This window comes from Lolium rigidum, chromosome 3 (genome assembly GCF_022539505.1).
Source record: "Lolium rigidum isolate FL_2022 chromosome 3, APGP_CSIRO_Lrig_0.1, whole genome shotgun sequence".
NCBI lineage: Eukaryota > Viridiplantae > Streptophyta > Magnoliopsida > Poales > Poaceae > Lolium > Lolium rigidum.
The window spans coordinates 273,861,491-273,933,579 of NC_061510.1; the positions used below are offsets into that span (position 1 = coordinate 273,861,491).

The window sequence follows — 72,089 nt, forward strand, 5'->3', positions numbered from 1 at the left end:
GGTGGAGCCAGCGGTACGACCCGCGTATGCGGGCGGCATCGAAGGCCCACCGCTGGTGCTCGAGCTCCCCGGCGATGAGCTTGCGCGCGGGGACGGATCCAACGCCGCCCACCTTCCCTCTGCCGCGGCCTCCTCGACCTCCGCCGGACACCATGGCACGCGGATTTCTCGTCGGCGGGAACAGAACGGGCGGAGAGACGGATGGGGTTCGGCCCCCATCCGCGGCCGCCGAACGCCATATACAGCGGCTGGTTAAGGGTTTGGGCTGCGGCCTGGAAATTTTATCCGGGCCAGACCACCGATGCGGTGTCTGGCCTGGCCCAAAAAAATGGGTGAAATCCCCATATTGGCCCAACTTGTCATATGCGGGCCAATATGGGGGATCTCATAGAGATGCTCTAAGGTGTCTGTGGCCCTTTATATTTGTAGATACTGTAGTATATAGACTTGATGTTTTGGGAAATTCCTCTACTTGCATGGCCTCCACTGGTGGCAGCTCAATAAGCCATAAGTAGTTCAGGTTTTGCTGTTTGGGTTGTGCTGGAATGCAACCCATAAATTGTTCAGGTTCGACAGTAGATTGGGTTTTGCTTGCATGTATTTGTGAACTCTAGCCTTTTTTCTATTTACATAAATGATAGAAGGCTTGTCGTTTTTCAAAAGAAAACGTATCAATGCCCATAGTTACTCCCTCACTCGCAAGTCACAACAAAGCATATCATATTATCATGATCAATGCCCAAAGAAGGCTTGTCTTTTTTTCAAAAGAAAACGTATATCAACGCCCAGCTTTTAATTAACAAAGCATGTGAGATTGTTACAGAATGTTGTAGAAACAGCTTACAGGCAACACATACAGCAAGCATATAAAAAAAATGAAGAACAACTTGAGCATCGAGGCTATTGTCCAGCCAAGTAGTCTCGGTGCAAAAGAGGAAGTTGGTGAAGAAGACCGTCGTCGATGAACTCACACCGTCGTCAACCTCTAGAGGGCAAGCAGAGTCACAAAGCCATCCGTTTCCACCTCCAAAGAAAGCACATTGCTTTCTCTAATCTTTTTATGCCACAGGCCTATGATCTTTTCTTTTTGCCACTCTCGAAGGAAGCTTTGGTGCAATTCCATCTCCTTCAGGCTATGCTGCTAGATCTGGAGCCAGCTATAGATACAGATACCTGGACAATAATGGGTAACGTGATGACTACTAAACTTTCATCTGTTTATAGTTCCTTCATGGACTTTGGGGGCATAATTTCAGTTTTCAATGGCTATGGCAGGGGTGTTCTCAGTAAAAACACAAAGTTTTCTTCTGGCTGCTCGTTCACAATAGATTGAATACCAGAGCAATGCTACAAAGAAAGAATTTCTTATGGATAATACACATGCATCATGTGTGAGTGTGACCATGCTGAGCTGAAATCTAGAAACCACCTTTTCTTCTTTTGCCCATTTTCTCAACTATGCTGGCAATATCTCTGCCCTTCTTGGACACCTCCTCTTCAGCAGGACATTCAGAATATTATTGCTAGGGTGAAGAATGAATTAAAGGTGCCTTTTATTGATGGAATTGATCATGTTGACTACTTGGGCTATTTGGATGATCAGGAATGACTTCATTTTCAAGGGTACTACCCCTAATCTATATAGATGCAGGAAGATTTTTAAGGATGAATTGACTCTCTTGGTTCATAAGGCTTCTAGGAAGTCTTATTCAGGGCTCAAAGCTTGGGTGGAGAGATTTAGATAATTCGGTACCCCGTTTCCTCTTTCTCCTTTCTTTAGGCTTATGGCCTTTTAGATAGTTTTTGTTGTTGTTGCTTTCCTCTAGCAACAGCCTTTTGTACAACCTTACTTTATAAAAATTATAAATATACGTAGTGGAACCCACTGATTTGCCTAAAAAAAACATTGCTTTCTCTCCCCGGATCAAAGGGCGCCGCACTTGTCACGACACATAAGACATAAGTTATCAGGAGCATACAAAGAAGATGCGGTGAAGATTGGCGTCGGAGCTACCCAGCTAACCCAGGAGACGCGGGCTCGTGCTCCGGGAAGTTGTTGCAACTTGAGAGGGGAGCACTCCCCCTCTCACCCAGGCCGAGGGCGTCGACCCACCGCCAAGCAAATTCCAGGGACGAAGAGTAGCATACGTACATGCCCAGCTGTAGCACCACCACACCTAAGGAGCAACCACTACCAACTGCTTACCATCCACCACCGAATTTGTCTACTAACCTCACTATCTCAAGACGACGCCTCCAACAAGGAAACAACGTCGGAGCGCCGCTGCCGCCCAAGCCGAAGCTTTAATCTCTAAGCATGCTTAACGTTTGGTTGAATTACATATTAATAGTCAAACTTCTCACTCGGCCACCCATCCTCAAATTGCTTCCATCCCATCATGTTTAATTTTTTCGTTCCTTCCGGATGAGCTTCCGATAGAGGAGTTATTCTTTGTTGACAATAGTCCCCTATCAATCCTATTAACCCTTAGACCATGACATCACACTTCTTTATTATTTGAATTCCAAGCAATTATATGACTAGAAAACAATGAATGCATTATTGTTTTTAATACTTGAAACAATAAAATAAATTTGTGCAACTGGAGGATGACCACTAAGTTCAATGAAAATGAGCGATCGTCGATCATGGGTGAGCAGGCTTTGCCGTCGCCCATAAATTGCAGGTTAGCTAATTCCTAACATTCCACGAGGAAGCCCCGGGCATATACAGAGTCGTAATCTTTGACTTCACATGCACCGAGGTCATGACGAGGTGCCCGGACCACGGAGATGCCACCAGTTTGGTCGTCATGGAAGAAGAAGTTCGAAGTTTTCTTGCTATGTCTCGCTCATGTCGATGAAGTAAGGTCGTTTAAGTTGTGTCCGAAACTCATGTGTCGTTGAACTATCTTCGGTGTAGTTGTGTCCAAAACTTGGTCTTGTGTGTCCATGAACTATGATCGTAGTAGTTGTGTCTAAATCTGGGTTGTTTTGTGGTACCCCTAAATAAATAATAGCCATTAATTTTCGTCCATCCAATGGCCCAAAATTTTTCATACCACTGTTGAAAACGAGAGAGGTATGTCGGCAAATCCTATACACCGACCAGGTCGGTGTATACGAGCCACCGACCACCCCCCGCGTCGGTGTTGGGCCGGCCCATTTAGACTGGTTCGTTGACTGCTTCCCTTCCCTTCCGACCAGGGTTCCTCCGCAGCCGCACGGTTCGGTCCGCAGCCGCAGGGTTCCTCCGCAGCTTCTTCCTCTGCTTCCTCGACCTCATCTTCTTCCTCTGGTTCTTCTCCGGCCGCGCATGTATTCCCTCCTCCGCCACGCCCCCGTGCGCGTCTAAGGGTTCCCCATCGACCTCATCTTCGCTGATCTGCTTCGTTATACCCATCGATGGCGGCGGAAGGTTAGATCCCGATCCGTTGCTGGTTCATCGTTTCGCCTAACTCGCGTTTGATTTTTAGCGGTGGGTTCGTATGTTAGGGTTTGTTCAGTGATGCTTCGTCATGTTTTAGTGTTTCGTCATCTAGAGCAGACCTCAAATTGTCCGCATCACCGGGGACGGAAATGGGGTTGAGTCCCAAAAGACGGAGACGGTGTGGATCTGCATCACCCCGTCTAGAGTTACAGATGTTTTTGTTGTGGATGATTATGTGTGTTGCTTTTCGATTTGATTCTAGCGCTGGCTTCGATGATCTGTAATTATTTGTAATTTCCCCCTACATTTCTTGCGTGGCAGCCACTGTCAAGTATAAGAGATTACATGTAAAATCCATTCTAGATGCTAGCCACTTGATATTTTAAGACTTTTTTCATCTGGTTTCTAAATGTAGCAAAACGTGGTACTTCTCTTTTTTTAACATGGTATAGTTTTTTATCTGCTTCAATTTTCTGGATTTTGCTATTGTTAGAACTACCATGTTAACAAATCATTAGGATTTTATCATAGGTTGTGTTGAAATATTGGGCCCACTTTTAGTGGCCCAAATTAGATTTCAGTTTTCCCTATAAATCTCAAAGCCCACATAGTGGCAGCCTTGTGAGTTTGAGCCCAAGTTGGTGGCAGCTCACTAGTGAGTGGCAAGAGGTGGGAAGTTTAGTCCCACATGGAAAGTTGGGAGGAAGTTAGACCACCTTATAAGGTGGGTTGTTTCACCACTAGTAAGTGAGTGAGAATAGGAGTGCTACACGCGCGCTCCTCCTCCTCCTCGCTCGTTCTGCGGTAGTCGGGCAAGAGATTATATAGGCTCAGGAAACCCTAGGCAACGTGGGCCACGCCCACGTTGCCTAGGGTTTCCTGAGCCTATATAATCTCTTGCCCGGCTACCGCAAACATACCGAATACACGAGTTAGGGTTTCCACCTCTCTCTGCTTGCGCCGCCATCGTAGTCTACTCCATCCCGCGCGCCGACGTGCATCGGCGAACGGGAGAGCAGGTCTCCGGAACCACTCGTCCTTGCGATCCTGTACGGGAGAGGGCGAATTAGGTTTTTGGGAAGCGCTCTGCGCGACTGCTCAAGCTCTTCATCACGGGTCGCCTTCCGTCCAAGTCGGGCGGTGCTGCCTACCGTCGTCTTCAACGCCGTCTACTTCGACCCGTCGTCCCCGTCGTCAACAACGTTGTCATCAACAACGTTAGTGCTGCGACATCATCTGCTACACCTCCACCGCCACCTCCACCAGATCGGTACGTGCGACATATCTCGATCTATTCAGCGATGGATGTTGTATCGTTTGCCATGCTACTATTCATGTTGATTAATGCATCTAGTATGTTAGAGTTTCACATGTTAGTAGTTGTTGTCGTCATGCTTAATATTCTGGAATTAATCATGGAAATTGTGCCTAATTATCCAACAATCCAAAAACCTAATTGTAGGCAATTTCCTGAGTTAACTATGGCTGGTTTCTGTTGATGCATCGAGGCCGGATAAGTTTGCTTGGTGTGCACTTTAAGAGGTGGCAGATTAAGGCCACGCTGCGGCTTACTCATCCGAAAGTGTTCCATGTGAGTAATGGTCTTCCTGAAGGAACTATATCTGACCAAGATCAGAACAAGTTCAAGGAAAACAATACTCTCTTCGTCGGATGCGTACTGAGTATTCTTGCTGATCGTCTATGTGATGTGTATATGCACATAGTAGACGGTAAAGAGCTCTAGGATGCACTTGAATGCTAAATTCGGTGCAACCGATGCGAGCGATGAACTGTACATCATGGAGAGCTTCCATGACATCGGGATGGTGAACAACCGTTACGTAGTCGAACAAGCTCATGAGATACGAGTGCATTGCGAAAGAGCTTGAACTCCTTAAGTGTGCCTTACCGACAAGTTTGTGGCTGGATGCATTATTGCTAAGTTGCCCCCTTCATGGAGGAACTTTGCCACAACTCTCAAACACAAGAGACGGGAGATATCGGTTGAAAACCCGATAGCGTCTCTTGATGTTGAGGAGAAAGCTCGGGCTAAGGATACTACCGAGAAAGGAGAGGGTCGGTCTAGCGCCAACATGGTGCGGAAGAAACCCTACGGCAAGAACAAAGGGAATAACAAGCCCTCCTTCAATAAGCCTATGAAGACTACAACCTTCAAGAAGAAGAAGATGATAAACAAAGCAGATCCGAGTTGCTTTCCTGTGGAGAGACTGGCCACTTTTCTAAGGACTGTCCAGAGAGGGCGGACCGCAAGAAAAAGGCGAGGCAAGTCAACACGGTGACCGCTAGCAATGCTGATGGGTACGGTAATCTCTTTACTGTTCTTTCGGTATTTCAATCTCCATGTTGGTGGATTGATACGGGTGCTAATGTTCATGCGTGTGCTGACATATCCATGTTCACTTCTTACCAGGTCGCCCGGGATTCTTCCGTCTTGATGGGGAATGGGTCACATGCTTACGTTCGTGGTGTTGGCACGGTAGATGCGAAGTTCACTTCGGGGAAGATCGTGCGAGTGAGGAACGTGCGGCATGTCCCTACTATGAACAAGAATCTCGTTAGCGGCTCCCTTCTATGTAGAGATGGGTTTAAGGTTGTTTTAGAGTCGAATAAAGTAGTTGTTTCCAAGTTTGGACAATTTATTGGTAAAGGCTATGAGTGCGGAGGCTTGTTCCGCTTTTCGCTTTACGATTTCGGTAATAAGTCTGTGAACCATATTTGTGGCAATGTTAGTGATGATACCGAGTGTTTGGCATTCTCGTTTATGTCACATTAATTTTGGTTTAATGTCTCGGCTATCCGAGTTTAAGTTTAATTCCGAAGTTCACCATTGCCAAAGGTTCTAAGTGCCATAGTTGTGTGCAATCAAAGCAACCTCGGAAGCCTCACAAGGCGGCCGAGGAGAGAAACTTGGCACCTCTAGAACTCATACATTCCGATCTATGCGAGATGAATGGTGTGTTGACAAAAGGTGGAAAGAGATATTTCATGACACCGATTGATGATGCGACTAGATTTTGCTATGTTTATTTGTTGCGAACTAAAGATGAAGCTTTAGACTACTTTAAAATTTATAAGGCCGAAGTTGAAAATCAACTAGAGAGAAAGATCAAGCGTCTTAGGTCCGATCGTGGTGGTGAATATTTTCCTAAAATCTTTGATGAATTCCGTGAGGAACATGGTATTATTCATGAGAGGACGCCTCCCTATTCGCCCCAATCAAACGGGGTTGCCGAGAGGAAAAACCGCACGCTGACTCGACTTGGTGAATTCCATGTTAGCCACTGCTTGGTTTATCAAAGGCATGGTGGGGGGAGGCTTTGTTGACTACATGTCATGTCCTGAATAGAGTTCCTAACAAGAATAAAGATAAAACCCCTTACGAGGAGTGGTCTGGGAGAAAACCATCACTTTCGTATTTGCGCACATGGGGATGTTTGGCGAAAGTCAATATTCCAATTACTAAGAAGCGCAAACTCGGACCAAAGACAGTGGATTGTATCTTTCTAGGTTATGCTCCGCGGAGTGTAGGCTATAGATTTTTAGTAGTTCAATCTGAAGTACACGATATGCATGTTGACACTATTATGGAATCTCGTGATGCAACATTCTTTGAGAATATGTTTCCTATGAAAGATATGCATAACATTGCTAGAATTTCTACTGAGATAGTTCCTGAATCTAGTACATCTAATGAGTATTTTGAACAATCACATGAGATTGTTATTGAGAAGGATGACAATGAAGCTCCTAAACGGAGCAAGAGACGAAGGATTGAAAAATCCTTTGGTGATGATTTCATTGTATACCTTGTGGATGATACTCCCACGTCCATTGCGGAGGCATATGCATCTCCGGATGCGGATGACTTGGAAAGAAGCTGTCCATAATGAGATGGACTCGATTCTTTCTAATGGAACTTGGGAGCTATCGAACGACCCCATGGATGCAAGCCTGTGGGCTGTAAATGGGTGTTCAAGAAGAAGCTAAGACCTGATGGTACTATTGAGAAGTACAAGGCGCGGCTTGTAGCGAAAGGCTACACACAGAGAGAAGGCGAAGATTACTTCGACACCTATTCACCTGTCGCTAGACTTACCACCATTCGAGTACTACTATCCATGGCTGCCTCCTATGGTCTTATCGTTCATCAAATGGACGTAAAGACAGCTTTTCTTAATGGAGAGTTGGAAGAGGAAATCTATATGGATCAGCCTGATGGGTTTGTAGTAAAAGGTGAAGAAAGAAAGGTGTGCAAGTTGCTAAAATTTTTATATGGCCTAAAACAAGCACCTAAGCAATGGCATGAGAAGTTTGACAGAACTTTAACTTCTGTAGGCTTTGTTGTCAATGAGGCTGACAAGTGCGTTTACTATCGCCATGGTGGGGGCGAAGGTCTTATATTATGTTTGTATGTGGATGATATTCTGATCTTTGGTACAAACATGAAAGTAATACACGAGGTCAAGTCTTTCTTGTCAAAGAGCTTTGATATGAAAGATGCGGGAGAAGGCTGATGTGATTCCGAACATCAAGCTGATTAAGAACGAGAGTGGGATTACTCTAACGCAATCCCATTATGTTGAGAAGATCTTGAGCCGGTTCGGCTATATTGATAGCAAGCCTTCTTCAACACCTTATGATCCCGAGTGTGACATTACGCAAGAACCGGAGAATCGCCATAGATCAATTGAGATATTCTCAGATCGTTGGCTCACTCATGTACTTAGCGAGCGCGACTAGACCCGACATCTCTTTTGCTGTTAGCAAGTTGAGTAGGTTCATGTCAAACCCGGGTACCGATCATTGGCATGCACTTGATAGGGTCATGCGCTACCTATGTGGTACAATGAGTTATGAGATTCACTATTCGGGGCACCCAGCTGTGCTTGAAGGATATAGTGATTCGAATTGGATCTCGAGATGTAGCTGATCCGTACGCCACAAGTGGGTATGTATTTACCTTTGGAGGTGGCGCGGTGTCATGGAGATCTTGCAAGCAAACCATATTGACGAGGTCAACTATGGAAGCAGAACTTCTCGCTTTAGACACAACCACCTGTTGAATCGGAATGGTTGCGTGAGCTCTTGATGGACTTGCCTGTGGTTGAAAAACCTGTTCCGGCAATCCTTTTGAATTGTGACAATCAAGCTGTAATTGTCAAAGTGAACAATTCTAAGGATAACGCGAAGTCATCAAGACACGTCAAGAGACGTTTGAAGTCTGTCAGGAAATTGTGAAACTCCGGAGTAATAAGCTGTTACATATATTCAAACGAGACAAAAACACTGGCAGATCCCTTTACAAATGGACTATCACGTAATGTGATAGAAAGTGCATCGAGGGAGATGGGTTTGAGACCCGTTGATGTTACACCATAGTGGTAACCCAACCTTTGTGATCGGAGATCCCGTGAATTAGGACACAGGAAGAACAAACTAGTGGTTTAATTGAGGAGAGTATTATGTAACCCTCTCTATGTGAAGATGCACAACTCTCAATTGCTGTAAGGCAGGTTGGCGACAAGCCTTAATGTGTTTATGTTGGATATTATAGCAAAGATGCTTGTCCTACGAGCATTCTTGAAATAACACACCTATATGAGTCTGATTGTTAAACGTCGCAATCTATGAGATTTGGGTGATCTCTAGTAAACTCATGAAGAGACCATGAAGTATGATGCATATGCTTCACCCGCGGGGTAGGCTACTGGCAGCCATGTACTGGTCATGACTTTGAGTGAAACCCTGTTCACGCAAAACTTGCAATTCAAGGCTTAGTCCATTGTTCAAGTGTGAATGGATGTAGCTTAAGGTTCTAGGCGGAAGTTCAACTTAACGGTCTCCGCTGAAACACTCGGTATATAAACAAGCAGCGAGTATTGGTAAATCTCTAAATGGGGATTTGAGATCTGGTGGGGGATTGTTGAAATATTGGGCCCACTTTTAGTGGCCCAAATTAGATTTCAGTTTTCCCTATAAATCTCAAAGCCCACATAGTGGCAGCCTTGTGAGTTTGAGCCCAAGTTGGTGGCAGCTCACTAGTGAGTGGCAAGAGGTGGGAAGTTTAGTCCCACATGGAAAGTTGGGAGGAAGTTAGACCACCTTATAAGGTGGGTTGTTTCACCACTAGTAAGTGAGTGAGAATAGGAGTGCTACACGCGCGCTCCTCCTCCTCCTCGCTCGCTCGTCTCGACTCGACACGTCACGACGCGCGCCGCGCTCGTGGTGAGTGGATTGAGCCTCGAGCCGAGACTTTCCTTACTTTTTGCAGCTCAGGAAAACGAACAGAGTTCTAGACGGACGCGTCACAGTTAGTCGGTTCGGGTCGCTCCCGGATCGTGGGCTATCTGTAACCGACTCGAAACGTTCGTGCGACGTGGGCGTGGCCCACGTTGCCTAGGGTTTCCTGAGCCTATATAATCTCTTGCCCGGCTACCGCAGAAACATACCGAATACACGAGTTAGGGTTTCCACCTCTCTCTGCTTGCGCCGCCATCGTAGTCTACTCCATCCCGCGCGCCGACGTGCATCGGCGAACGGGAGAGCAGGTCTCCGGAACCACTCGTCCTTGCGATCCTGTACGGGAGAGGGCGAATTAGGTTTTGGGAAGCGCTGCGCGCGACTCGCTCAAGCTCTTCATCACGGGTCGCCTTCCGTCCAAGTCGGGCGGTGCTGCCTACCGTCGTCTTCAACGCCGTCTACTTCGACCCGTCGTCCCCGTCGTCAACAACGTTGTCATCAACAACGTTACTCGCTGCGACATCATCTGCTACACCTCCACCGCCACCTCCACCAGATCGGTACGTGCGACATATCTCGATCTATTCAGCGATGGATGTTGTATCGTTTGACATGCTACTATTCATGTTGATTAATGCATCTAGTATGTTAGAGTTTCACATGTTAGTAGTTGTTGTCGTCATGCTTAATATTCTGGAATTAATCATGGAAATTGTGCCTAATTATCCAACAGGTTGCACTACAGCAATTACTTCTTGAACAAGTGCCCAAACTTATTTTTATTTTTTTCTTCCTTGTACAAGCCAGTCTCTTCCATGTATTGAAGTGTGGTCTTATTTGACTCCCATGTGTTTAGGGAAGTTTTAGTGTTCTCCCTTTGTGTGATTTCTTAGTCTAGTGTACATTAGTTGACCATCTAGTATCTCTACACGCACATTGTTGGACTGGAGTCTCCAGTTCTTGTGCCTGCATGTCCTAGTACTAGTATCATGGGTTTCATTGTGTCGCTTTGCCAGCGCCAATCAGTTAGCTGATAAGAAATAGTTGTTGGCTTGTTGCTAGGATCGGTGATTTCTGGTAGTTCCTATATGTGCTGGTGTAGTTGATCTTGTCAGCATAAAACGTTCTAGTAGTTGAGCTGGTTTGACTGTTTGAATGCATCTAGAGGTGGTGCTGATGTATGCATTTTTACTGCTGTGCTGTATTGAAGTGTGGTCTTCCTTGTACAAGCCAGTCTCTTCCATGTACAAAATTGATCTTTATTTCTTCCTTGTATAAGCCAGAAAAATAATACATTGTTAGTCCAAAACTTAGAAGTACTTTTAGGTAAATCACAATGATTTTAGTTCTTTTTAAGTGTTCAATTACTTGTTTTTAAGTGTCCAAAACTTCCTTGTTCCAATTCTGTTCATTATTAAGTGTGCAATTACTTGTTCGATTTCTGATATGCAGTATCATAGTTTCTCTAATTTTTCGACTGTTTTTTATTGGAATTACTTCTTTTTTCGATGGGACATCTAGCTTTACCATATTTTCTCACTTACGTTCAATCAGAATAATAGCCTACAAACCTTGTACTAACCAGTTCAGCAACGGTAGTGCTTCCGATTCTTCCTACCTTTTTGTGCATGTCTCTTTCCTTTGTGCTTCTGATTATTCAGTCACATTTTAAAACATTAAGTAGCTAAAAAAATTGTTATTTAAACATTTTCCTTGTGCTTCTAATTATATCTTCCGATTCATGGTAACTATTCTCCATCCTAAGCCTATCATTAAGTAGCCTATTTGTGCTTCTTCAACATTAATCATCTATTTTTCTTCTCCATCCTAGAATACTGAAAATTCAAAGTGGGATCTATGCTTGCTGTGTGAGCTTTTACTGAATACTCACTAGTTTTTTTCCTGTTTTTTGAATTGCAGAAAGTAATTCTAGAGTTCAGGAAGCTGAAAGCATACGATATGTTCTTCTGTATCCAGAACAAAGGCGCTGTTCAGCAGTTCGAAGAAAAAAGGAAAAGGAAAGGAAAGTTTAGTGCTTAGCCATGTTTCCACATAACAAAGTCACTCGCTCCTAGCACAATAAGTCGCTCGCTCGCTCCAAGAACATAAGTCGCTCTCTCCAAGAACATTTGTGCCTGCTTTTGGAACTTATTTGTACTGATGCAATCTTTTTAGATTTCACTGCGCTGTGCCTATGTGAATGCTACTACGCAATCTGCTTTTTAATGTAACCTGTTTTGTTTGAATCATGTAACCTGAAACATATGTCTTTTATGTGGTACACGGTGCGCTGAACCTGATGGAGTTTTTATCCCCTGAATCATCATATGTTATATGTATGGAGTTTTTATCCCCTGAATCATAATATCCTGTTTTTCTCGGCTAGGATGGATAGGGGCTTTTTCAGGTGATATATCTAATTCAGCTGTCGTCAAACTAAATACAAGATTTATAGCAACAACATTTTTGAAAAAATAGTAACCTCCAATACAAAATAATTATGTTCCATCAGATTTTATTAGACGAAAACACCAAACTTGTTTTTTAAGCCTCAATAACTTGTTGAACATATGAAATGGAATATGGAGATGATCAATGTATGAGTGTTTCAAGATTCTTGGACGACAATCATAGGAATACCAATTACAATACCTATAAGAATAGGTATGCCATACACCCCAAGATGAGTGTTTCAAGATTCTTCGATCACAATCACAGGAATAGCCAAGTTTCGAGAAATAGTTTTTCATAAAATTTGAACTTTTTCTGAAATAAAAACAGTTTTTAAATTTAAACATTTTTTGGACTTGAATATTTTTCAAAATTTGAAATTTGAACAATTTTTAAACTCGAATTCGTTCATGCCACGAATCCGTTCATGCTTTTTATTTCTATGTTCAAGCTGCGAAACCGTTCATACAAACAATCCATTCATGGTTTGTATTTTTGTTCAAGGTAGAAACAATTCATACCAACAATCCGTTCATGGTTGAATTTTTGTTCAAGGTAGGAAATCGTTCATGCCAAGAATCCGTTCATGGTTGAATCTTTGTTAAAGGTAGAAAACCTTTCATGCCAAGAAACCGTTCATGCCAAGAAACTGTTAATGTTTTAATTTTACTGTTTGAATTGGTTTCTGAGAAATGCACTATTTTAAACTTTGAACAAATAATACTCCTACTAGAATAGTTTTCTCGCTGATTTTGGTTTCTGATATGTTTTAGCATAGTTTCTCAAATGCCTATGAAAACATAGAATAATTTGCTTCAATTTTTATGTTCATGGTTGAATTTTTGTTCAAGGAAGGAATTTTTTCATGATTACAGTCCCTTCATTCAATTATTTTTATATGTTCAAGGTAGGAAACCGTTAATGCTAAGAATTCGTTCAAGCAAAAGAATCCGTTCATGCTTTTTTATTTTTATGTTCAAGTGACAAAACCGTTCATACCAACAATCCGTTCATGGTTGTATTTTTTTCAAGGTAGGAAACGGTTCATGCCAAGAATCCGTTCATGTAACAATCCGTTCATGCTTTTTTTATATTCAAGGTAGGAAATCATTCATGCCAAGAATCTTTTTCATGGTTGAATCTTTGTTAAAGGTAGGAAACCGTTCGTGTCAAGACACCGTTCATGCAAAGAAACCGTTCATGATTTAATTTTATTGTACATGGTAGGAAACCGTTAATGCCAAAAATCCGTTCATGCCAAGAATCCGCTCATGCCTTTTATTTTTATGTTCAATCGACGAAACCGTTCATACCAACAATCCGTTCATGGTTGTATTTTTTGTTCAAGGAATGAAACCGTTAATACCAAGAATCCGTTCATTCGAAGAATCCGTTCATGTTTTTTTTTATGTTCAACCTATGAAACCGTTCATACCAACAATCCGTTTATGGTTGAATTTTTGTTCAAGGAAGGAAACCGTTAATACCAAGAATCCGTTCATTCGAAGAATCCGTTCATGTTTTTTTTATGTTCAAGCTATGAAACCGTTCATACCAACAATCCGTTTATGGTTGTATTTTTTTTGAAAGGAAGGAAACCGTTAATGCCAAGAATCCGTTCATTCGAAGAATCCGTTCATGTTTTTTTTTATGTTCAAGCTATGAAACCGTTCATACCAATAATCCGTTTTATGGTTGTATTTTTTGTTCAAGGAAGGAAACCGTTAATGCCAAGAATCCGTTCATGCAAAGAAAACGTTCATGATTTAATTTTATTGTACAAGCTAGGAAACTGTTAATGCCAAGAATCCGTTCATTCGAAGAATCTGTTCATGTTTTTTTTTATGATCAAGGTATGAAACCGTTCATACCAACAATCCGTTTATGGTTGTTTTTTTGTTCAAGGAAGGAAACCGTTAATGCCAAGAATCCGTTCATTCAAAGAATCCGTTCATGTTTTTTTTTATGTTCAAGCTACGAAACCGTTCATACAAACAATCCGTTCATGGGTTGTATTTTTGTTCAAGGTAGAAACAATTCATACCAACAATCCGTTCATGGTTGAATTTTTGTTCAAGGTAGGAAATCGTTCATGCCAAGAATCCGTTCATGGTTGAATCTTTTGTTAAATGTAGAAAACCTTTCATGCCAAAAAACCGTTCATGCCAAGAAATCGTTAATGTTTTAAATTTACTGTTCAAGGTAGGAAACCATTTAATGCCAAGAATCCGTTCATGATATAGATTCCGTTCATGATAAGAACTCGTTCACGATTAAAATTCGTTCATGATATAGAACTCGTTCATGAATAGATTCCGTTCATGATAAGAATTCATTCATGATAAGAATTTGTTCATGATATAGATTCCGTTCATGATAAGAATTCGTTCATGATATAGATTCCGTTCATGATATAGAACTCGTTCATGATATAGAATTGTTCATGATAATAATTCGTTCATGATCTAGAATCTGTTCATGATAAGAATTCGTTCATGATAAGATTTAGTTCATGATAAGAATTCGTTCATGATAAGATTTCGTTCATGATATAGATTCCGTTCATGATAAGAATTTGTTCATGATAAGAATTTCGTTAATGATATAGATTCCGTTCATGATAAGAACTCTTTTTCATGCTAAGATTCTGTTCATTATAAGAACTTATTTCACGATAAGATTCTGTTCATGATAGAATTCGTTCATCATATAAATTCTGTTCATGATAAAATTTTGTTCATGATAAGATTCCGTTCATCTTAAGAATTCGTTCTTGATAAGAATTCCGTTCATGATAAAAATTTGTTCATGATAACAATTCGTTCATGATAAGATTCCGTTCATGATATAGATTTCGTTCATGATAAGATTTCGTTCTATGAACCCAGGAGGTTGGATTCATCCCTGTGTAATGGATTGTTATGGGATGTTAACTACAACTGAGCAACTTCATCGTAGAAAAGAAGGAAAAATTGGTGACAAAGAAATCCTAATGCATGTCGTCATAAAAGAAGTCACGGTTTGTATCATCTTACCTAAACATATGCCACATGACATTTTCCCTTTTTTAAATGTCTGAATTCGAATTTAAATTCCGTACTTTCTTCTTTTTTTAACTTCTCACAGAAATTACTGATGGACCCCAACCTGGATTGTTCAGATCCAGAATATAAAAGGATTTTCTCACTAGATTATGTTGGCTACAGATTGGAAAATGCAGGACTGGTATTTTTTTTATCCATCTGCTTTTTTCCCCCTAAATATTGAAGGAGATATGCCCTAGAGGCAATAATAAAAGTAGTTATTATTTATATCTCTATGTTTATGATAAATGTTTATATATCATGCTAGAATTGTATTAACCGAAACATTAGTACATGTGTGATATGTAGACAAACAAGAAGTCCCTAGTATGCCTCTTAAACTAGCTTGTTGATTAATGGATGATTAGTTTCATAATCATGAACATTGGATGTTATTAATAACAAGGTTATATCATTATATGAATGATGTAATGGACACACCCAATTAAGCGTAGCATAAGATCTCGTCATTAAGTTGTTTGCTATAAGCTTTCGATACATAGTTACCTAGTCCTTATGACCATGAGATCATGTAAATCACTTATACCGGAAAGGTACTTTGATTACACCAAACACCACTGCGTAAATGGGTGGCTATAAAGGTGGGATTAAGTATCCGGAAAGTATGAGTTGAGGCATATGGATCAATAGTGGGATTTGTCCATCCCGATGATGGATAGATATACTCCGGGCCCTCTCGGTGGAATGTCGTCTAATGTCTTGCAAGCATATGAATGAGTTCATAAGAGACCACATACCACGGTACGAGTAAAGAGTACTTGTCGGGAGACGAGGTTGAACAAGGTATAGAGTGATACCGAAGATCAAACCTCGGACAAGTAAAATATCGCGAGACAAAGGGAATTGGTAATGTATGTGAATGGTTCATTCGATCACTAAAGTCATCGTTGAATATGTGGGAGCCATTATGGATCTCCAGATCCCGCTATTGGTTATTGGTCGGAGTGAGTACTCAACCATGTCCGCATAGTTCTCGAACCGTAGGGTGACACACTTAAAGTTGGATGTTGAAATGGTAGTTCTTGAATATGGAATGAAGTTGGAATATTTGTTCGGAGTCCCGGATGTGATCCCGAACATCACGAGGAGTCCCGGAATGGTCCGGAGAATAAGATTCATATATAGGATGTCATTTTATGTGAATAAAATGTCGCGGAAGGTTCTATGGAAGGTTCTAGAAGGTTCTAGAAAAGTCCGGAAGAAACCACCAAGGAAGGTGGAGTCCACAAGGGACTCCACCCCCCATGGCCGGCCAACCCTAGTGGGGGAGGAGTCCCAAGTGGACTCCCCTTAGGGGCCGGCCACCCCCACATGGGAGGTGGGAATCCCACCTTTGGGTGGGAGTCCTAGTTGGGCTAGGATTGCCCCCCCCTATGGAAGGATTTGGTTCGGGTCTTATTCGAAGACTTGGACACCACCTCTTGGGGTTCCACCTATATAATGAGGGCCAAAGGGGAGGGGGCCGGCCACCTAAAACACCACCAAGGTGGCCGCACCCCTATAGTGGCCGGCGCCCCCTCTCCCCAAACCCTAGCCGCCCCGCTCCTCCACTTCCCGCACGCTTAGCGAAGCTCCGCCGGACTTCTTCACCACCACCGACACCACGCCGTCGTGCTGTCGGATTCAAGAGGAGCTACTACTTCCGCTGCCCGCTGGAACGGGGAGGTGGACGTCGTCTTCATCAACAACCGAACGTGTGACCGAGTACGGAGGTGCTGCCCGTTCGTGGCGCCGGAACCGATCGTGATCAAGATCTTCTACGCGCTTTTGCAAGCGGCAAGTGAACGTCTACCGCAGCAACAAGAGCCTCATCTTGTAGGCTTTGGAATCTCTTCAAGGGTGAGACTCGATACCCCCTCGTTGCTACCGTCTTCTAGATTGCATCTTGGCTTGGATTGCGTGTTCGCGGTAGGAAAATTTTTGTTTTCTATGCAACGTTATCCTACGAGTGGTATCGAGCCGTGTCTATGCATAGATGGTTGCACGAGTAGAACACAATGGTTTGTGGGCGTTGATGCTCTTGTTATCTTTAGTTGAGTACTTTGCATCTTTATGGCATAGTGGGATGAAGCGGCTCGGACTAACTTTACATGACCGCGTTCATGAGACTTGTTCCTCGTTCGACATGCAACTTGTATTGCATAAGAGGCTTTGCGGGTGTCTCGTCTCTCCTACTATAGTAAAGATTCAATTTACTCTTCTATTGACAACATTAGTATCAACGTTGTGGTTCATGTTCGTAGGTAGATTAGATCTATATCGAAAACCCTAAACCACGTAAAATATGCAAACCAAATTAGAGAGCGTCTAACTTGTTTTTGCAGGGTTTGGTGATGTGATATGGCCATAATGTGATGATGAATATGTATGAGATGATCATTATTGTATTGTGGCAACCGGCAGGAGCCTTATGGTTGTCTTTAAATTTCATGTTGAGTAGTATTTCAAAGTAGTTGTAATAGTTGCTACATGGAGGACAATCATGAAGACGGCGCCATTGACCTTGGTGCTTCGCCGACGATGATGGAGATCATGCCCGAAGATGATGGAGATCATATCCGTGCTTTGGAGATGAAGATCAAAGGCGCAAAGACAAAAGGGCCATATCATATCACATATGAACTGCATGTGATGTTAATCCTTTTATGCATCTTATTTTGCTTAGATCGCGACGGTAGCATTATAAGATGATCCCTCACTAAAATCTCAAGATAATAAAGTGTTCATCCTTAGTAGCACCGTTGCCAAGACTTGTCGTTTCGAAGCATCTCGTGATGATCGGGTGTGATAGAATCAACAAGTGCATACAACGGGTGCAAGCCGGTTTTGCACATGCGGATACTAAGGTGGCCTTGACGAGCCTAGCATGTACGGACATGGTCTCGGAACACGTGATACCGAAAGGTAGAGCATGAATCATATGATTGATATGATGAACACTTTGAGTGTTCGCCATTGAAATTACACCTTGTCTCGTGATGATCGGACTATGGTGTGGTGGATTTGGTTCGTGTGATCACTAAGACAATGCGAGGGATATTGTTTTGAGTGGGAGTTCACCTAGATTTTTAATTATATTGAATTAAAATTTGAACTCAATTTGTCATAAACTTAGTCTAAACTATTGCAAATATATGTTGTAGAGATGGCGTCCCCAATCAATTTTAACCAGTTCCTAGAGAAAGAAAAGCTTAAGAGCAACGGTAGCAACTTCACCGATCGGTTCCGTCATGTGAGGATCTTCCTCTCCGGCGGAAATCTGCAATATGTGCTTGATGCACCGCTAGGTGACCCTCCTGCGAAACTGAAACCGATGAAGTAAAAGCTGTTTACGAGACTCGGAAAACTCGGTACTCTCAAGTTCGGTGTGCCATCCTGTGCGATCCGGAATCCGATCTTCAAAAACGTTTTGAGCACCACGATCCTCATGAGTTGATGAAAGAGTTAAAGACTATTTTCGAGACTCATGCGGCCGTGGAATGCTATGAAGCATCGAAACATTTCTTCGAGCTGTATGATGGAAGAAGGCAGCTCCATTAGTGAGCACATGCTCGCCATGACCGGGCATGCGAAGAAACTCGGTGACTTGGGAATAGTGATTCCTAACGGATCGGGGATTAATCGTGTCCTTCAATCACCGCCACCAAGTTACAAGAACTTTGTGATGAACTACAATATGCGGAACATGAACAAGGAGTTACCCGAACTCTTTGGCATGCTGAAAGTTGCTGAGATTGAGATCAAGAAAGAGCACCAAGTGTTGATGGTCAACAAAACCACTAGTTTCAAGAAACAGGGGCAAGTCTAAGGGAAAATTCAAGAAGGGTGGCAAGAAAGCTGCCACGCCTCCTATGAAACCTAAGAACGGCCCCAAGCCCGATGCTCGAGTGCTATTACCGCAAGGAGAAGGGACACCTGGAAGCGTAATTGCTCCAAGTATCCGGCTGATCCGAAGAGCGGCCTTGTCAAGAAGAAGAAAGAAGGTATATCCGATATACATGTTATAGATGTTTATCTCACTGGTTCTCGTTCTAGTACACTGGGTATTTGATACTCGGTTCGGTTGCTCATATTTGTAACTCGAAACAGGAACTAAAGAATAAACGAAGACTACCGAAAGATGAAGTGACAATGCGCGTTGGAAATGGATCCAAAGTCGATGTGATCGCTGTCGGCACACTTCCTCTACATCTACCTTCGGGATTAGTTTTAAGCCTAAATAATTGTTATTTTGTACCCGCGTTGAGCATGAACATTATATCCGGATCTTGTTTAATGCAAGACGGTTATTCATTCAAGTCCGAGAATAATGGTTGTTCTATTTTTATGAATAATATCTTTTATGGTCGAGCACCACAAAAGAATGGCTTATTTACGTTAGATCTCGATAGTAGTGATACGCATATACATAACATTGATGCTAAGCGAATTAAATTGAATGATAATTCTACTTATATGTGGCACTGTCGTCTTGGTCATATTGGAGTGAAGCGCATGAAGAAACTCCATATCGATGGATTACTTGAATCACTTGACTTTGAGTCACTTGATAGATGCGAAGCATGTCTAATGGGAAAAATGACTAAGACTCCATTTTACGGTATGATGGAGCGAGCTACCGACTTATTGGAAATCATACATACCGATGTGTGCGGACCAATGAGTATAGCATCGCGAGGTGGTTATCGTTATGTTCTAACCTTCACAGATGATCCGAGTAGATATGGGTATATCTATTTCATGAAACATAAATCCGAAACTTTCGAGAAGTTTAAGGAATTTCAAAGTGAAGTAGAAAATCAACGTAACAAGAAGATAAAATTTCTACGATCTGATCGTGGAGGTGAATATCTGAGTTATGAGTTTGGCATGCATTTAAAGAAATGCGGAATACTTTCACAATTGACACCACCGGGAACACCACAACGAAACGGTGTATCCGAACGTCGTAATCGAACTCTCTTAGATATGGTTCGTTCTATGATGTCTCTTACTGATTTGCCATTATCATTTTGGAGTTATGCATTAGAGACAGCCGCATTCACTTTAAATAGAGCACCATCAAAATCCGTAGAAACGACACCGTATGAATTATGGTTTAATAAGAAACCTAAGCTGTCGTTCCTGAAAGTTTGGGGTTGCGAAGCCTATGTAAAAAAGTTACAACCGGACAAGCTAGAACCCAAAGCGGAGAAATGCGTCTTCATAGGATACCCTAAGGAAACTATAGGGTATACTTTCTATCACAAATCCGAAGGCAAAATATTTGTTGCAAAGAACGGAACCTTTCTTGAGAAAGAATTTCTCACTAAAGAAGTGACTGGAAGAAAAGTAGAACTCGATGAGATTGATGAATCTATACTCGTTGATCGAGTAGCGCAGATGCGGAAGTTGTACCTGTACCGCCTACACCGGCAACGAGAGGAAGCTAATGATAATGATCATGAAACTTCGAACGAGGAAACTACCGAACCTCGCAGATCGACAAGGGAACGTGCCACTCCTGATTGGTATGATCCTTGTCTAAATGTCATGATTGTGGATAACAATGATGAGGACCCTGCGACGTATGAAGAAGCGATGATGAGCCCAGATTCCAACAAATGGCAAGAAGCCATGAAATCCGAAATGGGATCCATGTATGATAACAAAGTATGGACTTTGGTAGACTTACCAGATAGCCGAAAGGCTGTCGAGAATAAATGGATCTTCAAGAGAAAAACAGATGCTGATGGTAATATTACTTGTCTATAAAGCTCGACTTGTCGCAAAGGGTTTCCGACAAATTCAAGGAGTTGACTACGATGAGACTTTCTCACCTGTAGCGAAGCTAAAATCCGTGAGGATTTTGTTAGCAATAGCTGCATTTTTCGATTATGAGATTTGGCGAGATGGATGTCAAAACGGCGTTCCTTAATGGAGACATTGAGGAAGAGTTGTATATGGTACAACCCAAAGTTTTTGTCGATCCTAAAAATGCTGACAAAGTATGCATACTTCAGCGTTCAATCTATGGATCGAAGCAAGCATCAAGAAGTTGGAACCGACGCTTTGATAAGGTGATCAAAGACTTTGGGTTTATACGGTGTCATGGAGAGGCCTGTATTTACAAGAAAGTGAGTGGGAGCTACAGTAGCATTCACGATATTATATGTAGATGACATATTATTAATTGGGAATGATATAGAACTATTAAGCGAGTGTAAAAGGTTATTTGAATAATAGTTTTTCAATGAAAGACCTTGGTGAAGCATCGTATATATTAGGCATCAAGATTTATAGAGATAGATCAAGACGCCTAATAGGGCTATCGCAGAGTACATATCTGGACAAGATTCTAAAGAAATTTAGAATGGACGAAAGTAAGAAAGGATTCTTACCTGTGTTACCAGGCAAGGTCTTGAGTAAGACTCAAGGACCGGCTACGGCAGATGAAAGAGAAAGGATGAGTAATATCCCCTATGCCTCGGCGATGGGATCTATCATGTATGCCATGCTATGTACTAGACCGGATATAGCACATGCTGTTAGTTTGACTAGCGAGATATCAAAGTGATCCGGGAATGGAACACTCGGACAGCGGTCAAGAATATCCTGAAGTACTTGAAAAGAACTAAGGATATGTTTCTTTGTTATGGAGGTGACCAAGAGCTCGTTGTAAATGGTTACACCGATGCAAGTTGGAACACTGATCCTGATGACTCTAAGTCACAATCTGGGTACGTGTTTATATTGAATGGTGCTGCGAGTAAGCTGGGCAAGCTCGAAGCGGTGCACGGTGGCGAAGTCTTCAACGAGAATCGAGTACATAGCGGCTTCGGAGGCTTCATCGAAGCGGTATGGATGAAGAGGTTCATTGTAGAGCTCGGTGTGGTTCCTAGTGCATTGGACCCATTAATCATTTCTCGTGATAACATGGGTGCCATCGCCAATGCACAAGAGCCAAGGTCACACAAGAGGCTGAAGCATATCAAGCTGCGTTACCACTCGATTCGCGAGTACATCGAAGATGGAGAAGTAAAGATTTGCAAAGTACACACCGATCCGAATGTAGCAGATCCGTTGACTAAAGCTCTCCCTAGGGCAAAGCATGACCAACACCGAGAATGCCATGGGTGTTAGGTATATTACAATGTAATCTAGATTATTGACTCTAGTGCAAGTGGGAGACTGAAGGAGATATGCCCTAGAGGCAATAATAAAAGTAGTTATTATTTATATCTCTATGTTTATGATAAATGTTTATATATCATGCTAGAATTGTATTAACAGAAACATTAGTACATGTGTGATATGTAGACAAACAAGAAGTCCCTAGTATGCCTCTTAAACTAGCTTGTTGATTAATGGATGATTAGTTTCATAATCATGAACATTGGATGTTATTAATAACAAGGTTATATCATTATATGAATGATGTAATGGACACACCCAATTAAGCGTAGCATAAGATCTCGTCATTAAGTTGTTTGCTATAAGCTTTCGATACATAGTTACCTAGTCCTTATGACCATGAGATCATGTAAATCACTTATACCGGAAAGGTACTTTGATTACACCAAACACCACTGCGTAAATGGGTGGCTATAAAGGTGGGATTAAGTATCCGGAAAGTATGAGTTGAGGCATATGGATCAATAGTGGGATTTGTCCATCCCGATGATGGATAGATATACTCCGGGCCCTCTCGGTGGAATGTCGTCTAATGTCTTGCAAGCATATGAATGAGTTCATAAGAGACCACATACCACGGTACGAGTAAAGAGTACTTGTCGGGAGACGAGGTTGAACAAGGTATAGAGTGATACCGAAGATCAAACCTCGGACAAGTAAAATATCGCGAGACAAAGGGAATTGGTAATGTATGTGAATGGTTCATTCGATCACTAAAGTCATCGTTGAATATGTGGGAGCCATTATGGATCTCCGGATCCCGCTATTGGTTATTGGTCGGAGTGAGTACTCAACCATGTCCGCATAGTTCTCGAACCGTAGGGTGACACACTTAAAGTTGGATGTTGAAATGGTAGTTCTTGAATATGGAATGAAGTTGGAATATTTGTTCGGAGTCCCGGATGTGATCCCGAACATCACGAGGAGTCCCGGAATGGTCCGGAGAATAAGATTCATATATAGGATGTCATTTTATGTGAATAAAATGTCGCGGAAGGTTCTATGGAAGGTTCTAGAAGGTTCTAGAAAAGTCCGGAAGAAACCACCAAGGAAGGTGGAGTCCACAAGGGACTCCACCCCCATGGCCGGCCAACCCTAGTGGGGGAGGAGTCCCAAGTGGACTCCCCCTTAGGGGCCGGCCACCCTCACATGGGAGGTGGGAATCCCACCTTTGGGTGGGAGTCCTAGTTGGGCTAGGATTGCCCCCCTATGGAAGGATTTGGTTCGGGTCTTATTCGAAGACTTGGACACCACCTCTTGGGGTTCCACCTATATAATGAGGGCCAAAGGGGAGGGGGCCGGCCACCTAAAACACCACCAAGGTGGCCGCACCCCTATAGTGGCCGGCGCCCCCTCTCCCCAAACCCTAGCCGCCCCGCTCCTCCACTTCCCGCACGCTTAGCGAAGCTCCGCCGGACTTCTTCACCACCACCGACACCACGCCGTCGTGCTTGTCGGATTCAAGAGGAGCTACTACTTCCGCTGCCCGCTGGAACGGGGAGGTGGACGTCGTCTTCATCAACAACCGAACGTGTGACCGAGTACGGAGGTGCTGCCCGTTCGTGGCGCCGGAACCGATCGTGATCAAGATCTTCTACGCGCTTTTGCAAGCGGCAAGTGAACGTCTACCGCAGCAACAAGAGCCTCATCTTGTAGGCTTTGGAATCTCTTCAAGGGTGAGACTCGATACCCCCTCGTTGCTACCGTCTTCTAGATTGCATCTTGGCTTGGATTGCGTGTTCGCGGTAGGAAAATTTTTGTTTTCTATGCAACGTTATCCTACAAATATATAGTGAGAAAATCCTCTTTTCACTTTCCTCATATTGTATCAATTAATTTTCTTTTAAAATCTACTATATGTAGGTACACATTCCATGTCCAATTGGGGAAGAGTGGATTCTTATTGTAGCAAACTTCATCGATAAATCATTCGATGTATTAAATCCTGATTCCGGAGTAGGAAAGTTCTCCGAAGTAGTTAACACTGTGATATTCAATTTCAAACAATTATTTGTCAAATGTTACCCTGGTTGCTTCAAGTTCAACATACATGACTTTAGTGTTAAATATGTTCATGTTCCTAAACAAAACTTTAGGTGATTACAATCCCTGCTTTCTAATTTATTAAACATTTATTAATTATGTTTTTATTATACATAAGCTTATCAGGGCATGTCCAATTCCCTTTTTTGAGCGCAGGTATGATTCTGGAATTTTCGTGATCCAATACATGAGGTGCTACAATGGAGTTGAAGTAAAACAATTCTCAAATGTAATTTATTCTTCCATTTAGAATTTTGTACTTCGTGGTTTGCAAAATAAAATAGTAAATCTAGAATTCTTATTTTCCTATCTTTTTCATATTTTTTATAATCTGTATATATGTTATTCAATAAAGGTTGACTTGCAAGCAATCCGAGAAAAAGTCTCATGCCAGCTAGTGATAAACAAATTTAATGAGCAACAGGTGCCAATAGCACGAGAATTCATTTCGAAGCATGTAAGTAAAGTTATTTTTTATTATATATCAATTTCTATTTTTTTTGCGAGAGGTTCTCACCACTTTGAGTTATCTTTTCATGTATGTCAGATGAAGAAAATTTGACATCACGAGACAGTTTTCCATTGTAATAAACATACTTTTTCCATTTACTATTGACTTATGTAGGTAAATTGTCTTGTGTATACTTGGCATCTCAATTTGACAGATGAGACACTTTCAAATTTCCTCTATTTTTTTTCATGTCTGTGATAGGTGAATTTTACAACTTACCTTTTTGATCTAATAATGCTTCTTACTTTTGATCTTCACAGCTTGTTTTTCTTTTTGTACACAACCTGATGTATGGTGATTTTACAATATGTTTCTACATACAATTTGTATATTTTCCAATAAACTCTCACGAACTGAGAAAATTCTAGTGTGAGAATCAAATGTGTTGACTGCTTCGTTCATTTTCCAAAAAATTTAAATGTACTGAAAAGATGCTAGCGACTAGATTCGAACTTTATCCGTTCAGAAGCAGTCCAACGAACAGCGAAATTAAACGTACTAAAAAATTGCTACTGACGACAATCGAACTCAGGTCGATAACGAACAGCGAACAAAGCGAAGCGAAGCAGTCCAACGAAGCAGTCGAACGAAGCAGTCGAACGAAACATGGGCCGGCCCAACAACGGCCGGGGGGTGGTCGGCGCGTCGCTCGGCACCGACCAGGTCGGTGTAAAGCACTTCCCTATGTTACATACCTCTCACAATTTTCGCACCTCAAAAAAAAAACATCGGCGGGCCAGCCCAATTGACGGGCCCAGCCCCATTAGCTGCCGACCAGATCATGGGTGGGATTCCTGTTCGTTCTTCCACGACGAGAGAGGTTCCGCCGTCGCCGCCGCTATATCCATCCCCAACTCCGGCGCCACGACGTTGGACAACGGCTCCTCAGCCTCCATCCTCACCATTGCCGCGGAGGATCTCGGCCTCTCCATCCCCATTCCCATCCCGACTCCGCCGTCTGCGCCGCGGTCGGCGTCCGCGGAGAATCATGCTTAGTGCGTCTATTATCTGCAATTTTTGCGACTGGAATATCTGAAGTCTTATGTGATCTTTCAGTTTCTGAATTCATGTGATGTATGCATTTTTGCTCTATCATGCGTATACAGTTACACACCCCTTACTGAAGTTATCATATTTTATGGATTTAGCCTTTGAGGCAAATACAGTTGAACAGTGTTGCTCTATTTGAAGGTTTTCTTCTAGCTTTCAACGTATGTTAGATTTTTCTCAATTATCTGAAAAGCAATGGTTATTATAATATAGAGGAAGAGTGGAATCATTTGCACAGCTTGGGTCTGATTAGTCATGAAGAAACATGACATAAGAAAGATTGTATTTCCATGTGGTTGCAAGACTTCGATTGTTTGTACTATTCCTCTTCAGACCTGAATAAGAAGACTAGGTCATCAAATACTATAGACGAGTATCCAGTAGTAGGCGAACTACCAAATAATTCAAAGTCCACAACATCTTTCTTTTAGATTGGAGCGTGGTGCGTAAACCATCTGCCAAGGACAGGATTACCAATGGCAAGGCTGATTGCCTCCAAGACCAGGAGTATGTCCTTACTTATGAAGACAAGGACGACGACTGGATGCTTGTTGCTCACCTTCCGTGGGAGTACATTCCTTTGATTGTTACATGTAAATCTGTCTGTCAGTTCAAGGCTTAATTCCCTTGTCAGTACTATTTGTGCATGTGTATTAGATACAAATATCGTGGAACTGAATCTCCATCTGTTGTTGCTTCTATCTCTCTGAATTCTAGAGTACTAGGGCCAGGTTTCGCTATATTAACATGCCGGATTATGCAGCCCCTTGCAACCATTTGAGGCAATCTCACATAGATGTTCACTAGGCTACAACCACTGGATAGCAAACTGACATTTCCTCATATGCCGCTAATAAGGAAATTTAGTTACATTAGGATTCATAACTTATGAATCTTATGTTTTAGTGAAGTCTACTAAAATGTTTTCAATAAATTGTCTGAATTGATTACTATGTCATATTGCCGTAGCTTTCATTTACCTATAGGTTATAAACTGAATAAGTGATAGTTCCAGTAATTCCTCCACCTCAATATTTTTCCTTGCAGTATCTTTACTACTATCTGCCGGAAACTGAAAAGCATGAGAGGATCTGATGCTGCTGGAATAGGCGCTTTTGATCTTTATATATTACAGAACATAAAGAAGATCAGCAAAGGATCAAAAGCTGACATAAAATATTTGCTGTATTCCAGAGTATGCTGAAACAAGGTGATTCTGAAAAGGTATGGTCTGTTTTCAAATTCTAATCATAATATATTTGTCATGTTTCAGCTGCAACCGGACATGGGCCACATCGTCCTCGCATGCATGGCAGGTATGGCGGAGCGGGAGAAGCAGTACTACGGCCGCGCCCTCTTCATCAATATCGCCGGCAACGTGCGCGTCACGCCGGAGGATTTGGTGGCGTCTCTGGAGCAGCACTGCGAACTTCGGCCTAGGTCGGCGACGGCGGAGGTGACAAGCCCACCATACCACTTCTTCATCTGATTCGTCTCGGACGGAGCCTGCACGCGTGTGGTGAACTTCTACCCGGCAGTGCGCTGCTGTGGCGCACAAGTGAGTATTCGCCAGTGGAGCCGTTGTGCGCATGGTACGCCGGGCAAGATGGAGTTCCATACCAGGCTCACCATCGAGGGTCTTCCAGAGGAGGCGCAGGAGCCGCAGGCCGTGAACCTTGTGCTGGCTGGTCTCGACGGCGTGCTCGACGAGATGTTACCGATGACTGACCTCTCTCTTGTGCATGCCACCGCGTGGCATGATCGAAATTTGCTATGATCCTTTTCTCCAGTGTTTACTTTAGTTTACAATGTTCCGAACTAGAGTTTCGTACTACAAAGTGTTTACTTTAGTTTATAATGTTCCGAACTAGAGTTTCGTACTACAAAGTGTTTACTTTAGTTTATAATGTTCCGAACTAGAGTTTCGTACTACAAAGTCTTTACTTTAGTTTATAATGTTTCGAACAGAGTTTGTCATTTTGTCTGATCGAGAAATCTGGCGTATTATAATCTTTATCTTGTATGATTCAAAATACTCTTTATGCTACTTTTCAAATAGTTCAATTGCACTCTCAAACTCAGTCATCGTAGACAAAAGAAATTCCTCGCTCTAGTGTAGTTAGTTACAAACGAGAGACTGCTAGATTTACAAACGTTTAGCTCTTTGAGACTTACTCATAGCATTGGTCTGAAATTGTGAAAGTACTCATGAATAGCAGTCGTCATGTGTCAGATTTGGCCCAGTTAATAGATCTAACCTTCTGCACACTATCGGCTAAGGTACTTGGAGTTCACCGTTACACCTGTGGTAGGGCATAATATCTTCCCTATAGTGTACAACACAAAGCATTGTAAAAATTGTTTTCCGATTCCCATGTTCACAGAACTTGACAGGAATACTACACAACAACAAGCAAACTTAGAACCCCATTATCACTGGTTAATGGTTAAAGCTGCTCCTTTGTCTACACATTCTCAGGCTCTCAGCCCTGATACTTTGTACCCAGTAGCCCACAAAGCAAAGCTATAATACTAAACCAGTTGCACAAGAAAATGAGAAAACGGAAAGTCAGAGCAGAGTTCATCTATACTGGCGTATGTCATAAAAACTGTCTGCAGCAAGTAGCATAGCATCAGGGAAGCACCACCACCTTCAGAGTTTCAGACAACCATTGCATCAGATAAAAACCCTTTTTTGTTTGTAGGTATCATATTACAGAGAAGAATTGACACTGAACTATGTAACTGACATTCCAAATAAGCAAATGTGTTTTGTGTTTCAGAGCTAAGCCTAAAATCTTATCAGAACATCGCCACATCCATGTACCAGAATCATCACACGTTGGGAAGAGAACCACCTTCGGAAGACGACACAGCAACACCTTTTGCTTCAAATCACATACCACCTGGTATATGTTTAAACAAAAGAAACAGTAAATAATACATATCGTATACCAGAAATAATATTGGCGGAAAAATATAGATACAATGAAGATAACATGACTTATCATGTTGTGAATTTATCTGCAAAAGAAATGATGTGAATTTGGTGCTTGCAGGCTACATAACAGCTTTATTAACATCCAATAATCTGCCAACACCACATAACTAAGGAAGCAGTGTATGCATCACACTCGCAAATCAATGAAATAGAGGTAACGAATTTGCAGGATAAACATTTTTTTTTTGAATTGAGGAGCTCCCGCTCCCGATTTCATTAAAAATGAAACCAAGTATCACTTGCGCCCATTACAACTTCATCCCACACCTTTCCTCCAAACTCCTAAAGTTTGACTAAATAGAACCAGACATCATACATGTATCTCTCTAAGTAAATTTCGATAAACTCAGAAAGCCCTTACAGTACAACAAGGATTTGAATCTAAAACAAACTTTATAACAGAACAATGTCTTTCCTTTTGGAACATCTCTTAACATTTTTCCTCCACCTTTTTTTCTATATGTGATAAACTGATTACGAATAAAACCAACATGTACAAAGGATGGCATTAGACTCAACAATCAGACTACTATGTCATGATAATTGTAGTTTCACAAGCCACAACATGCACACCTGCACATGTGGAGCTAGCAATCTTAGGCACATCACCATACATAATGTCTCTAAAACAGAATATCATCTATTTACTTCATGATCTGGCCAATACCCACAGCACATGAACAGCACACTCATGGCTCAAATAGCGACATGGCAAGCATCCACAATACGGTGTTCGTCAGAAATAGGATACCTGGTGCCGGCGATGCAGGACCGGGCCGATTCGCGTGTGGCGGCGGCCGCCCACGATGCAGGATGGCGTGGAGTCGATGGCGGCGGTCGCCCTAGATGCAGGAGGACGGGGTATCGATGGCGGCAGCGGTCTCCACGCGGGACGACGGGATCTCGAGGGTGTCGACGGAGGCGGCGGTTGCGCTCCGCGCAAGACGACGCCGACGGGATGCCGTGATGGCGGCGGCGGTCACGCGACGGAGGCTGGCGAGGGTGTTGACGGAGGCTCGCGAGGGTGTCGACGGAGGCGGCGGTTGCGCTCCGCGCAGGACGACGCCGACGGGACGATGCCGGCGGCGGTCACGCTCCAGGGAGAACGCGATGTTGAGGGAGGCCGGTGACTTCTCTGGTGACGGAGTCTGGAGACTTCTCTCCTGCTGGGCCAATTGTTGGGCCCGTTTCGGGAGAGCTAATTTTATTTTTTTCCATGGTGTACTTGTTGATGGGCTGTCGGGCCGTTTAATCCTGGCCGTTGACTAATCATACCTCTCCCCTTACCAGCTGTGGTAAAAAGTACTGTAAAAGATGCCCTAAATCTTGCCTAAATTGCAATGTTATTTCCTTCTGTGCTATTCAGCTATGCCTGGTAACCTCACCATAGTAGAGAAGAGGTAACTAGACTCACATTTCTATTGTCAACCAAACAGATGGCTCGTGGTATTGAGATGCTCTATGGCCTTCATACTGGGCTACCAAACAACCTCTAACAAAATCTTTAGAGGGAAATAAACCCTTCGCGGGCAACCAAACGAATAGCCAATTCGGCTTCGTGGCTCGTTCCGAACACGCAATGGACTTTCTACCATGTCCCTGTTACGCCCCAAAACCGGCCCAGGGTGCCAAATGCACCCATATTGAATCGCTCCGGAGGATCGTCGTGGCTGGTCTTAGATGAAGTTGTCTTGCTATTTTCAGCCTTGGAGCCCTCCTAGTTGTTCTTATGCCTGCGCAACCCCAGGTTGCCGGGAGATCCCCATGCACACCACGAGCATGCATTGTGTCCTGATCACTCTCAATCCTAGAGCCAGGTGCAGGCCCGGGCCCACAGGAGTGCGGCCTATGCGGCCGCACAGGGCCCATAATTTTGAGGGGCCCCATATTTTGGTATAGGCCTATATGTGTATACAGCAGAAAAAAAAAACTAGACTTGCTCTTGGCCTGGAAGCCAGCCCATGCACGCTTGGAAATGAGAAAAGGCTGGCCACGGTTGGGCCTTCCACGTTCCACTTCCACGCGACCGAAGCGAACACACGCCAGCCTCTTCGGTAATCCATACAGGCAATCGATCAGGATCAGGAGTCCAGGAGACGAGAGGGCGACGAGTTGCCCTGAAGAAAAAGAGAGGCGTCAGTTCATATTCTGGGAAGACGTCGACGCGCCGAGTCACCCAGTTCTTGTTCAGTCGCAATTTCGCTTCAAATCTTCAATCCTGCAAAGTGCTGCTAGGTGCGTGGATTTTTCCATCCCTAAATCTCTGATTATATTCCGTCTCCATCCATACTGCTTGCTGCTGCGATGCTGCCCTAGCCCCATCTCATTCTCATCTAATCTAATTAATTGAATTGTACTGTTCATCTTCTTTTGTAAATAGTCAGGCGCCATGGGGAAGCATCAATCCGGTCATAAAAAACGCCAAAAAAAAAGAAAAGGAAGAAGAGTTAATTCAATCTCAAAGAGGGGCCATGGACAGATTTGTTAAAAGGATGTCAGAAGTATCAACGGATAATCAGTCGGCGATAATATCAATTGAGAGTGAATTGTTGAAGAAGATTTCTTATGAGGATATCATTGAAGATTTCATTTCGAAGAATCCCAAAAGAATGATGTTATTCAAATAAATATTATGCAACCAGGAGTTGACTAGGTATGATTCTTAATGTATCCAATTTTTATGTAAAATATTATTACATACGTATTATATTTGTTGAATATTTTAAATTTACTACTAGGATAGGGCCCCGATTTAGAATGTCGCACAGGGCCCCAAATTTTGCCGGCCCGGCCCTGGCCAGGTGACTGTTTGGAGCATCGAATGGCATCTACTAACTATACACAACGCAAACTGTACTAGTATCTGTTGTTCACTCAAATATTTACTTTGATGTATGTGGATCGTACCTCAGCTATATAACGACTCTCCTCTGCTCCACATTCTTTCATGTCATTGCTAAGGTGTTCATGGCCCTTTATATTTGTAGGTACTGCAGTACATAGACTTAAACCGTTCATTTGTTAATATGTGCTTCACCGGTGACATCTCACTAAGTTGTAAGTAGTTCGGGTCTTGCAGCTTCGGTTGTGCTTCAAAATATTTAAGAACTCATAAGTAGTCCGGCTTTTGTAGTTTGGATTGTGCCTGCAAATATTTGTGAACTCTAGCCTTGATATAACTATTGTCATTTCTCATAAAAAAGGAGAAATAAGACCTAGATAATTCATGGCTCTTAGAAAATATTGCGATAAATAAAAAAGTTACAAAATATTGGTTTAGAATAGATAATTAATTGAGGTAATTTAAAGGAAAACGATTTAAAACCGTCGGAGGATCCTACTGCTCGAGCGCTTGCCACACATCCCTCCGTTTTCATCCCACGAGGGGTTAGTATATACCACCTCGAATTAGTTCATCATTACAAATCGAGGATAAGGTTGAAACAAGTCCTAGCTAATGGAGGGATACGAGACCTCCTCCCAAAATCAGCAGATCATGACCACCACCGAGAGGATGATGAAGAAGGAAGCAGAAGCACTAAACAGGAAAGTACTTGCGTAGCCAGGTCCTCCTGCCCGATGGTTGCAGCTCATGGTACTCAACATACTCTTCTTTGATGTTTGCAATGTAGTTGAGTATCATGCTCAGCAAATTAGGTTGGTACAGCTGCGCCTTGCAGATAAATCGGGGCGTGAAGATTGTCTTCATCTGAGCATAGTTCGCGATTGGGTTGTTGACTTACTCATGATGCCTTAGGTAGCACTGCATTTCACAAGGAATGAGTGTAGCGGAAGATGACAATTACCTACTGTATGATCAAGAAAGGAACTCCATGAAGCTTATTACCTTTAGGTACTCTTGCGGCCTCTCTTCATCTTCAAGGTAGAAGCAACAACCATGTTCGTTCCACTGGAGAGTGCGATCGGATTTGATCTTGCTTATGACGCTCCATTTAGTCCTCCACTTTCTGATGTGGTTGTGGACCTGAAGAGTGCTTACATGTATGGTAGCGAATGCAAGAACATCATCAGCTACGTTCTTCATCTGTGCATCTTTGAATCTTAGGTTAAGGCAGATGCTTGTATTGACGAGCTTAACCAAGCAGTTCAGCACAAACAGTGACATCTTTGGTTGCCAAACCATGGCATGTCTATGTGCAAACAGGAAATCATATGAATTGGCAAATGGAGTAGAAAGATCAGGGGAACCCGGTGGTATGATTGTCTGCATGACAAGTACCAGACAAACATAGCTAAGCATATCAATGAACTATTACATTCACATCTGTATGCATTTTCACATCAATGAACCACCATAAGCAACAACCACAAAAGAAAGAGCCTCCTTACAGTAAGAGGATCCACACGCAACACTGATGTTGGGGAAGAAGGACACCCTGGCGCCGAAGCAGGCAACACAATAGTCCCCACGCTAGAGTCATATCCAACCACGACTACCATCCCCATGCTAGATTCGGGTCCAAGCACGACAACCATCCCGGTGCTAGATGCAGATCCAACCATGGACGGCGATGAAGGAATGGCCTACAATTGAGGCCCTCAGACATCCATGTGTACCTACAAGTTCTAATAGATTTAAGGCTAGGGTTTGCAGAAGCTTACAACAATTGGAGTGATCGATGCAGAGGAAGAAAACGACAAGTCGTGGCCAGTCGACGCTGATACAACCAACGTCGCCGCCTTCAGCCTCGCCGACCTTGTGGGTAAGGACGAGCCGGCCATGTCGCTACGTCTTGAAGGGTAGATGAGCTCAAAATGGGGGGGGGGTATGGGGCATTTGGAATTGGCGGTGAGAGAATTCATCCCGCTGATTTTTTCCGATCCCCTCGAGCTCGCGCCATATCCTCTCGGTTGCTCTGCGGGAACGCGACGTTACTGCTTTTTGCGGAAACGAGGGTGGCTCGCTGGAAAACGGCCACTCGAGCGTTCCTCCTGGGTCTGGCCCAGGGGTGCTTTAAGAACCGTGTTGTGCAACAACACGGTGTAGCCCAGGAAACCAAACGGCCTAAAAAATGCGCCCCGATGCGAGCGAATGGAAGGCCAGGATAGCAAACATGGCCTAACACCCTGCGCGTCGCGAACGGGTCATGGGCCATGAAACACGGGTCGTTTGGTAGCCTGTGCGGCCTTTTGCGCGCCGGAGAAGGAAGCCAGGCCCCATCGTTTGGTTGCCCGTTTCCAGCCCAAGTTGCACGCAGGAAAACATGAATCAGATGTTTGGTTGCTCAAATCACAGTTCCATATTCTTACCACAATTCAAATAGGGTGAGATTACCATGCCATAGCATGTCGGAGTAGCCATTGACCTAGTCTTGACAGACTCTCCATGAGCTGTAGATTCCTCGAACCCGTCCGCGGAACACCACATACCACTAGCACGACATAAGAAGAACAGGTAATCGATCACAACCATGAAGCAATTCATAACAACACAAGTGTTGACACCAAATGATAAATTAACAGGGGCATGCATGATCATTCCAAAATTGGATCACAAGTTCATCCTACACTACCGTGGTGTCATCCTACCACCACAACAAAAGTGGGTGTCATCCTAACACCGCAAGTTCACCATCACCTGAGGGGTTAGTATATACCACCTCATCATAGTTACAAAAGGGGATCATCAAATGTTTTTTATCCCTAGCTACTGCCAGAATGTACATCATCATCATCGTCATCATCACCACCAGCTCCATGCATGCATCCCCTGAACCACCCCCTCAAGGGCGTCGCTACACCTTTGAGTGGTACTTCCCAAGGTAGTTCCTTAGTCAGAGGACACGGTGTGGCTCGATCATGCCGACGAAGCTGGATCCTTGGGCCTTGTGGTCGACGAGGTGGCTCAGGGCGGCCATGAGATCATCCTCGACGAAGCCAAGCATGTCCATGATCGCATTGTACAGGTCAGGGTGCATGTCCGTGGGCTTGTTGTCTCTGATGGCCTGTGCGACGTCCTTCACAACAACATTCATGTTGGTGAAGGCCACCAGCTCGTCATCGGCGAAGGTGCCTCTCTTCCTATTGCCAGCGGTCACCTTCTCAGGCGTGTCGCCAGCTTTCTCAGGTGGCCCATCCAGGTTGACCCTGTCGGACTCCTAGGTTTCAGCATCCTCAGGTGCAGGAATTGCTGCAGCCGAGCCTAGGGGCTCACTGGATCCCATGGCGTACTTGCCGCTGGCGAGGCCAAAAGAGAAGATGGTATGCATCTCGTCGTAGTTGGCAATGGGCACATTCAGGAACTCCGCGTTCTTTCGGTGATCCTACCACACGAAGGGACAATGATGTTAGTTCTGCTAGTGGCTGATCAAAAGAGTTAGTGAGGTGGACTGAGCGTGCTCACCACGACATGCCCGCAGTAGTGCTCACCCTCAAGGATGGTGCATTTGGTATCCTCGCACCACTGAGCCCCGCTTAGATGGCGGAGTCTGGTAATGGTAAGCCACCTTTTCCTCCACTTCCTTAGGTGGTTGTACACCTGAGTGGAGCACACTGAGACACCAGAGTGGTAAAAAAGGCCCTTCGCCACAGCGGTCAGATGGATTTCCTTGAATCCTTTGTCAGTTTCTCACTCCGGTCTGGATCAAGCCGCACATCTCTCCAACACGAAGGTGGACATGAATGGAAGCCATTTCATGGTGCTAGTCCCTTTCTGCCCGGTCTTCAAGGCCCTCTCTGCTTCCCTGCGGTTCTTGTTCTTCTTTGTGGTGGCCAACCTAGTCGCAATCTCTGCCGCTACCTTAGCCACCAGGTCAGACACATGCAGAGGGGTGACCGCTACCTTGGAGTCATAGGCGGGCTGTGAATCAGGAACTTGCGAAGGGATCTGAGAGTCCCCAACGCAGACAAGCGCCTGGCTAAAGTTATCACAGAAGGAGTCCTACACACATCGTAGTACATATAACGTGAATCTACTTGGAAGCAAAGACATGTGAATAGCACAAACCATACCAACAATCATCCTAAATCAGACAAGCAGTTTATTGCAACTGCGAATAGCACAAACCCTTGCAAGATCATGGTAGGTGAGCATATTGGGACAAACAAGCAACCGGAAATGTCGAACCCTAGCAAGATCATGATAGCTCACCACAATCCAAACTAACCCCTGCTACAAGACCAAATCCTAGACAAGATCTGACAACTCCTAACCCAGATCTAAACATTACCGTGGTATCGGTATAAGGGATGCCTTAGAGTCATCGCCGGAGGTGAAGATGCACTGCACCAGGAAGTAGATGAAGCAGCCCATATGTACTCGCCGCCGCCGCTGCAACTGTCGCCGACCAGAGATGCGTGTGCCTCTTACCTGCTTGCCAACGGGAGGAGGAGCTCGAAATTTGGGGGGGGAGTGGAGGAGGGGGTAGAAATAGGCCATGGGGCGTGACGGGAGGTGTCGAAATCCTCTCCGCCCCCTTTTCGCTTTTCGCCGATTTGCGTCGCAGCTCCCGTCATCTCCATTCTCATCTCTGATTTGCCTGCACCGCTGGAAACTGCCGAACCGGCGTTCCTCCAGAGTCTAGGCCGATGGTGATTTGAGAACCAGTTCGTGCAACAACGTGGCTCGGTCCAAGCAACCAAACATGTTTAAAAATTGTTGCCTAATGCGAGCCAAATCTCTACTACTTATAAAGGCACGAAGTTGCGTAGGAAAATAAAATCTCAGCCGTTCATTCACGTAAATCGCACGGTCTATAGTTCTTTGTTCTCCCCCGCCTCCGTGATAGTTTTGTTAAGCAATTAGCGCTGATGCAGCGTCATATATGGTTAGATCCGAAAAATTAGGCTGCAAACCGCCCGGACGCCCGCAGCTCCTCTGGCTCAGCCTGGACGCCACCCTCCTCAGACCTAGCCACAAGAGATCCGCTCCCTTCAATGGACGACGTCTCCTTCCGCTACCCGGGCTCCACTCAGCGGCCACCACACGCGGATGGCTACAGATATCCGGTGAATCTTCGTCTCGCGCCATCGGCGCTCACTGAAGGAGGCCGCCGCGGAGGCCAACCGTCTTAGCCAGTCCGGAACCAAAGCCCCGCGTCACCTCCGCCATGGAGGCCGAACTGTTGTCGAGGAAGGAGGCAAAGCTCGGCCCAAGTTACGTACGTCATTTTCTAAAGACTGCGCGCCATTTTCGCCTACTGTAGCTGCCCAGCCTGCCTACGCCGCCCGCCGCCTACCTGACCAAAAGGTCGTAGCCAAGATAATCTAGAGGAGCACCGATTATCCAGGCTGACACATTGCCTGAACGCAGCAAATCAACGAGGGGAGGTGCCTAGGCCGGATTTCAGGTATATACCGCATGTTCATAATCCAAAATTTGGTCCAATCCTGGTTTAGTGTTCTCCTTTGAGATCCTCCTATGTTAAGAAAATACTGCAGAAAATGTTGTACCGAACTGGACACAATTGTCCAATCGATGTAATTTTGGTGGGATGTTTGTAAAGAAATGAATCGTGCTTGCCTTGCCTCTATAGCAACATGAACATTACAAGATGATTATTTTCTCAATATAATTAACCAGTCTTCTTGTCCTAATAGGAGGAGTTCAAGGGAGAACGCTGAACCAGGAGAACAAGCTTGGAGAGAGAATGAGGTATTCCCATTAGCATCCTGAATCAGATGTAAGCTTCACTTAACTTATCTTTCCTGACCAGTAGGTGTTATATACGAACTCCAAAGGAAGTAAGTACATGTACTTTTTTCCTCTATTCATCGGAATGGTGTTGTGTAAATGTGTTTGTTGTATATGTAAAAAGGTGGCATCAATCTATCTGAGGAGAAACTGTCATGTCTTGTTTGGATACCAATCTGAAGAGTATATTCTGATTAGATGATTTATTTTGCTTTTGTGTGATAGATATGTCATTATATTTGGGAGCTTCTGGTTGAGTTACAAAGCTACACGACGGTACTTAGATCTAATAGCATTTGACTTTATTTCGCAGTTTCTGAGAAAGTTGAAGCCACCGTTGATGAACAACATACAAACACAATCAGTTTTGAATGCCTGTATTTTTAGTCAACGGATTCTACATGGTTTTATTGTGCTTTGGGAGTTTGGGGTTTGGATTTTTTTTGACCAAAAACTGGTACTATTTAAAGACCACAATATTTACATCATCTCGGGTGCATACACCAACTTTACAAGAAAACACAAAAGGATTCAGAGTTTGGGGTTTGGATTGCTTCATGTAACCTTTAACCGCCCAGCTAGGATGAAAATGAACGCCATATTGGGGCCATATATATATGCTCAAAAGAGCTTATAAGCCACAAATGCATAGTGAATGTCGGATGCAAAAGAAGAGAAGGAGCTAAGAAAGATGAAATTTTTTGAGGTCAGTATCCGTGCTTAGTTTGCTGGTTAGACGAACAATAATATTTGTGTGATTGTGACTTGGCAGGAAAAGCAATTCAATCATTGTGAAATGAAGATATTCAAGTTGATGTTATGGGAGGGGATCTGAAGGTAACTGAAGTGTCACTATTTTCAAAAGCATGGTATTTTCGAAATGACACTACCCTCTCATCAAGTTTAATATGTCGTGTATCGCACAAAGATGCTTTGATGCATTTTTTTTTCCTACAGAGCCTCAGTGATGTACATTCTTTATAGCTCAACTAAAATATCCGAGGCTATTATAGTTACCTTGAAATATACATTTTTTTCCTTATCAGCATATTTGTTTGGCATTTTTTTAGATGTTTCTCTCCCATTTGTGTAGCAATTTGAAGGCCCCACCACGTGAAGGACTACTTACTGTGTGTATATTATCATTTCACCAATTGTATTTCTGACATAGCTCAAGGACTTGAGCTGATTTGTGAGTTGCAATACATGGAGAGCTTGATGGTTATGTACTTATTTATATTAGCCCTCTACTGCATGTCACGGTCTATCAAGAGACATTGGTGGTTATTTTTAAGATAAGGCACTAACAATGCTTCTGTACTTGATGCGTGACCAGTATACTGATGCTTTGATGGTTCTGAATTACACCGAAGGTGCATAGCATCATTGAAAACATGACAAGTTATGGCACGTAAAAAAATGATTGTTTGAATGACAGAAAGTTAGTACCTCTATGGTTTTGTAAAATATATAATTATGAGCATGCTCATCATTTAACTTATTTTTATATTATGTTGCAATGTGGATTAAGGAAATATGGACCTCGGGACTAAGTTTTGCATGTTTTTTGAGAAATATATGAATGTGTTGACAACCATTTAAAATAGACATACGGAGTACTATTTTATTATAATCTGTATTGTTTGAGACGCGCATTGCGCGTGCACGCTTACTAGTCTAATGCAAAACACCAAACGCGCCCTAGCTGTATTGAGGTTTGCCTTCAAGCGAGCCTTGACGGCGGCCCCCTCCCAGTGTTCCTCCACCTCCACCTCCCAGCGGGGCAACTCCCCGCTGGGTGCTCAGCGATGGCGACCCCCTCCCCGGCCTTGTGCCTCTCGGTGTGGCGTTCGTCATCTTGCCGGCGTTGGGCAGAGCAGCGCGCGCGAGCCTGGACGGCGGTCCCCCTCCCCGCGTTCTTCCACCTCCTAGCGCGACAACTCCCATCTGGGTGCTCGGCGACCTCCTCCCAATGTTCCGCTCGGCGCGACGTTCTGCCAGTGTTGGGTATCTCCGTTGCGTGCTTGACGGTGATGACGAGAAGCCATCAGACGCCAGTTTCCCTCGGCGCAGAACATCGGGGCGCCAATCGAGTGCGTGGAGAATAGTATCGCCGTGAAGCCGCTGCTCGTGCCCGTACGGGCGACAAGGACGAAGTATTCGGCGTCGCGGCCGTCGTGATTTCCTGCGCGCGGTCGGCGAGAAGCGCCCGCAGCTAGCCCATAGAGAAATAAGGCGGCGCAGGAGCACGGGGAGGGCCAGCGGCGACCCCATCGAAGCGCCGGCGGCGCGGGAGCACAGGGAATAGTCGCGGCCTCGCTGGAAGCACGATGTACTGGAAAGGAAGGAGACGGGCCGTATCTTTTTCCTTGAGTGTTTGATTTGCTTCCTCATACGCTCCACATGCTGGTTAATTAGACCACGGGTATTGCTTGGTCTAGCTGGCATGCCTGAGATTTTCTTATGACTCCGTCGATCGACGGTGTAATCGCGTCGAGATTTATATGCGGACACAAGGGATCAAATTTAGACCTGATGGTTGGGACGGACCCTCGGAACTGTAGTACTCCGTACTAGCCGTTTTCGTTGTCATTTCTTTCTCGATATGAAGGAAATCTCGGTCTAGACAATACTTCTATCAATATTTTCATTTTGTAGTAGCTGCATTTGGAGTACTAGTGCATCGCATTTTGCTCGAACACTCATAAAATACTACATTAGTATTTTAGTGGGCAGCTGTGCAGTTTTGGCTGAGAAAATACAAACGACGATACAGGAGTCATGAGTTTAGGCGATCTATGCTCGGAATTCTTATCATGCCTGTGGTACCCCAGATTGCTGGGAGATCCTTATGCACACCACGAGCATGCATGATCCCGATCCATCCCAATCCTAGAGCCGGTTACTGTTTCGAGCATCACATGACATCTATTAATAACTTTACACATCGCAAATTAGCTAGTGTCTGTTATTCACTCAAATATTGACTTTGGCGTATGTGGGCAGCGCTGTGTGACGACTCTTCTCTACTTAAGATCCTTCCATCTCATTGCTAAGGTGTCTCTGGCCCTTTATATATATTTGTAGATACTGTAGTGCGTAGACTTAAAGTTTTCATCTGCTTACATGTGCTCCACCGGTGGCAGCTCAATAAGCCATAAAGAGTTCAGGTTTTGCAGTTTGGATTGTGCGTGGAATAAGAACCCATAATAGTTCAGGTTCGACAGTAGTTTGGGTTATGCTTGCATGCATTTGTGAACTCTAGCCTAATTTCTATCTACACACAAATGATAGAAGGCTTGTCTTTTTAAAAGAAGACGTAACAATGCCAATAGTTACTCCCTCAGTCACAACAAAGCATATCCTATTATCATGATTAATATAGTTACTAATTGTTGGTTTGGAATAAAAAAAAATTTGCTCGAGGTAATTCAAATATGCACCTAGAAGGAGGTGCTTCTCGGTAAAGAAACCTTTATTTGAGAATAAGGAAAAGGTCAAGAGCAACAAGTTCAATCTCACAAGACTCGAACAAGAAAAAAATTGTCACCCTACGATGCATGAATACAACATGCAAGATTGGATGGATCACATATGACAAAAGTAGAAAAAGTTGGCACAATGCTTTACACTAACAAAAAGTTGGCACAATGCTTTACACTAACAACAAAGTAGAGAAAACGGCTGGTTGCTAGTGTGGGTACACGGGCGGAACAGGTGGCCAGGGATATATTTTCCCTACATGCATGGCGACATAGTCTTCGGATCATCCATCCACCGTGTTAGGCGTCATATGACTCATAGATGACTTGTATTTTTCCTTTTTTTTTACAATATGATTTTTTCCCTTGCAGTTGTGTGTATCCTGGATATACAAAGGTCAGGTGTAAATTCTTGCTGCTTGTATCACCTGAACATGAACATGAACATTTGAGTTTAATAAAAATGTGTTGTATCAAAAAAATATGGCCGAAGCCTTAAAATGTTTCAGTCATAAAATAAAATGTTAAATTGTTTTTAGATTTTTGAGTACATAATAATATTTATTTTGGATCTGGTGCAGCCCATTTGCACTTTGCTAGTGTAAACAAAATTTTCTATACAACTTTCATATATTAGGCTGGTGCTATTCCTCAGGGGCCTCTCTGATTGATAGGAATAGTTGAAATATAATTTGTGTTCTTCGGTGATAATAGGCCTCTTTGATTCGAGTTACATAGGAGCGTTTGGGGAACGTGTTTTGTTCGTACCGCATTCGGGGGACGTCGCTCCCCAGCCGCGTCCCCCAAACAAAATTTCAGAAATTTAAAACTTGAGCGAGATTTGATTAAATTCATCCAAACTTGGCATATATTACATTGATTCGAATAAGATTTGACTAAATTTAAACTAAACCTAATCTAGAAGTACTTGCGGCAGCCGGAGGCGTCGTAGTACTGGCGGAAGCTGTACATATTGTCGGTGATGACCTCCTGCTTGACGCACTCGTCGGGCTCGTCGACGGGCTCGTCCTTCACCAAGCCGCTTGGTCCTGCCTCGTCTTCGTCGGTGAGATCCACGAGCGGCTTGCCGGAGTCGCGGATGGACATGGCGATCGCCGTGTCGAGGTCGCCCCTCCAGGCGTCCTTGTCGTTCAGCGATGCAAAGTACGCCGCTCGAAGCCCTAGCCAGTCCTCGGGGTCGTTGCTGCTGGCGATGAGCCGCTGCTGCCGCTCGTACTCCGCCAGGAGCAGCGCCTGCGACGTTTCCTCCGGCTTCCGGATGAGGAGGGAACCGCCGCGCCTCTCTTACTGCCGACGGCAGCTACTGCCGCTACTGCGCCTCGGATGGACGGGCGTCGCGGGATCCTCCTTCACCACGCGGTTGGGGACGGTGTAGGGCGTCGAGCGGTACGACGAGGACTCGTCGATCGGGCCGGTCCTGAGGAAGAAGAGTTCGAGGAGGACGAGTACGTCCTCCTCGGCTGCCATTGCGCTGCGGGAGATGGTGGCGGTAAGGACGGCGTCTCCAACCTTGGAGCGCCGTTGCGAATGCCGCGGATGACTGATACGCGTGAAGCACACGTCCGTTCGGAACCCCAAGTGGAAGGTATGATGCGTATAGAAGCAAGTTTCCCTCGGTATGAAACCAAGGTTATCGAACCAGTAGGAGCCAAGAAGCACGTGAAGGTTGTTGGTTCAGGAGTGTAGTGCGGCGCAACACCAGTGAAACCGGCGCCAACATGGAACCTGCACAACACAATCAAGATACTTTGCCCCAACGTAACAGTGAGGTTGTCAATCTCACCGGCTTGCTGAAAACAAAGGATTAAACGTATCGAGTGGAAGATGGTGTTTGTTTGCAAAGAACAGTAAGAAACAATGATTGCAGTAGAATGTATTCAGATGTAAAAGAATGGACCGGGGTCCACAGTTCACTAGTGGTGTCTCTCCAATAAGATAACTAACATGCTGGGTGAACAAATTACAGGTGGGCAATTGACAAATCAAGATTCAATACATATCAATGATGATTACTATGTGATTTAATCACGGCATTACGACAAAGTACATAGACCGCTATCAGCATGCATCTATGCCTAAATAATCCACCTTCGGATTATCATCCGAACCCCCTCCAGTATTAAGTTGTAAACAACAGATAATTGCATTAAGTATGGTGCGTAATGTAATCAACACAAATATCCTTAGACAAAGCATCAATGTTTTATCCCTAGTAGCAACAGCACATCCACAACCTTAGAACCTTCTGTCACGATCCCAGATTCAATGGAGGCATGAACCCACTATCAAGCATAATTACTCCCTCTTGGAGTTACAAGTATCAACTTGGCCAGAGCCTCTACTAGCAACGGAGAGCATGCAAAAACATAAACAACACATATATGATATATTGATAATCAACTTAACATAGTATTCTAGATTCATCAGATCCCACCAAACACAACATGTAGCATTACAAATAGATGATCTTGATCATGTTAGGCAGCTCACAAGATCTAAAAAATGATAGCACATGCGGAGAAGACAACCATCTAGCTACTGCTATGGACCCATAGTCCAAGGATGAACTACTCACGCATCAATCCGGAGGCGGGCATGATGATGTAGAGCCCCTCCGGTGATGATTCCCCTCTCCGGCAGGGTGCCGGAGGCGATCTCCTGAATCCCCCGAGATGGGATTGGCGGCGGCGGCGTCTCTGGAAGGTTTTCCGTATCGTGGCTCTCGGTACAGGGGTATTCGCGACGAAGGCTTTAAGTAGGCGGAAGGGTAGGTCAGGGGGCCACACGAGGGCCCCACACAACAGGCCGGTGCGGCCAGGGCTTGGGTCGCGCCGCCCATTGTGTCGGCGCCTCGTGGCCCCACTTCCTTTCCCCCTCGGTCTTCTGGAAGCATCGTGTAAAAATAATACCCTGGGCGTTGATTTCGTCCAATTCCGAGAATATTTCCTTACTAGGATTTCTGAAACCAAAAACAGTAGAAAACAGCAACTGGCGCTTCGGCATCTTGTTAATAGGTTAGTGTCGGAAAATGTATAATAATGTTGTAAAGTATGTATAAAACATTCAAGTATTGTCATAAAAGTAGCATGGAACATAAGAAATTATAGATACGTTTGAGACGTATCAATAAGCATCCCCAAGCTTAGTTTCTACTCGTCCTCGAGTAGGTAAACGATAACACAAATAATTTCTTAAGTGACATGCTACCAACATAATCTTGATCAACATTATTGTAAAGCATATGAGATGGATGGAGTGATCTGAACAAAAGAACAAATGATTCATATAGCAAAACTTTTCATGAATAGTACTTTCAAGATAAGCATCAATAAGACTTGCATAAGAGCTAACTCATAAGCAATAAATTCAAAGTAGAATGCATTGAAGCAACACAAAGGATGATTAAGTTTCAGCAATTGCTTTCAACTTGTAACGTGTATATCTCATGGATATTTGTCAACATAGAGTAATATAACAAATGAAATAAGTAAACATGTAAGAATCAATGCACACAGTTAACACAAGTGTTTGCTTCTAAGATAGAAAGAAGTGGGTAAACTAACTCAACATAAAGTAAAAGAATGGCCCTTCGCAGAGGGAAGCATTGATTACTATTTTTGTGCTAGAGCTTTTGTTTTGAAAACATAGAAGCAATTTTGTCAACGGTAGTAATAATTCATATGTGCTATGCATAATACTTCCTACAAGTTGCATGCCTCATGCATAGAGTACTAATAGTGCTCGCACCTTGTCCTAATCAGCTCGGATAACATGGATTATCATCACATGACATATGTTTCAACCAAGTGTCACAAAGGGGTACCTCTATGCCGCCTGTACAAAGGTCTAAGGAGAAAGCACACATTGGATTTCTCGCTTTTGATTATTCTCAACTTAGACATCCATACCGGGACAACATAGACAACAGATAATGGATTCCTCTTTTAATGCTTAAGCATTCAACAACAAATAGTATTCTCATAAGAGATTGAGGTTGTATGTCCAAACTGAAACTTCCACCATGATACATGGCTTTAGTTGGGCGCCCAATGTTCTTCTCTAACATATGCATACTCAAACCATTTGATCATGAAATCGCACTTACTTCAGACAAGACGAACATGCATAGCATCTCACATGATATCCAACAAAGGTAAAAAGTTGATGGCGTCCCCGTAAACATGGTTACCGCTCAACAAGCAACTTATAAGAACTAAGACACATAACTACATATTCATCACCACAATAGTTTTTAAGCTATTTGTCCCATGAGCTATATGTTGCAAAGATAAAGGAATGAAATTTTAAAGGTAGCACTCAAGTAATTTACTTTGGAATGGCAGAAAAATACCACATAGTAGGTAGATATGGTGGACACAAATGGCATGGGTTTTGGCTCAAGGTGTTTGGATGCACGAGAAGCATTTCCTCTCGGTACAAGGTTTGGGCTAGCAAGGTTGTTTGAAGCAAACACAAGTATGAACAGGTACAGCAAAACTTACACAAGAACATATTGCAAGCATTATAAGGCTCTACACTCGTCTTCCTTGTTGTTCAAACACTTTACCGAGAAAATATCTAGACTTAGAGAGACCAATCATGCAAACCAAATTAAACAAGCTCTACGGTAGTTCTCCATTAATAAATTAAACTACATGATGCAAGAGCTTAAACATGATCTATGAGAGCTCAAACAATTGCCAAATTTCCAAACCATATGCAGCATTTTCTGATTCCAACCAAATAGCAATTTAACGAAGCAATTTCAGCCTTCGACATGAACATTAAAGCACAATTAAGAACACAAGTGTTCCATATGAAAAAGCGGAGCGTAATATCTCCAATATAAGAATGATGGGATCCAACTTTATTCAATACCAAAACTAAAATAAAAGCAAACCGACGCTCCAAGTAAAGAACATAGGATGTGATGGAATAAAAATAGGGATTTCTATTTTCGTGCCCTCGGGTCCTTAGTTGTGCTCAGTTTTCCCCAGCTCCTTAGTTTTTCCTCAGTTTTACCCAAACGTTTGTCTGAAACCATCACACGTGATGTAACGGCTGGTTGCCCGACGGTTGACCGTTATCTTCTGACTAGTGGGGCCACGTAGAGCCTGCAAAGACACGTCAGACCATCCATCTTTGTTTGACCGTAAGCATCGCTGTATCCCTGACCAAAACGCGAACGAGTGGGGCTTCGGTATATCAAATGACAAGTGGGGCCATGATGCTGATACAAGGGGCAATACATGGGTAGGATTAGATTTTTAAACGGAGCTCTACAGCGATGGCACGGAGGAGGTGGCATGCGGGGTGCCGAGATGAGATCGACGTCCACAAAGAACTGCATGAGGCGAGACCAGACGCATTAGATAGATATGAACTAGACGCGTTTAACCATGCAAAGAAGAGAAGAAATGGTCGACGACATCGACGACCACCTCAAAACTTTGACTGACCGTGTCGGACACGAACGCGAGCAATGTAGAGAAAACTAGTATCTCTCCTTTCTGGCGTGTATAGGTGAGTGCTAGGAGAGTGTGGTGGCGAAGGGAAAGACCTCGCGGCGGTCTGTGGCGTCCAGCATAGCGGGTCGGCGTGGCCGTGCCCACAGCGGCGTGCATGCATGTTCGGCATTGGCATCAGCATGTACGTTCTGCATTGGCCTCGGCGATATCTCCGGTGTGTCGGTGATCGAATGAGGGGACGGGATTGAGGGTGCATCCCGATGTTGACCTAGCAGTGGCGGCGAGCATAGCCGTTCTGACCATGCCGATATCGGCATCGGCATCGTTTGGAGGCTGTGGTGCTCGAATCAAGTTGGGATTTGTTTCTCGCAGGCCAAAATGAATTTGAAACAAGTTTCATGTTGAAGGTTAGGTAACGAAAGTTTGTAACTATCCCAAAATTATACTAGCGCCATGGTGAGGTTCTTTTCGATAGAGCTATACGGTTGGGCAAACTTTTTTGACACTTTTTAGATAGGGTTCCTTGTTGTTACACGTATGGCATCATGTATGGAAAATTTGTGGTCATTTGGAGATGTTCGAAAAAATCACTTTGCTTTAGCGCATGCCGTTTCGTCTCAGTTGAAACCAGCTTTTCTAAGAAGGTGATTTTTTCTACCTTCTCTAAATAACCTCAAATTTCATACAGCTGATCTTCTATACATAGATAGATAGATTGTTTCGTTTTTACATTTTTCGAACTTTTTATTTCCCTTTATAATACCCAATTGATTTTCAAGTCAAAACCTCGAAAAACAGCATCATGTATGGCATCATTTCACCCTAAATTTCAAATTTTCTGAAACTTTCCCTTTTAGATATTCCTTGTTGTTATAGGTATGCCATCATGTATGCCAAACTTGGTTAGGTCTCACTGAAACCAGCTTTTGTAACAAATTAGGTGATGGTTTATCATTTTTTTTTGCGTGAAAAGTAATGGCTACAACAAATCGGTTATGGTTTATCATATTTTTTTGCGTGAAAAGTAATGGCTACAACAAATTGTTGATGGTTTATCATTTTTTGCGTGAAAAGTAATGGCAACAACAAATCGGTGATGGTTTATCATATTTTTTTGCGTGAAAAGTAATGGCTACAACAAATTGTTGATGGTTTATCATTTTTTGCGTGAAAAGTAATGGCAACAACAAATCGGTGATGGTTTATCATTTTTTTGCGTGAAAAGTAATGGCTACAACAAATTGTTGATGGTTTATCATTTTTTTGCGTGAAAAGTAATGGCAACAACAAATCGGTGATGGTTTATCATTTTTTTTGCGTGAAAAGTAATGCCTACAACAAATTGTTGATGGTTTATCATTTTTTTGCGTGAAAAGTAATGGCAACAACAAATCGGTGATGGTTTATCATTTTTTTTTCGTGAAAAGTAATGGCTACAACAAATTGTTGATGGTTTATCATTTTTTTGCGTGAAAAGTAACGCCTAAAATAGTTTATAATTTTTAGCGCGTGAAAAATAATACGTAAAACCGCCCTTCAAGCATACTTAGAGGGTGGAAGCTAATTAACCGCCAACAGAGAGAGAGAGGGGTTATCCTGCCCGTTCCCTATATCATACGATCAACGGTCGGCGGGCACGATCCGCGTGACATGGGCTAGACCAATCGGGCGATGATGCACGTCCGCGAGAATTTGTGAAGAGAGAGGGCAAAACTGAGTACTATCAAGAAACCAAGGGCACCCGAGTAGTAAATAGACTAAGGGATTCAAATATGAGATTTAAAAAATGGAAAATGCGTGTTTTGTACAATGAAACCCATCTTGGCCTACCTCAAACTATTTGCAATACCAATATACATCAGTGTGAGAATTGTGGCCTCATTTAGACAAAGTATGATTTGGGGAAGCTGTTTTGGGAAGGGCTTATTGTAGAAAACCATGCACCTTCATAGCTACTAGGTGATTTGAGAAGTGGCAATTTGTGGTAAAACTTGATTTATCTATGATTTGAGAAGTGGCAATTTGTGGTAAAGACTCCATGAGTAAGTGCCACTCTTTTTCGGATTTTTTTGCACATTAAATGACTCATTTAACTAGTTAATCCCATTTGTTGACTCTCTGTTGACCAGCCACTTGAGGGTAAAACCGAGTATATTGCACTAGCCAGTATTAGCACTCGAGGGGAAAATTGAGCACACAAAAAATGCTAGTATAAGACTCGAGGGTATACCTGAGTATATCTAAATTTCCAGGGTTAGACTCGAGGACACGTGCAATTGTTGACGCGTAGACGCGGGTCGCGGTGGAGAAGTCGAGATGTGCAATCGTGGATGCGTGTCGCGTTGCAGAAGTCCAAGACGTGCAGACGTGCACCTGTGCATGCGTAGGACGCGGGTCGCATTAACCACCCCTCGCCTTTATAGACGCCTCCTCGCACTCTCTCTCGTCACTCTCACTCGCTCACGCATCGCCAACTCTCTCACGTCCCATCATCTTCTCCAAAGCAAAAAAACCCTCTCCCTCTCCCTCTTCCTCTTCCTCCGCCGGAGAGATGGACAAGGAGAATGCCAATCCCATCGTCGAGGTTGGCTCAAAGCGCGACGCCTCCATCTTCGGCGCCGTCCCCTCTACGGACGACGACGCCGCCGCCGTCGCCGGTGCATCGGAGGCTGCTGCCGCCGGTGGCAGTCAGATCCCGGCGGGATGGGACCCCTACGACCCCGTGCCGTACGTCCCGCCCCGAACCCCTACGACACCTCCCTGGAGGACCCATGGAACGAGGTAACTACGGTTTGCTTCCTTTTTTTCCCCATTCCTTTTTGAACCCTATTTTTGCTGGTGTAGATGGATCTCGTAGATGGATGAGTATTGGGCTAATATTTGCGCCGATTTTATTCCATTTTGTTTTGATCACTTCTTGATTTCGTTTAAGATTTGGGGTTCGGCTGTTCGGTTAATTTATGCAAGTAATATTGGATCTCAATCAGTTAATTTATGCAAGTAATCATGGGATCTCAATCAGTTATTTTATGCACTAATCAAAAGATATCAACCGTTTAATTTTGCAAATAATCTCGAATGTGTTCAAGTTCAAATCTAGTTTAGATCTAGAATCTGTTTCTTTGCCTATGATGAATGGTTGGGTACAAATTTTTACAGGGAGGGTTCAGCGAACCATTGCTGTGTACAAATCTGTTGTGCATGAGCTTTAGTTCGCTAACTCCTTCCCTGTAGATATATAATCATGTCCACTCTAACTGAGGCTGACTCTGTTTTTCTTAACTTTGTTATCATGTACGTTAGTCATCGTTGCAACTCATTCACTAGTTTCTGTTTGATATGGATCGGATGTCCGGCGGCGACGTCGGCGGCGACGAAGAGGAGGAGGACGTCAAGACTCGCCAAGTGCTGCGGAGGCTGCAGGTCGGCCGAGTACATCTCCTACTTCGCCAAGGAGGTGTACAGGTGCCCCTTCCGCACCCAGGAGACTCGGCGCCACGGACTTCAACCGCCTCGTCACGCATGCTGAGAACATCAGCAACACCTTCCCCAAAGTCGGCACGACGGTGAACGTCCACTCCTTCCGCGCCAAGCACAGGGCGCTCGGCATGCACCTCCGCAGCTTGCAGCGGGTGGAGATCTCCTCCGGGCGCATGCCTCCGCTCAAGCCCAAGCCTCCCAAGGGGAGCAAGAGCAACAAGTGGAGGCAGAGCCAGATGGGGTAGGCGGAGTCCCGGACGTGTCTTGCTGCTGCTGCCTCCTAGTTTGTTGTTGGGATCCCTTTGTTGTTAGCTAGGGATCCCTTGTTGTTATGTTAGTATGATGGTGCTCGTGAAGAACTCTGTTACTATGTTGGCTGCTGTGTATGCAGCCTATTATCTATCCATATTATCTAGGGATTATCTATCCCTAGTCTACTATATTTTGTTGGCTGTACTTAGTTTTCTTGATTTACTATGACTGTGAATTTATCGTACATTATCTTGGAGATTTGCTTCTAGATTTAACTACATACATATGGACCACAGTGAGTACTAGATTTGCTGCCATATTGGGCAAACAACGAGGGCCAAAAGGCACAAATAATTGAAGAAAGTCAGAAATGCAAGCTTCTCTAGATTTTATACTAATTTGGTGAAAAGGACAGAGAGAAAGAGGGAAAAAGGTGCACTTAATAATGCCAATTTTGGGCCGAGAGAGACAGAACCCAGCTCCTGCTCACGTGCAACCAAACGCTTCTCGTCCTGTCCCACGCGGTCCCTTTCTACCAGCCCCACGCGACACGGGCCCACACGACGCGGCCCCACACGACGCGGCCCCACACGTGACAGAGCGGTCAACTAAACGAGAATCCTGCCGTCTGAGCTGCTTCTGCGGGTTTCAGACAAACGTTTGGGTAAAACTGAGGAAAAACTAAGGAGCTGGGAAAAACTGAGTACAACTAAGGACCTGAGGGCACGAAAATAGAAATCCCATAAAAATATAGTTTCACTAGAAGTGACCTGATAATGTTGTCGATGAAGAAGGGGATGCCTTGGGCATCCCAAAGCTTAGATGCTTGAGTCTTCTTAAAATATGAAGGGATGAACCATCGGGGCATCCCCAAGCTTAGACCTTTCACTCTTCTTGATCATAGTATATCATCCTCTTCTCTTGACCCTTGAAAACTTCCTCCACACCAAACTTCAAGCAATCTCATTAGAGGGTTAGTGTATAATCAAAAATTCACATATTCAGAGGTGACACAATCATTCTTAACACTTCTGGACATTGCACAAAGCTTCTGAAAGTTAATGGAACAAAGAAACTCATTCAACATAGCAAAAGCGGCAATGCGAAATAAAAGGCAGAATCTGTCAAAAACAGAACAGTCCGTAAAGACGAATTTGGCAGGGGCACTTAACTTGCTCAAATGGAAAAACTCAAAACTAATGAAAGTTGCGTACATATATGAGGATCACGCTCGTAAATTTGCAGACTTTTTTGATTTTTTTACATAGGCTCTGCGCGAATTTGTGATAGACAGCAATGCTGTTTCTACGCAGCGATCCAAATCTAGCATCAACTTCAACATAGAAACTTTACTTGGCACAAAAACATGATAAGGAGAGGTTGCTACAGTAGTAAACAACTTCCAAGACTCAACAATACAGTAAATAAAATGAAACTTGGGTTATCTCCCAAGTAGTGCTTTTCTTTAACGCCTTTCAGCCTAGGCGCGAAAGTGCAAATCAAGTAACATCAAGAGAAGAAGCATCAACATCATAACTTGTTCTAATAATAGAATCAAAAGGCAACTTCATTCTCTTTCTAGGGAAGTGTTCCATACCTTTCTTGAGATGAAATTGATATTTAATATTACCTTCCTTCATATCAATAACAGCACCAACGGTTCGAAAAAAGGTCTTCCCAACACAATAGGACAAGATGCATTGCATTCAATATCCAAGACAACAAAATCAACTGGGACAAAGTTATTGTTAACCGTAATGCGAACATTATCAATCCTCCCCAAAGGTTTCTTTTTAACATTATCAGCAAGATTAACATCCAAATAACAATTCTTCAATGGTGGCAAGTCAAGCATATCATAAATCTTCTTAGGCATAACAGAAATACTTGCACCAAGATCACATAAAGCATTACATTCAAAGTCATTGAATTTCATTTTAATGATGGGCTCCCAACCATCTTCTAATTTCCTAGGAATAGAAGCTTCAAGTTTTAATTTCTCTTCCCTAGCTTTAATGAGAGCATTTGTAATATGTTTTGTAAAGGCTAAATTTATAGCACTAGCATTGGGACTTCTAGCAAGTTTTTGTAAGAACTTTATAACTTCAGTAATATGACAATCATCAAAATCTAAACCATTATGTTCTACAGACAATGGAATCATTGTCACCAATATTTTGAAAAATTTCAGCAGTTTTATCACAAGCAGTTTCAGGCAATTTTGCGCGCTTTGTACTAGGAGTAGAAACATTGCCAACACCAATTATTTTACCATTGATAGTAGGAGGTGTAGAAACATGTGTATAATCAACATTACTAGTGGTGGTAATAGTCCATACTTTAGCTACATTATTTTCTTTAGCAAGTTTTTCTTTTTCTTCTCTATCCCACCTAGCATGCAATTCAGCCAACATTCTAATATTATCATTAATTCGAACTTGGATGGCATTTGTTTTAGCAAACCTAGCATCTTTAACTTCCTCAGACATAACTTTCAATTTTAAAAGATCAACATCAAGAGCAAGACTATCAACCTTAGAAGCAAGAACATCAATTTTACCAAGCTTTTCTTCAACAGTTTTATTAAAAGCAGTTTGTGTACTAATAAATTCTTTAAGCATCACTTCAAGACCAGAGGGTACACTCTTATTATTGTTGTAAGAATTACCATAAGAATTACCATAACCATTACCATTATTAGAAGGATATGGCCTATAGTTGTTGTTACCATAATTATTCCTATAAGCATTGTTGTTGAAATTATTACTCTTAATGAAATTCACATCAACATTTTCTTCTTGAGCAACCAATGAAGCTAAAGGAACATTATTAGGATCAATATGAGATCTACAATTTGCAAGCATAGACATAATAGCATCAATCTTATCACCCAAAGAAGAGGTTTCTTCAGCAGAATTTACCTTCTTACCTTGAGGAGTTCTTTCAGTGTGCCATTCAGAGTAATTGATCATCATATCATCAAGTAGTTTAGTTGCGGCACCCAGGGTGATGGACATAAAAGTACCTCCAGCAGCTGAATCCAATAGGTTCCTCGAGGAAAAATTCAATCCTGCATAAAAGGTTTGGATAATCATCCAAGTAGTCAGTCCATGGGTTGGGCAATTCTTTACCAAAGATTTCATTCTCTCCCATGCTTGAGCAACATGTTCATTATCAAATTGTTTAAAGTTCATAATGCTACTTCTCAAAGATATAATCTTAGCGGGAGGATAATATTTACTAATAAAAGCATCTTTACATTTAGTCCATGAATCAATACTATTCTTAGGCAAAGAAAGCAACCAATCTTTAGCTCTTCCTCTTAATGAGAAAGGAAACAATTTCAGTTTTATAATATCACCATCTATATCCTTATACTTTTGCATTTCACAAAGTTCAACAAAATTATTAAGATGGGCAGCAGCATCATCAGTACTAACACCGTAAAATTGCTCTCTCATAACAAGATTTAGTAAAGCAGGTTTAATTTCATAGAATTCTGCAGTAGTAGCAGGTGGAGCAATAGGAGTACATATAAAATCATTATTATTTGTGCTAGTGAAATCACACAACTTAGTATTTTCAGGAGTACCCATTATAACAGTAATAAAAGTAAACTAAGCAAATAAAGTAAAGACAAGTAACTAATTTTTTTTTGTTTTTTATATATAGCTAGTTAACAATACAGAAAGTAAAGTAACTAATTTTTTTGTGTTTTTAATATGAAGCAAACAAGACAGTAAATAAAATAAAGTAAAGCAAGGCAAAAAAAAAAGTAAAGAGATTGGATGCGGAGACTCCCCTTGCAGCGTGTCTTGATCTCCCCGGCAACGGCGCCAGAAATTTAGCTTGATACGCGTGAAGCACACGTCCGTTGGGAAACCCAAGTGGAAGGTATGATGCGTATAGAAGCAAGTTTCCCTCGGTATGAAACCAAGGTTATCGAACCAGTAGGAGCCAAGAAGCACGTGAAGGTTGTTGGTGGAGGAGTGTAGTGCGGCGCAACACTAGTGAAACCGGCGCCAACGTGGAACCTGCACAACACAATCAAGATACTTTGCCCCAACGTAACAGTGATGTTGTCAATCTCACCGGCTTGCTGAAAACAAAGGATTAAACGTATCGAGTGGAAGATGGTGTTTGTTTGCAAAGAACAGTAAGAAACAATGATTGCGAGTAGAATGTATTCAGATGTAAAAGAATGGACCGGGGTCCACAGTTCACTAGTGGTGTCTCTCCAATAAGATAACTAACATGCTTGGGTGAACAAATTACAGGTGGGCAATTGAAAAATCAAGATTCAATACATATCAACGATTATTACTATGTGATTTAATCAGGGCATTACGACAAAGTACATAGACCGCTATCCAGCATGCATCTATGCCTAAATAATCCACCTTCGGGTTATCATCCGAACCCCCTCCAGTATTAAGTTGTAAACAACAGATAATTGCAGTAAGTATGGTGCGTAATGTAATCAACACAAATATCCTTAGACAAAGCATCAATGTTTTATCCCTAGTAGCAACAGCACATCCACAACCTTAGAACCTTCTGTCACAAACCCAGATTCAATGGAGGCATGAACCCACTATCGAGCATAATTACTCCCTCTTGGAGTTACAAGTATCAATTTGGCCAGAGCCTCTACTAGCAACGGAGAGCATGCAAGAACATAAACAACACATATATGATAGATTGATAATCAACTTAACATAGTATTCTAGATTCATCGGATCCCACCAAACACAACATGTAGCATTACAAATAGATGATCTTGATCATGTTAGGCAGCTCACAAGATCTAAACAATGATAGCACATGCGGAGAAGACAACCATCTAGCTACTGCTATGGACCCATAGTCCAAGGATGAACTACTCACGCATCAATCCGGAGGCGGGCATGATGATGTAGAGCCCCTCCGGTGATGATTCCCCTCTCCGGCAGGGTGCCGGAGGCGATCTCCTGAATCCCCCGAGATGGGATTGGCGGCGGCGGCGTCTCTGGAAGGTTTTCCGTATCGTGGCTCTCGGTACAGGGGTATTCGCGACGAAGGCTTTAAGTAGGCGGAAGGGTAGGTGATACGTCGCAAACGTATCTATAATTTCTTATGTGCCATGCTACTTTTATTACAATACTTGAATGTTTTATACATACTTTACAGTTTTATTTCATTTTCCGGCACTAACCTATTAACAAGATGCCGAAGTGCCAGTTGCTATTTTTCTGCTGTTTTTGGTTTCAGAATCCTAGTAAGGAAATATTCTCGGAATTGGACGAAATCAACGCCCAGGGTCCTATTTTTGCACGAAGCTTCCAGAAGACCGAAGAGGAGACGAAGTGGGGCCACGAGGTGGCCACACACCGAGGCGGCGCGGCCCGGGCCCCGGCCGCGCGGCCCTAGTGTGTGGGCCCCCGTGACGCCCTTTGACCTACCCTTCCGCCTACTTAAAGCCTCCGTCGCGAAACCCCCGTACCGAGAGCCACGATACGGAAAACATTACTGAGAGGCCGCCGCCGCCAATCCCATCTTGGGGGATTCAGGAGATCGCCTCCGGCACCCTGCCGGATAGGGGAATCATCACCGGAGGGGCTCTACATCATCATGCCCGCCTCCTCCGGATTGATGCGTGAGTAGTTCATCCTTGGACTATGGGTCCATAGCAGTAGCTAGATGGTTGTCTTCTCCGCTTGTGCTTTCATTGCTATAGATCTTGTGAGCTGCCTAACATGATCAAGATCATCTATTTGTAATGCTACATGTTGTGTTTGGTGAGATCCGATGAATAGAGAATACTATGTTAAGTTGATTATCAATCTATCATATATGTGTTGTTCATGTTCTTGCATGCTCTCCGTTGCTTGTAGAGGCTCTGGCCAAGTTGATACTTGTAACTCCAAGAGGGAGTAATTATGCTCGATAGTGGGTTCATGCCTCCATTGAATCTGGGATTGTGACAGTAGGTTCTAAGGTTGTGGATGTGTTGTTGCTACTAGGGATAAAACATTGATGCTTTGTCTAAGGATATTTGTGTTGATTACATTACGCACCATACTTAATGCAATTATCTGTTGTTCGCAACTTAATACTGGAAGGGGTTCGGATGATAACCTGAAGGTGAATTATTTAGGCATAGATGCATGCTGGATATCGGTCTATGTACTTTGTCGTAATGCCTTGATTAAATCACATAGTAATCATCGTTGATATGTATTGAATCTTTATTTGTCAATTGCTCACCTGTAATTTGTTCACCCAGCATGCTAGTTATCTTATTGGAGAGACACCACTAGTGAACTGTGGACCCCGGTCCATTCTTTACATCTGAATACATTCTACTGCTTTTACTGTTCTTTGCAAACAAACACCATCTTCCACTCGATACGCTTAATCCTTTGTTTTCAGCCAAGCCGGTGAGATTGACAACCTCACTCGTTACGTTGGGGCAAAGTACTTTGATTGTGTTGTGCAGGTTCCACGTTGGCGCCGGTTTCACTGGTGTTGCGCCGCACTACATTCCTCCACCAACAACCTTCACGTGCTTCTTGGCTCCTACTGGTTCGATAACCTTGGTTTCTTTCTGAGGGAAAACTTGCTGATGTGCGCATCACACCTTCCTCTTAGGGTTCCCAACGGACGTGTACATCTACGCGCATCAAGCTCTTTTTCTGGCGCCGTTGCCGGGGAGATCAAGACACACTGCAAGGGAGTCTCCACTTCCAATATCTTTACTTTGTTTTTGTCTTGCTTTATTTTATTTACTACTTTGTTTGATGCACTTAAACAAAAACACAAAAAAATTAGTTGCTAGCTTTACTTTATTTACTGTCTTGTTCTCTATATCAAAAACACAAAAAAATTAGTTACTTGTCTTTACTTTATTTGCTTAGTTTACTCTTTTCTTATTTCATCATGTTTCCTCCTAAGCACACTCTAAAAGACATACCGGTAGGCCGAGGGTCTATAATTGGAAGAGATAATATAGAAGATTTTTTCACTCATGTTAGTATAGCTGAGGAATTTGAAGAGACACTTGGTAGAACTTGCTCCTACTTACGAAATTGCTGTTGCTTCTCTAGTACACATGTTGGAAATTAAATTTGTTAATCTCAATCCTATAATTCAGCATATGTTTCTTACACTCTCTGATATGGAGGAAGGAGAAAAGAAAGATTTTGTCTTAGAAACTCTTCTAAAAGAATTTGGTGGTGTAGCAAGAGAGGCTAGAAAAGTCTTTACTAAATATAAAATGCTTGGTTCTTACACCAACTTTGCTAGCACCCTTGAAAAAATGGATATTGATAGGATGAAGTACACTAATAATGTTAATGATGGAGGGGACATTAAGACATCAATACCTTGTAAGCTTGTAGGAATGTTCGAGGCACTAGAAAAGAATTATGATTGGATTGTTCCCGAAAATTTATTTGATGAGAATAGTAAGCCTAAGAGTAATGAAAAGGGAGCCTCTGAAACTTACATAGATAAGATAACATGCATTGTAGAGGAAACTCCCAACTCCCAAGGTAATAATGTTGATGCTCCATCTCTTGATGTTACTTGATTTGCACTTTCTGCGCCTAGCTGAAAGGCGTTAAAGAAAAGCACTTCTTGGGAGATAACCCATGTGTTTATTTTACTACAGAAATTTTTGTTTTGTTGAGTCTTGGAAGTTGTTTACTACTGTAGCAACCTCTCCTTATCATGTTTTTGTGCCAAGTAAAGTTTCTATGCTAAAGTTGATGTTATATTTGGGATCGCTGCGCAGAAACAGCATTGCTGTCTGTCACGAATTCTGGCATAAGTCTCTGTAAAAATATCAAAAAAATCTGCAAATTTACGTGTGTGATCCTCAGATATGTACGCAACTTTCATTAGTTTTGAGTTTTTCCTTTTGAGCAAGTTAAGTGCCCCTTTAAGATTCATCTTTACGGACTGTTCTGTTTTTGCCTTTTATTTCGCATTGCCGCTTTTGCTTTGTTGAATGGGTTTCTTTGTTCCATTAACTTTCAGAAGTTTTGTGCAATGTCCAGAAGTGTTAAGAATGATTGTGTCACCTCTGAACATGTGAATTTTGATTATGCACTAACCCTCTAATGAGTTTGCTTGAAGTTTGGTGTGGAGGAAGTTTTCAAGGGTCAATAGAAGAGGGTGATATAATGTGATCGAGAAGAGTGAACGGTCTAAGCTTGGGGATGCCCCGGTGGTTCATCCCTGCATATTTTAAGAAGACTCAAGCATCTAAGCTTGGGGATGCCCAAGGCATCCCCTTCTTCATCGACAACATTATCAGGTCACTTCTAGTGAAACTATATTTTTATTCCGTCACATTCTTATGTTCTTTACTTGGAGCGTCGGTTTGTTTTTATTTTTGTTTTGTTTTGAATAAAGTTGGATCTTGCCATTCTTATATTGGAGATATTACGCTCCGCTTTTTCTTATGGAACACTTGTTTTCTTAATTGTGCTTTAATGTTCATGGCGAAAGCTTATTGCTTCGTTAGATTGCTATATGGTTGGAATTGGAAAATGATGCATATGGTTTGACAATTTGGCAATTGTTTGAGCTCTCTTAGATCATGTTTAAGCTCTTGCATCATGTAGTTTAATCCATTAATGAAGAACTACTGTAGAGCTTGTTTAATTTGGTTTGCATGATTGATCTCTCTAAGTCTAGATATTTTTGGGTAAAATGTTTGAACAACAAGGAAGATAGTGTAGAGCCTTATAATGCTTGCAATATGTTCTTGTGTGAGTTTTGCTGTACCTGTTCATACTTGTGTTTGCTTCAAACAACCTTGCTAGCCCAAACCTTGTACTGAGAGGAAATGCTTCTCGTGCATCCAAACACCTTGAGCCAAACTCCATGCCATTTGTGTCCACCATATCTACCTATTATGTGGTATTTTTCTGCCATTCCAAAGTAAATTACTTGAGTGCTACCTTTAAAATTTCATTCCTCTACCTTTACAATATATAGCTAATGGGACAAATAGCTTAAAAACTATTGTGGTGATGAATATGTAGTTATGTGTCTTAATTTTTATAAGTTGCTTGTTGAGCGGTAACCATGTTTTCACGGGGACGCCATCAACTTTATCTTTGTTGGATATCATGTGAGATGCTATGCATGTTCGTCTTGTACTGAAGTAGTGGATTTCATGATCAAATGGTTTGTGTATGCATATGTTAGAGAAGAACATTGGGCCGCTAACTAAAGCCATGTATCATGGTGGAAGTTTCAGTTTGGACATACAACCTCAATCTCTTATGAGAATATTAACTATTGTTGAATGCTTAAGCATTAAAAAGAGGAGTCCATTATCTGTTGTCTATGTTGTCCCGGTATGGATGTCTAAGTTGAGAATAATCAAAAGCGAGAAATCCAATGCGTGCTTTCTCCTTAGACACTTGTACAGGCGGCATAGAGGTACCCCTTTGTGACACTTGGTTGAAGCATATGTTATGCGATGCGTGTTTTCCGAGATAGTAGGACAAGGTGCGAGCACTATTGGTACTCTATGCATGAGGCATGCAACTTGTAGGAAGTATTATGCATAGCACATATGAATTATTACTACCGTTGACAAAATTGTTTCTATGTTTTCAAAACAAAAGCTCTAGCACAAAAATAGTAATCAATGCTTCCCTCTGCGAAGGGCCAATCTTTTACTTTATCGTTGAGTCAGTTTACCCACTCCCTTCTATCTTAGAAGCAAACACTTGTGTTAACTGTGTGCATTGATTCTTACATGTTTACTTATTGCACCTGTTATATTACTCTATGTTGACAAATATCCATGAGATATACATGTTACAAGTTGAAAGCAATTGCTGAAACTTAATCATCCTTTGTGTTGCTTCAATGCATTCTACTATGAATTTATTGCTTATGAGTTATCTCTTATGCAAGTCTTATTGATACTTGTCTTGAAAGTACTATTCATGAAAAGTTTTGCTATATGATTCCTTTGCTTAGTCATTATCTTTGTTAGCAATCTTTTGTTCAGATCACTCCATTCATCTCATATGCTTTACAATAATGTTGATCAAGATTATGTTGGTAGCATGTCACTTCAGAAATTATTTGTGTTATCGTTTACCTACTCGAGGACGAGTAGGAACTAAGCTTGGGGATGCTTGATATGTCGCAAACGTATCTATAATATCTTATGTTCCATGCTACTTTTATTACAATACTTGAATGTTTTATACATACTTTACAGCGTTATTTTACATTTTCCGGCACTAACCTATTAACAAGATGCCGAAGTGCCGATTCTTGTTTTTCTCGCTGTTTTTGGTTTCAGAAATCCTATTAAGGAAATATTCTCGGAATTGGACGAAATCAACGCCCAGGGTCCTATTTTTGCACGAAGCTTCCAGAAGACCGAAGAGGAGACGAAGTGGGGCCACGAGGTGGCCACACACCAGGGTGGCGTAGCCCAGGCCCTGGCCGCGCGGCCCTAGTGTGTGGGCCCCCCGTGACGCCCTTTGACCTACCCTTCCGCCTACTTAAAGCCTCCGTCGCGAAACCCCCTGTACCGAGAGCCACGATACGGAAAACATTACTGAGAGGCCGCCGCCGCCAATCCCATCTCGGGGGATTCAGGAGATCGCCTCCGGCACCCTGCCGGATAGGGGAATCATCACCGGAGGGGCTCTACATCATCATGCCTGCCTCCGGATTGATGCGTGAGTAGTTCATCCTTGGACTATGGGTCCATAGCAGTAGCTAGATGGTTGTCTTCTCCGCTTGTGCTTTCATTGCTATAGATCTTGTGAGCTGCCTAACATGATCAAGATCATCTATTTGTAATGCTACATGTTGTGTTTGGTGAGTTCCGATGAATAGAGAATACTATGTTAAGTTGATTATCAATCTATCATATATGTGTTGTTTATGTTCTTGCATGCTCTCAGTTGCTAGTAGAGGCTCTGGCCAAGTTGATACTTGTAACTCCAAGAGGGAGTAATTATGCTCGATAGTGGGTTCATGCCTCCATTGAATCTGGGATCGTGACAGTAGGTTCTAAGGTTGTGGATGTGATGTTGCTACTAGGGATAAAACATTGATGCTTTGTCTAACGATATTTGTGTTGATTAGATTACGCACCATACTTAATGCAATTATCTGTTGTTCGCAACTTAATACTGGAAGGGGTTCGGATGATAACCTGAAGGTGGATTATTTAGGCATAGATGCATGCTGGATAGCGGTCTATGTACTTTGTCGTAATGCCCTGATTAAATCACATAGTAATCATCGTTGATATGTATTGAATCTTTATTTGTCAATTACTCACCTGTAATTTGTTCACCCAGCATGCTAGTTATCTTATTGGAGAGACACCACTAGTGAACTGTGGACCCTGGTCCATTCTTTACATCTGAATACATTCTACTGCTTTTACTGTTCTTTGCAAACAAACACCATCTTCCACTCGATACGCTTAATCCTTTGTTTTCAGCAAGCCGGTGAGATTGACAACCTCACTGTTACGTTGGGGCAAAGTACTTTGATTGTGTTGTGCAGGTTCCACGTTGGCGCCGGTTTCACCGGTGTTGCGCCGCACTACATTCCTCCAGACAACAACCTTCACGTGCTTCTTGGCTCCTACTGGTTCGATAACCTTGGTTTCTTTCTGAGGGAAAACTTGCTGTTGTGCGCATCACACCTTCCTCTTGGGGTTCCCAACGGACGTGTACATCTACGCGCATCAGTAGGTCAGGGGGCCACACGAGGGCCCCACACAACAGGCCGGCGCGGCCAGGGCTTGGGCCGCGCCGCCCTATTGTGTCGGCGCCTCGTGGCCCCACTTCCTTTCCCCTCGGTCTTCTGGAAGCATCGTGTAAAAATAGGACCCTGGGCGTTGATTTCGTCCAATTCCGAGAATATTTCCTTACTAGGATTTCTGAAACCAAAAACAGTAGAAAACAGCAACTGGCGCTTTGGCATCTTGTTAATAGTTTAGTGCCGAAAAATGTATAATAATGCTGTAAAGTATGTATAAAACATTCAAGTATTGTCATAAAAGTAGCATGGAACATAAGAAATTATAGATACGTTTGAGACGTATCAATGACGCTCTCCAGGGTGCGCCCCGGAACGCCCAGAACAGGACATGCCCGTCCCTGTTCCAGCTGTTCGGCCCGCCGATGAGGCCGGCGGTGCTGTTCATCTCCATGCCGTACTTGGCCTTGAAGTAGTTGGCCCACCAGGAGTCGTTGTTCTTCGCTGCCCAGGTCGGATCCGCCCGCTCCTCGGCTTCGAGTTGAGCCCGCTTGGCCCTGATGCCGTCCTTCCATTGCTCCGTGTTCGGCTTCGGCAGCGGCGGGATGCCAATGCCGTTCACGGACATCTTCCAGCCACCGTTGCTTGGTAGGCGCATGTCCGGCGGGACGGGATATCCCGCGTGGTACAGCGCCCACACCTCCTTCACGGTTAGGCTGCCGCGGCCGAAGCCGTTCGCCGCGGCGATCTTGCGGGCGGAGGAGGACGACATTGCTTGGAACGGCGAGAAGAAGATCTGGGGGTGGCGAGGAGAACGTGTGGGAGCGGTGAGAGATTGGGTCGAACCACAGTGCCTCTTAATGTACAGCGGCGGCAGCGGGTGGTTGCACGCAATAACGCCGGCGCGGACGGCCACGCGGCCATGCACGACGAGACGTGTCCCTGCGTCGCCTGGGAAAACAGGGACACCATTAACGTCACTTGACCAAAGGTAGGCGACTGGGTTTTAGGCTTTCGAGCCGCTGACGCGTCGGGCCCGCGTCGCTTCGCCTCGCTTTTCGTTGTATCCGGCGTGCCCGGTCCGTCCCCTGTGGGGCGGGGACGGGCTCGGGGCGCCGGACACCATATCGGACCGCGCCGGACAAAAAACGACTTTAGGGAACGCGGCTGGAAGATTTTTTTTATCCGGCATGTCTTAAATCGGTTTGGGGAAAGGTTTGGCGACCCGACTGGAGATGCTCTACCGTTTGGAAATTTGAAGAATGACAACTATGGAAGGAGGAGAAAGGGTCCAACCAGTGAAGTCGGGCAGTACCAGCACACGTCTCGACTAGCCGTTCCAGTCTTCCCCTCCAAAGCTCCTCCCACCTCCAATCCAAAGAAAAAGAAAAGAAATGCTCGCTCCTCCTCCCACCCCAAAACAGGAAAAGAAAAAAGCAGGCCTCGGCGTCTACCTTCTCGGCCCAGGCCTCCTCCCTCCCAAAACGGCAACTCGCCAAGAACACCGCCGCGGCGTCTACCTTCAGCACGAGAGGAGGGAGCCGCCCTTTCCCCGACCACACCGGCGTGCCAAGAACTTCCTTCTGATTCCTCAACCGGCCAAGAATCGACGGTACTGGAGGTGGGTTTTCTTTCTTTTTTTCCTTCTTCCTTTCTTTTTTGTTAAGGAGGAGCTGGGGTTTTCAGTCCGTGCAGAAATCTTGAGTTCTTGATTTGTTCGCTCAGTGTTAAAGTCGCTGGCTTTCGTCCGGGGCATGGCGGAACACTAGCCGTGTTCTTGTGTGAAGTTTGAATCTTTAGCCTTTCTTGGATGATTCGATTCTTTACCCCCCAAACTGCTCCATTTGGCGTTCTTGGTTTTTCCCACGAGTAGCAACTCGCAGGTTATTGTCCCTCCTTATGAATCCAAAAAAGATAATTTTTACTCACTTTTCAGTGGAACTGACGGTCCCAGGATTTCTGGTAAATTTTCTACCCATTCCGCGAGATAACATCGAATTGATTTTGAAGATGAAATGGGTTTTCCCCCAAGTTTTCCGTTTCCCCCCCCCTCCATAAAAGAACCCCTTTTAACGCCATATTCAGGAACCACTCTGTAGCATTCTGATTTCTTGCTGCTATCACCTTGTTTTGTCGATTCTTACTTTGGTTAATTGTTGCTACTATCTATGTATGCAGGCATGCCACCGAGCGGGAGGAAGCACTGGTGCAAGCACTGCAAGAAGAGCTTCCCTTCTGGGATGTCCCTTGGAGGCCACATGGCAGTCCATAGGAACAGGCGCAAGAAACAGAGGAGCGGCACTCCGAGCACTGACGGCGTCGGCGAGAGATATGGTCTCCGGGAGAGGTGCCTGGCAGATTCCACTTCCAGTGACGATGATCCTTGGGCATTGTTCCCCAAGACTGAATGCCAGTTATGCTTCAAGTCTTTTGCGTCCCGTGATGCCCTGTCCATACATATGAGGGTACACATGCGCCGTAGGAACAAGATGGTTGTGGAGAGCAACATATCGATAGGTGATGGTGATCCAAATGCTGCTGTATTTGCTGCTCCAGTGAGGAAGAAGAGGTCAAAGAGGATTGCTCTGGACACAGTTCCTGCCGCAGCGATGAAGACCGAAGGGATAGAGGAGGTCGATGCCGCACACATTCTTGTGATGCTTTCAGGAGATCATGGCATGTGCTCAGATTTTGTGAGTTGTGATGAAGACTGTGAGATGGATGGCAACGTGGAGTATGATCCACCGATGATGGAGCTGAGTTCTTCTGATCATCATGGCCTTAACGGAGAAGACAATGAGCTGATGGAGCCAGAAACTTCTACTAGCTCTTATGAGGAAGTGAAGTTTCTCAGTCTTTCAGAGGTGTTCAAGGCAACAACTAGATATGAGTGCAAGCTGTGTGGAAAGGTCTACTCATCTCCTCGGTCATTAGGAGGCCACATGAAGGGTCACAGAGGCATTCGCAAATCTGCAGCGAGTCAACCTCGTAAACAGCTGCTTGAACAGGATCGCAAGTTGTTTGTTCTCAGCCTTGCAGCTCCCAGTATATGGAATTACAGAAGAGCAAGAACAAAGTCTGAACAAGATCCATCGTGGGTGGAAAGCAGCCTCCAGGGTGAAGGAATGCTAGGTGTTGTCTGAAATTGGTTACAGTTTCTTCACGGGTCATGTGGCTAAACCACACTTGTTCTAGTAATTGATAGCTGAAGAGTATGACACTGGGAATGATGTCTGCTCAATCATTATGCACAATTCTGTCCTTCGGAATGGTCAGTATTGGTACATGTTCCACTGCCTTTTTTTGGTTTTCAAACATTGAAATGTAGTCACTGACTATCAGTGCATTAGTGGCACTGCCTTTTTTGGTTCTCGAACATTGGTATGTAGTTTCTGACAAGAAGCACATTAGTCCTAGATTTAGCTATTCCCTAGTAGAGAGCAGTATTGTCCATGTTGCAGAAATTATTCACTTATTTTTGCCTCCAAGACTCTAGCAACTATTATTCAGTTCACTGTAGTTCTTTTTTTTTCCTGCTTTGGCTCAGCTGGTTAAGCTTCCTAATTCGTTCAGCTGATTTGGTTTCAGAACAGCTCATTGCTCAGTTTTAGCTTTGCCCAGTTAAAGGATGTGCAGATTATGCATTCCAAATTCCTGGCATTCGGAATTGTTTAGATCTTGTGTGGCTATTTTCATTTCAGACTGATACTTTTCACAGGGCTGATACCAAAATACAGAAAATACGTGCATAGATTTTTGGATAAAATAAGTGCATGCAATCAATAACTTGTGTCTTCTGCAGCATTGACTTTGTGGCTTCAAAGAAGCAGTTATGAAATAACTGAAAGGCCAGTAGTATAAGATTGGCACAATTCTGAATTGGCATAACTTAATTTTGCGGTGCCATAAAGTTTTGGGCACAAATTTGATCTACTCATCAACAGTAGCATCTCTTTTTTGTTTTTCAACATGTTCAGAATTTACATTTGATTTTTTTTATATGGTAAAGATTGATTTTTCCACCGCACTCAATTATTTTATAATTTTCTGAAAATATATAGATTTTGCACCAGAAGCCATGGTACCACTAAACAGATGCTCCCAGATAATTATCACATTTGATTATGCTGGGTATAAGGTGTTGTCTTCTTATGAACCTTAAAAAGGGTAGATGCCATGACTGATCATTATCTGCGTTGTACTCAAAGCAGAATTATTGCAGTCAAGATTGATAGGTTAAATTTCAATTCTCAAAATAGTTATGACCTGTCATCTGGGACTATTCTGAATGCAAATGTACAAACACCCTTTAACTTCGCTGATAGGAAGTAGGATAGTAGTTTGTTCTTAGCATCAGACACCAGCATTCTAATGAATAAACATGCTCACTGAATCACGCAGGTAACGCTCTGTGCAGGACCATATATTTTTAACCTCCTGATTATGTATCAGCATTGTAGAAGTCTCACGTAACAAAGTTTCTTAAGCCCTTCAAATTTGTTTCTGGGAGCTCCTGATTCTTCAGATCTGATAGGTATTAGAGCATCCCCACTCGTTGGCACTCCCCACGTCCAAATCCGGCGAAATTTTCGTCCGGATTGGAGGAAGATTTAGCGTGGGGAGGAGTAGTTTCCCAGTCGTGTGTTCCCCAAGCGGCGTTTCTCGGGGAAAAAGAGGATGGCTCGGGGAATCCGGACGAAAGAGGAGACACGTGGGCGTGGGCGGTTGGTTTAGCTTCATCCGGAGTCCCCGGGAGACCCCCGGGAAACCGAGGATGGCATGGGGAGTCCGGACGAAAAGATGCTCAAATCCGGACCAAAACGAGGAACCGGGGGCCTGACTGGGCCGTTTTTCGCCGTCCGGATGAAAAAAAGTGGTCGTGGGGGGCTTCTCGGGGAGACTAGTGGAGATGCTCTTAGCCAAAGTGAAGTTGAGGGTAAAACAGCTGAAAGAATAATACAACTAGACCTCGCCAAGGTCATTTTAGATGTGCTTTTGGTGCTGAAGGACTGCTGTAAACCTGTAATCACACGCATAGAAAGAAAGGCTGTGAAGTGCGGAGGAAAATTATATTTCTTGTTGATAAGGTGTTCAGAGGGCAGAATGCTGCCATTCTGTTGTTAATTCAGATGTCCCTCCTTGATTGTTTCTGTTTTTATTATCGGCAATGAAATGTTATCATCAACCTTCCCACAGTTCTTTTTTCCTTTGAATCTTAATAAAGAGGCGAACACATACATAACAGTGAACAGAATACTTGAGTATAAATTGAGACCCATACAAACAAAATCGGAAGCGTCATGTTCCAAGTTCTTCCACGTTGAGATATACTACTTCTCATTGCAACAGGACGTATGAAGACCAAAGTCCAAGAATTTTTTATGTTCCTCCGGGCCTGTACTAAATCTGTGACAATTAATGTGTCATATTCTTCTCTATTGCGGTCTGGTGTGATTTTCTGGGAGGAAAAGCTTGACTACAATACTATATTTCTTCATGTTCTATGGTGTGAAAGCCTTGAGTTATCAGAAATAACTTTACATTCTTTAGTAACTACTACAATCCATGCTCTCAGAAAAGCTACAAACGAACATATTGCTAAAAATAATTAGTGCAGAACATGTAACAACACTCTGAAGAATACATATATACTGAGTAAAAATATTGACAAGAAAGAAAAATACAACTGAAAAATCGTAGAAATATTTGAAGATTACAGACTGTGCAGTAACAGATTCATGACAAAAGTAGATTCTTCGAAAGACAAGTATCATTGCCTGAAAGGGTGAACAGCCATTCCACATAGCAACATGTCACTTGAGCAATCAGATTGACATTTTCACAACCATGGCCTAACCTAGATGAACACTTTCATAAACATGACCTGATCATCTAGAGAAGGCCTTAACTGTGAAGTACTAAGATACAACCATGCAATGCTGCATGAATGCTAAAACATGAGGAAATTTGTAGAGCACTGCATAACAAAGTTCTCAAGCAATGTTCTGGTGAGCACGTAAAACAAGACGCCGAGGGTGATGGACACCGGCAGTGCAGGCAATGCCTTGCGGAAGAATGCCAACAGCAGCAGAGTAACGCCGAGCCCTGCAATGATGGCGAGATAGCACGCGTAGACTGTCATGTAGTCGTACATAGCCGCCCTGCCGACGAGAACACTGTAGAATATGAAATCGCCCAGCCCAAGCTTGATTGCCCCTGATGAGCCCAACCCAATGCCGTCTTCATCGTCGCTGTCGTCGTCTTCTCTGGTTCTATCTGGCTGTGGCTGGATCAATGGTACCCTCAATGCAGCAACGTCAACTCTAGTCTCTGGCAGTGCCAACACCTCCCTTGCTTGTGCATTGGCAGGATCAGAGCTGAAATCTGGCAGTAGAAACTGCCTGAGGCTTGGATCCAAATCGGCTGAATTGCTTCTCCTCCCCAATACCTCAACTGTGGAAGTAGGATCGAGATCCCCAGCAGGAGGCTGCCTGGAGGCCCAAAGCCGCCAATTCTGGCCGTGCCTGGGATCGACTGGCCTTGCCTCGTAGATCAATGCTGGTATCTCCTCGTTCCTCTCCATGGCGAGCTCGAGAAGGACTCTGAGAGGGCCACCAGGGATGAGGACGGCCCCGAGATCGTAGACGGCCATGGCGACGAGCAGCGCCCAGGTGGTCCACTCCGGGAGCAGCGTGAACCAGAAGGCGGTGAGGACGGCGATGGCGAGGAGCGCGGACTGGTGGAGCGCGATGGGGACGGAGGCCGGCGAGACGGCGGCGACGGCGAGCGCGGCGACGGCGTTGGGGAGGAGGAGCGCGAAGGAGACGGCGTCGAGCGGGAGGCGGAGGCGGGACAGGAGCAGGAGGCATATCTGGCCGCCGAGGGCGAGGAGGACCCAGATCGCGGAGAAGCCCATGTAGGCGCGCAGGCAGGGCGTGCAGCGGAAGTAGAAGAGCAGCGCCATGAGGAAGGTCGCGGCCGTGACGCAGACGACGAAGGTGCCGGCGGTGATGAGCGCGGAGGTGAGGTCGTCGCCGGCGCCGGCGTCTCCGCCGGCGGCCGCGGCCGTGTTGAGGGCGGCGGTGAGGGGGGACGGGGACGACGGGGAGGATAGGATGGAGACGAGGAGGACGACGATGAGCATGCAGGTGGAGACCGGGCCGACGATGCGGGTGATGTCCTCGCCGAGGGTGTCGAGTATGGTGGCAGGCGCGCCGCCGCCGGGGACGGGGACGGCGACGGCGGGGGCTGGGCCGCCGTCCGCCATAGATGCGGCGGAGATGGGGATTTGTTTCCGTGGAGAGATTGCAGGTTGGGCTGTGGTGTTGGACTGCTTTAGGAGACGTACTGTGACGGGCTTGCCATGAGCCCGCGCTGCCAGTCCGGCCCTCCGGGAGTCCAATCTGGATTCAACGTCCCTTCATACAACAGCAAAACTACTATAAGGGCATGTATATTGGTTTAGACGGATGCTGTCTGTAGTACTACTACATGTCATCTATAGACAATGATATAGATATTGTATACAATAGTCTGTCTGTAAGTTATCTATTTTTAGTCATAGCTATATGTGAGTATAAGTTAAAGACACCCTTCATACAACAGCAAAACTGGTGTCTGTAAGCTGTCTGTAAGAAGCCTATAGACTGTCTGTAACTTTACAGACAACCTCTTTCTCTCTCCTTATTATTTTTCCTCCACATCACCAAAATCACCTGTAACTACCTCTTACAGACAGCTGAATCATCACCATTGTACATGCCCTAAGACTCTTCGAGAGATTGGATCCTATAACCGAACCGTCAGGTTTTGTTTTTTTTTTTTGAAACCGTACGCCCAAAGGCATACGAACTTGTATTCATACCCTAGTAAGGAAAAGTACAAAGAGTATTGGGTACAAATACAAGGACCAGACTAGAAGGATACAGAAGGACAGCTGTCCAGCAACATTTGCACAAAAGCCCAAAGGAGAAAAGGAGAAAAGCAATCCAGTCCTCCTGGAACTTGTAGCAAATCCAAGCTGTAGATCTTCGCCGGAAACCGTCGCCGTTTCCGTCGCCGGAGACGAAGAAGACCTGCAGCAAACTCCCATAGTCCCGAAGGGGCACCTCGCGTTGTGGCTTTTTGAGCCGTCGCTATTGTAGCTCGCCGCGGGAGGCGAGATCTTGAAATCAATAAACACGCATCGACAGCCGGGGAAGCTCCCCGTGCCCCACAAGAACCACACCAGAGCTCCTCGCCGAAGGTCGAGGAAGATGCTCCGGCGAGACCACCAACCAGCCACCTCCCGAGCCGTCCAGAGCATCCTAGGCCTTACTCCTATACAAGGACGACGAGGGCCTGGAGAACCAGATCCGCCATCCCCCTCCTCCACAAGGTTGCCGTCGCCGCAGGAGTCACCGACGACCACACGAGGGAAAACCCGGGAGGACAAAAGCTCGCACCACGGTGAAGTCCCCCTCGCCAGGACCACACCGGCGAGAACAGAGCCGGGAGCTCGCCGACAACGCCCCAAAGAGCGCCGCCGAGGTGGGGAACGAACCCCAGCACCCTTATTCCATGACGTCGCCGCAGCCACCACCCTTCCAGCGCCGCCCAGAATACCTACCCTACTATCTACACGCCTAGGGCACGGATCCGGGGTCCCCCCACTCTCCCACCACCGCAACGGCGGCCGGAGAGGGAGGGGACCGACGAATCGGCCGTCGGCGGAGCGAGGGTGGATGAAGACAAACTCCCTTTCGCCTCTCGTTACTGTAGCACGGGAAAGAGAAAGGGGAAAAGTCCCGCCCAAACCGTCAGGTTCTAAAATCGACCAAGTCAGCACATGCTATCGATGGAAACGCCGCTTCCCACTATAAACATACTGATTGATTGAGAGTGCCACTTCCAACCTATAACCATCTTATTATAGATTGGTTCTTTATCTTTGCAGATTTTGAACCAAAAGTTTCTAAATGGTTTCATCTAAAAAGGTTCTGTAAAAAGAAGTTTGTGAGTCATGAGTGTAAATAAATACTTTGAGTGCATCTTGAAACTGAACATAAGAAATATTATGAATGAATCACCTTAAAATAACATACGAGAGAAATTTTTCTTCTTTTAGGACACAAAGTAGAACCCAATGAACAATTCCATTCAAATGAGCGTTCTAGAGGGGCTCTTTTCCACTAGATTCGTGATATTTAACAAAATGGAATGGACTACAAATGTCAATCTCCAAGACCGACTCCTGAATGAAACCATTTTGTAAGCTAGCAAGTGACTCCCATCATTCCCGAAAAGAAGGAAGGACCATATGTTTTTTCGAGATTACACTTTGGTCAAGTATTTGACCAATAAAATTGTTTTTATATACCAAAAATTATGTAATTTAAAATGTTTCGATCTTTTGACGTACACTTATACTCCGCAACAAACACTATGCCATGGTAATCATCACAAGGCATTTTTTAAATAACGAACCACGTCCCAAAAAGCCACATAAGAGTGTAGGGGTCACTTACAGGACACCAACAATAAACACGCCCCCACCCCATGGGGCGCTTTTTCTACCTCATAGCTATGGGCCGCACAATTTGGCCTCGGGGCACTTAGCCTTTGCGTTGAGAGATATTAGATGGCGCCACAAATTAGATCCTGCGATATACATGATCATGGCACTAATATAGTTCCTATCTGCACATGCTTTTGTGCATGGAAATTTGATATTTCAACATATAACTTAAATCAGGTAATAGCATTATATAAAACTTATAACACACTTAATACACCATGAACTAAAATAACATTGGGCATTAGCATATATTATATATACAGACCCACGTAAGTTTGATTGAAGTACTTCTCACCTAATACATAGCTACACCCCTAGAACTAAAGTCAAACACACTAACTTCTAATGTTTTGCATTGTCATGATCGAAGAGCCCTCTTTGACTTCAAACTCAAAGGTACAAACTCTTCCTTCT

The 72,089-nt window shown here is 43.8% G+C and overlaps 3 protein-coding genes and 2 long non-coding RNA genes across 5 annotated transcripts; 3 read left to right on the plus strand and 2 right to left on the minus strand.

The window, feature by feature from the left end:
* Positions 1 to 3,226: 3,226 nt before the first annotated feature.
* LOC124699520 lies at positions 3,227 to 11,972 on the plus strand. The gene is made up of 2 exons (XR_007001416.1): positions 3,227 to 3,418; positions 11,612 to 11,972. It is a non-coding gene; the product is annotated as an uncharacterized LOC124699520 (long non-coding RNA).
* Positions 11,973 to 15,023: 3,051 nt separating this feature from the next.
* LOC124696551 lies at positions 15,024 to 27,512 on the plus strand. Its single transcript, XM_047229265.1, has 7 exons — positions 15,024 to 15,161; positions 15,269 to 15,367; positions 24,283 to 24,515; positions 24,619 to 24,691; positions 24,818 to 24,919; positions 27,218 to 27,247; positions 27,297 to 27,512. The coding sequence occupies exons 1-7, from the start codon at positions 15,054 to 15,056 to the stop codon at positions 27,510 to 27,512; spliced, it is 861 nt and encodes a 286-aa protein (XP_047085221.1). The 5' UTR covers positions 15,024 to 15,053.
* A 1,163-nt stretch (positions 27,513 to 28,675) lies between these two features.
* On the minus strand, positions 28,676 to 29,885 carry LOC124699521. Its single transcript, XR_007001417.1, has 2 exons — positions 29,776 to 29,885; positions 28,676 to 28,929 (listed from the first exon to the last, which is right to left on the minus strand). It is a non-coding gene; the product is annotated as an uncharacterized LOC124699521 (long non-coding RNA).
* A 34,414-nt stretch (positions 29,886 to 64,299) lies between these two features.
* LOC124696552 (zinc finger protein ZAT9-like) lies at positions 64,300 to 65,565 on the plus strand. Its single transcript, XM_047229266.1, has one exon. It carries the CDS (start codon positions 64,300 to 64,302, stop codon positions 65,260 to 65,262), a length of 963 nt encoding a protein of 320 aa, XP_047085222.1. The 3' UTR covers positions 65,263 to 65,565.
* A 2,231-nt stretch (positions 65,566 to 67,796) lies between these two features.
* On the minus strand, positions 67,797 to 69,386 carry LOC124699522 (presenilin-like protein At2g29900). The gene has a single exon (XM_047231813.1). The coding sequence runs from the start codon at positions 69,384 to 69,386 to the stop codon at positions 68,070 to 68,072; it is 1,317 nt and encodes a 438-aa protein (XP_047087769.1). The 3' UTR covers positions 67,797 to 68,069.
* Positions 69,387 to 72,089: the final 2,703 nt, after the last annotated feature.

Excerpts from the sequence above, each read along its gene's own strand:
- LOC124696552 (XM_047229266.1), top strand. The coding sequence starts at position 64,300 with ATGCCACCGAGCGGGAGGAAGCACTGGTGCAAGCACTGCAAGAAGAGC.
- LOC124696551 (XM_047229265.1), top strand. The coding sequence starts at position 15,054 with ATGGATTGTTATGGGATGTTAACTACAACTGAGCAACTTCATCGTAGA. Across the intron at positions 24,692-24,817 it reads AAGTAAAACAATTCTCAAAT|GTTGACTTGCAAGCAATCCG; the intron begins GTAATTTATTCT and ends TATTCAATAAAG. Across the intron at positions 24,920-27,217 it reads GAGAATTCATTTCGAAGCAT|AGTATGCTGAAACAAGGTGA; the intron begins GTAAGTAAAGTT and ends GCTGTATTCCAG.
- LOC124699522 (XM_047231813.1), bottom strand. The coding sequence starts at position 69,386 with ATGGCGGACGGCGGCCCAGCCCCCGCCGTCGCCGTCCCCGTCCCCGGC.